The sequence below is a fragment of the Nuphar pumila genome, chromosome 5, assembly GCF_984573655.1.
Source record: "Nuphar pumila chromosome 5, dmNupPumi1.hap1.1, whole genome shotgun sequence".
Taxonomy (NCBI): Eukaryota; Viridiplantae; Streptophyta; class Magnoliopsida; order Nymphaeales; family Nymphaeaceae; genus Nuphar; species Nuphar pumila.
The window spans coordinates 135,921,020-135,993,108 of NC_143253.1; the positions used below are offsets into that span (position 1 = coordinate 135,921,020).

The following is a 72,089-nucleotide window of genomic DNA, read 5'->3' on the forward strand; positions in this document are numbered from 1 at the left end:
ATTGTTTTCTTTATTTTTATTGAGTTTTGAATTAAAAACCTTGGACTCTCCCAGCTTGGCCATTAAAAAAAGAAGAATATTTATAACACCATTGTATTTTTTTTCATTCTAATCATCATAGGGCATAGGTGGTAATTAGGGAACAACAGCTATGTATGGAGAAGAGAACGGAGATTCCTTGCATCAATTATATCGAGCTGAGTTGCTTTTATCGGATCGCATAAAAGATGCGCATGGATTCACCCCCTTTTGCTTTATCTGCTTACTGCAGTTGATGCAATAATAGCAGTTCTGTACCATCGGTTTTGCATTGATTTTCTCATGTCCAGCTGATGCAACAATAGTGTGTGTCATAAAGGCTAAGAAAGTACTGTACATGTGATAATTCATTCCTTTGTTGTTACATCACCTAAACATAATCATTTGAGCATTACATCACTTGTACCCTCGTACCCTCTGGTTAAATCACTACGTTTGATGATCACCACCACCAATAGTTCAGACACCACAAGCACAAGAATCTCTCTCTCTCTCTCTCTCTCTCTCTCTCTCTCTATATATATATATATATATATATATATATATATATATATATATATATATATATATATATATTAAGGGTTGCTTGCAGGAACAAGATTGTAGATCACAATCACCATGCATGATTTCTCTCATTCATTTGAGTAAGAGAGGCGTGTAGGACAGTGACAAAGGACAAAAGAGAAGACATGTGAAAGGGGGGGCGGGGGGGTGCATCGTGAACATGAGAAAGGAATAATAAACAGGGGCTCACTACCCTTAGAAACGACAAAGCTAAGCATTGATTTTTACAAGAACATGAAGTTTCACACAGAGAAGAGAAAAGTACACTTCTTACTGCTTCCACGTTTGGGATGTCAATGGATCAACCCCACCAACAAAAAACTTATCCAGAACCGTACGATCTGGCAGATTTCTATCCGACTGATAGATATCTTGCACTCAGACCCCTGCCCTGATCATCTGGATCTCAGTGCAAGTCTACAATTAGTACTTGGTTGGATATGGATTGCAGTTGATCCAAATCATTGATGATGATGATGACCCACTTTTGGATCCAACTTATTGACAGCTGTTGGATTTCTGAGATGGGAGGGTCCAGATCTCAGGCATACCAACGCCACACGTGATCACCAAATTTTCATTTGAGAAATGGTAAGGTGAACGAGTGTAACTTGATGCACAATCAAATCAAGGCATCTAATACCGTTTTGCAACTTGAGAAATTGATAAAAAAAATGCTTCACACCCAACCTCAGCTGATAGGTTTATTGGATCCCCTAGGATGGTTGGATCAGCTTTCATTGGGCCCAACCGAGGTTAGGGTTTCACCAATTGGACTAGACTGATCCACGTGGCCTTCAGTGGGCTGGTCAGCTTGGTTAAAAATAGACAGTATTTGGCTGACGCGTGTCTTTCTTTTTTTAAAAGGTATACAAAACGGGCTTCATATTGGAGTTTCAACCTGGGTCTGAACCAAATCTGACCCACAATGTTAGATCCTAATGACATATACCCTAATCTGGGTGGATCTAGAACAAATATACTCGGATTGAATTTAGAATTCGACAAGAATAAAGTCACATCAGCGTCATAATCAGGATTAGCCCAAACCTATTATATTTATCAATGGATTTTACCTGTTGTCACCGGATCCAGTACCATAGTGTCCCACTTCTTTACTGGATCTGAAATTCTCATGTGAGATTTTGCTGGATCCAGTATCTGACCCAAAATCTGACCTATTTAATTTTGTCCCTGCCATAGTTCCTAAATGAGCCAGACTATCAGGTCAGATGAGGTGATATGTCAAAACATAAATTTTTTTGTGTTCTGAAGTCGACACAGTCCATAACCTTCATATCGACCATTCATGGTGCCGACGGTGGGGCCCACTAAAATGTGTTGATGCCATCATCACATAAAGACAGAAGCTATGGATGGTAGTGATTTTAAAATACAAAAATTTGTGTTCTGACCTCCTTCCTCTCTTGGCTGACTTATAGACCTTTGACCAGATGCACAGAATGTGCTGTCAAGCATATGCTCATGTATTTTCTCTTAAAAAGGTACCATTGAGGAAAATGAGTGGCCTACATCTTTGTATAAAGTATTCAGGGTTTAATTTTCAATTATTTTCATATGAGTTTGGATTCATGGTCTTCAACTGATGAATTGACACAAAGAGCTTTTTGAAATAGTCTTCAAAAAGAACCATAAAATTCTGCTTGTACCTTTTATTTTCCTTGCAATGTTTTCTTGTAATTTATTTTAACCCCTCCTTTAACAGATATCATTAATGATTTATTGGAGAGTCATTTATGGTTGGTTATATAGTTGATCATGTATAACATCAAAAACTCATTTTGCTAGCACTGCATGTGATTTTATAGGTTTTGACCGAAAAGTAATTGGTAACATTCACCCCCATTGGGTCTTCCATGGATAGTTTAATTCTTATACACATACGATCAAAACTCTATTATTGCAACTCAATTTAAATTTGATATTGTAATTTTGTTGTATGACATATTTTTTCAGTCAAACTCTTGACAACTCTTTATCTCATCAAATTACACATTAACATGTGTACTGATTGTTGACAACCTAATTAGAAATAGAAAAACACATGCTTCCTCACATTCATTCATTTTCTTGATCAACTCACATACTTGTAATTTAAATGCTATATAATTCGCTTTATTGCGAATTTCACATACCATATTCCAACAAAACATTAACCATATTATCAATGAGGCTATGCTTGTCTGGTAGGAGCATTTAGTGCATGTCACCTTGTGCGGGGATGTTGCAGGTTTAAAACCCAATGGTATAGTGCTAACTGGTGGGTCTGCCTAACCCCAATTTGCCTTAAAAAAACATTAACTATATTGAGAATTTTCATGATGTTGTGTTACACTACAAGATGTTCATACATATCATACATTCATACTACGTGCTTTGAGCTCACTCATTTGCATTTTGCACATTTATATCATTTTCGTCACCATGAACTTCTTCTTCATCATCTTTTGCATATCATCATGTAGCACATCATCAAAACTGTGAAAGAATGAATCTCTTGTGCATGTAAATGAGAATTTAATATGCATACTCTTTATGAATGACGTTGAATGTTCAATCAAATTATATAAGGCATACTTTAAACTTGTCAAGCTATCAACATCACTCGTTAGATGACTTGCATCGTCCTCATTTGTTTTATCTACCACATTAGTCATGTGCACATTTGTTTCATTTGCAACATTATCCATGCTCTCAACATCATCAAGTGCTACATTTAAAATATGTGACTTGTTATGTAGTTGTATTTGACATATAATGTCCTCCACAATTAAGCTCTACATATCATGCATCTCTTGGGGATGTGCCGCTACATGCAATTGCATACTCTTCACTTGTGCACTATTCACCAATTGTGCATTATTCTCCATATGTGCATGAATTTTTGCATACAATAGATCTTCATCATCAAAACCACCGTCACTTGAATAAAGCTTATGTACTTTGTTACGCTCTTATGCATAACTTCTTGCAACAGGCTTTCTCTCAAACAATGAGTCTTTATAGCAATATCAACTCTTAATTCAAATCTAATGCATTTTGATGATACCTTATTGAGCTCTCCTATCCTTGAAATGTGCAAGATCACTAGGTCAGCAGCTTTGCGCTTTCTTAACCTGTCGTTCCTATCACGTGAAATTACATATAAACATATGTACCACTCAACATTAATGCCACATCATCGTCATCACCATCTTCAATGCATGCCAACCTTATATTATCATTAAAATCCTGACTTCAAAAGCTAAAGTGAAACCTCAACTCGCCCTCAATCGACCCAATTTTTTGTCTATCCTCATCATCAACATAGTGATGGTAAACCGTTACATTTTATAGATCCATTATAATTTAACCTAATAGCTCAAACTATTTATTATAGAGTCATTGACATTATAATCTTAAGCAATGAGTATGTTTATAATACAAAACATATTATGATGCTATGTTAATTGACATAACACAACAAAAATAATATATAATATTAAATAAAAAAATACACAATGGCATGACCATCAAATATAAAACAATACAGATGAAAACATCACAATGGTTGTCAATCTTTTACATGATTGCATTGAACAATCTACATACATCCAAACATGTTATTGCACATCTATATTAGAGATATATGACAATGTGATTATACATGTACATTACATTCATGCGGTTTAAATTTTCAACTTCATGGTTTTCAAAACATCAACAACAATAAGAATAACTTACATGTATAAAATAAGGTTGACAACAAAAATCATATCCTACCAGAAATGATACAACAAAGAATGGCACATTAAAATCTCATAAGGAGGATGACAATGATCCAATGAAATAGTGCATAATAACTTTAAAAGGAATATCAAAATCCATCATAAGTGCAAATGAAGACCAACCATAGGAGAACAATGGCCGGATAAACCCGCCAAAACAGTTGATAGCAATGTCGCCAGAGAAACCCATCAAAATAAAATCACATATGGACACAAAACTGACAAAGCACTTTTCCACGAGAACTAGTGTGTAGCTGATCAAAAAGCAACTTTTCAAATTTAGCTTTTATACAAAAAAGAGTTTCACCAAAAATATAGTTTCACAAAAAATGAGTTACACTTAAAAGAAAAATAAATTTTACTTTGGGACACGACTTTTGCTCAAAATGACTTACTCAAAAAATTAAACATTGAGCATTCTGCTAATTGGTGGCCAAAGAAAAAGAGATTCACTATTTTCCCTTTTAGGCGAAACTCATATCCCCATAAAAGTAGAGTTTTGGTGGTTTGTTATAGAAAAAGTTGATGTTATATTTTCAAAAGAAGGGTGTTATCTTCATTATCCAGAGTTTAACTTTATGGTTTCTAAATCAAATATCAGTTACGGTATGTACTTTTGATAGAAAGGTTTAGAGGTGAAAGTTGATTTTTTAGTTTTTAGCAGAAGGATAAAATCATAAAAAATACCCTCATATTCAGCGAAAATAGAATGGGTGGATATTCGAGGAACATTGTGATATCTTGCCGTTATCCTGTGTAATAGCATTATTTTGATGAGTAGTAATGTCACATATATATATATATATATATATATATATATATATATATATATATATATATAGAGAGAGAGAGAGAGAGAGAGAGAGAGAGAGAGAGAGATGACCTATACAATCATGATGGTGTTATGTCCTTCAACTTCAATACCTTAACGCTGACCCACCAAGCCAAGTGTGCAAAACTCTTGTTAGGGGAGGCTTTCAAGAAGGAGGATCTGGTGCAATGTGATTGCACACTTTTTAGTGTGCAATAACATTGCACCTGATCTTTTGTTAAATCAAGGGGATCTTATTCAAAAATTGAGACCAGAGCAATCAAATGCCCCTAACAATGCCTTGAAAGCAGAAATGGACAAAGTTTGGTGTGCTAAGACTTTCTGCATGGATCTGCATCCATGCTTTAAATTTAGATCTGACACTACAACAAAGCAGTAGATTAGCGACGACCACATTCCGTCGCTAATCCGTCGCTAACATGGTTAGCGACGGATTAGCGACAACGAGGCGACATTATGCTTACGTCACGAATATTTCGACGCTAACTGGCGACGGAATTATTCCGTCGCCAGGTCCGTCGCTAATTGCGACGGAATAACGAGCGCTATATTCCGTCGCCAATCCGCCGGTACTAAACGGCGACCACGGCTTGGCGACGAATTTAATTCCGTCGCTAAGCCGTCGCTAGATTAATATGTATAGCGACGGAATCATCCATCGCTAATCCGTCGCAAACACGAAAAAAAATAAAAAAAAATTATTTAAAAATTTATATTTCCTGTACAATTTCTATTTCCTGTACAATTTATATTTCCTGTAAATAAAAAACAAACCACACAAAAAAATTCATATAACAAGTATCTACAATAATTAATCATTCCACCTTAAAATTAAGAAGTTTAATTATTTACAATTCAACAATTACATTTAGGAAAAATAAAAAAATAGAACTTCTTCAACACAGTCCTCTAATCATCGCCAAGATTTTGTGCGTCTTCTTGTTCATTGTCTTTATCTGTCCCTTCAGCTCCACTATCCTGATTATCGCTAGCAGCATACACAAGAAAAGAACAGTCAGTATTGATAAACAAAATATAATGAAATAAATTACACACTATATGTGATTCTATCATGTGCTCATGTGTGATCTAAGGCAATAAAAAAACTCTATATATGATTCTATCATGCTCATATGTGTGCTAAGGCAGTCAAAAAATTGAATATGTGATTATAGCATGTTCATATGTGTTCTAAGGCATCTAAAAAAACTCTATATGTGATTCTACCATGCTCAGATGTGCTTTAAGGCAGGCAAAAAACTATATATGTGATTCGATCATGCTCGTATGTGTGCTAAGGCAGTAAAAAAATTGAATATGTGAATATAGCATGCTCATATGTGCTCTAAGGCAGGCAAAGCCAAAAAATTTATATGTGATTCTATCATAAATGATATATAACATGTTCATATGTGTTCTAAGGCAGTTAAAAAACTCTATATGTTATTATAGCATGCTCATATGTGTGCTAAGGCAGTCAAAAAACAGAATATGTGATTATAATATACTCATATGTGTTCTTAGGCAGTCAAAAAACTGAATATGTGATTATAGCATGCTCATATGTGTTCTAATGCAGTCAAAAAAACTTTATATGTGATTCTATCATGCTCATATGTGCTCTAAGGCAGACAAAAAGTTAAATATATATATATATATATATATATATATATATATATATATATATATATATATATATATATATGTGATTCTATCATGCTCATATGTGTGCTAAGGCAGTCAAAAAATTGAATACGTGATTATAGCATGTTCATATGTGTTCTAAGGCATATAAAAAAACTCTATATGTGATTCTACCATGCTCAGATGTGCTTTAAGGCAGGCAAAAAACTATATATGTGATTCGATCATGCTCGTATGTGTGCTAAGGCAGTAAAAAAATTGAATATGTGAATATAGCATGCTCATATGTGCTCTAAGGCAGGCAAAGCAACTTTATATGTGATTCTATCATGCTCATATGTGTGCTAAGGCAGTAAAAAAATTGAATATGTGATTATAGCATGTTCATATGTGTTCTAAGGCATCTAGAAAAACTCTATATGTGATTCTACCATGCTCAGATGTGCTTTAAGACAGTCAAAAACTATATATGTGATTATACCTGAGAGGGATCTGGAATCGAAGATCCCCTATCCTGAACAACGGCCTTGATCTCATTTCGGAGAAAGGGGGCGACGGTGTATTGGAAGTAGTTATTCAGTGATTCATTAATGATCTCGCGTACATCATCACCGGAAAGAATAGTCGGCTGCTTGGAGCTTATGTCGGCGCAAGAAGTCGGTGAGCCGTAACTGGAAGAACCAATAACTGGTGAAGTGTTCATATTACTCCCAAACCCGAACACGCAACCTTTTTTGGGTTCACCTGCTGCAGTCACCCATGCTGTAGGATCAAATGATGGATGCTGAGTAGCGTCTTCGCCATATCGCTCTACCATCTGTTGCTCATATGCCTCCTACAAAATAATGTTTAAAGTATTCATTAATAATTAATGATAACATTATGATAACTTGCATATATATTGCAATGATTATTAATAGAATTAATACATACCGTTGTCGTTCTCGCCTTCTCTGATACGAAGACTCCCGTGGTCTTCCGTTTATGTGTTTCTACAAACACATCCTTATATGGTACACTGCCTCCTTTTTCTGCTTCCTGCGAAGTTAAATGACAAAAGATTTAGTACACAAGTTTGCAACAATACTTATAAAATTAATATTATATATTGATGAGTTACCATTTTCTTTAGGTGGCTCCCAAATGTCTTAGATCCACCTGTGTGTAGATGGGCTTCGGGCATCTTCGATCGATTTTGTGAAGCCTTCGCAGAGCGATTTTTAAATGCATCTCCCGCCCACTTATCACACATTTCATCCCAGTAATCTCTCTTGATAGTAATAGGACCATGGCCCTTCCACAGTAATGGATCATCTACTACGCCAGATGCTTTTTTTGCTGCAGTCTTCATAGTGTGCAGCATGTCTGCAAATCGATTGGCAGCCACCTTCTGCCACACCTTCCTTGCATCATTTTCTTCCACCGTAGTTGCAAAGCGATTCGAAGCCTACAAATATTTTCAGAAAGTTAGTAGACATTGCTTAAATAAATTAAATATGAAACACATTAACTATGAGGAACAACTGTATACCATGAATGAGGACCACAATCTGTCTAGCACCTCCTTTGGGTACTCTTTCTATTAAGCAACTGGTCTTGGTAGATGTTGAAGAAGTGAATTCCTAATCTCCCGTACTATTTCTTGTGGCTCAAACCTCGTGTTGCACATGAATTGTTACACAGTAAATATCAATATAAAATATTTAAAAGATATGCAATAATTGAAAACAAAATACTTACGGTCGATTATCGATATACACTATTCGAATGAGTCTTCTTGTGCCTGCCTGAGAAGACCCTGTTTCCTGTGTTGGCTGTTGACTTGTGCGATCAACTGGTGTAGGTGGGTCGTGTACAGGCGCAACATCATCTGTAAAAAAATACATTAGAAATTCTCAGAATGTGCATTTGAACTAATCAAGCATCTAATTAGTTATATGATATACCTATCACAGGAGCCCGTGAAGATGAAGGTTGAGCCTGGCTACTACTGGATGAGCGACCACTATAACCTCCACGAACCATATTCTAACAAATAACATATGTCATACAATACATTCAAATAATTCACATCAAGTATTACAATGCATTCAAGTCATTCACATCAAGCATTGCAATGCATTCAAATAATTCAAATCATTGACATCAAGTATTGCACTAATTCAAATCATTCGTTAATTGCATAAATTATAATACATTCAGATAATTGAAATCATTCACATCAAGTATTACAATGCATTCGAATCATTCGTATCAAGTATTACAATACATTCAAATAAAATTTTTAATCATTCACACCAAGTATTGCAATACAACTCACATCAAGTATTACAATGCATTTAAATAGAGGTTTGTAGTATAAGATTTTGCTCACTAGCTTGAGAATTCTTCCTCGTCACTAGTTTGACTTTCTTCTTCTTCTTCTTCTTCTTCTTCTTCTTCTTCTTCTTCATTGTTTGCCCATCCACTTGGTACATCATTTGGATCACATTCCTCTATGAATGTTTCATCAGCCAATGGAGATATGACATGCATATCATGCGCAACATCGTGACTATAAGCGAAGTCACAGACATCATCTGATTGATAGTAATCACTGTCTTCAGCTAACTCATCTTCCTGTAACTGATCATACTCGGGGTATAGTTTGGATTTCACCTTGCAAATTGCCCACCATTCATTTCTATCTGACTTTTTTATACTCGGATATGAAGTATAATAAACTTGTTGAGCTTGCGAGGCTAATATGAATGGTTCATATGTTCCAAACCTGGATTTATGATTCACCTCCACAATGCCTGAAGCTTTGTCGAGTCTTGTTGCAGTTGGATCAAACCAATGACACTTGAATACCGTAACCCTGTTATTCATGCCTAAGTAAGTCAACTCCATTATTTCCTCTATAACACCGTAGTAATCATGTTCATTTTCACCGTAGCTGCTACCCTTGACACACACGCCACTATTTATCGTTGATTTGTTTATACCGTAGTCTTTTGTATGGAATCGATAACCATTTACGATATACCCGTTGTAGCATTGCACAACTTTGGTCGGACCATTTTCTAAATCACATATTCCTTGATCTTTAACATCACCATTGCGAACCTACGCACAAACATAAACAATGATTGTGATCACGATCAATTAAGTAACTTAGTGTTGTTTATAAGTACAAAATTTATGTTAGCTTCTTTACCAACTGTTTCAACCACTCCACAAACTTAGTTTCACGTTCTTTTTGTACTTCTGCATCAGTGAGATGTGAAACTTCATTTCGCAACTCCAGATCAAATCATCTGCAAACCACAAATACTTATATTACCGAGTCATGTATCCACATATATAACATAAAAGGATTTATAATTGAGTTGCATATACATATACTTACTCGATGTATGGGTCGATCACTGAGCAATTAAAAAGAATATAGATGTGTGTTGCATCTTGCTCTCGATCTGTCAATAGCCTTGATCGGCAACTACCAAATGCATGCCCAAGTGGTTGAAATATCGACAGCTTGTCAGCTACAGTTACTTGTTCTCCATCATCGTTACGGGGCGGGCATGTGTAACGTGTTGGAATATGAGGTTCGAAGTACATAGATGAGAAATTTGAAATCTCTTCTAAAGTGTACGCCTCACAAATAGAGCCTTCTACTCTTGCTTTATTACGAACCTTTTTTTTTAGGTCGAACATGCATCTGACAAGAATATACATTTCAAATTTTAAATATCTGTCATTAAAGAGACAAATATAAAAAAACATATACCTTTCAAATGGGTACATCCATCGATATTGCACAGGGCCACCAACCCTTAGTTCATATGGCAGATGTATGATCAAATGTTCCATAACATCGAAAAATGCTGGCGAAAATATCTTTTCTAACAGACAAACAGTGGTGATGACAGAGTCCTCGAGATTCTTTACATCTGATACAATGACCTCCGATGCGCACAATGTTCTGAAAAATCCGCTCAACTCAGACAATACCCCCCATATAGGTTTGTCTAACATATCATGGAATGCTAGGGGTATCAATCGTTGCATAAAGATATGACAATCATGGCTCTTCAACCCATATAACTGTCCATCGTCAATCTTCACAGCCCGAGCAATGTTAGAGACATATCCATCTGGAAATCTCAGTTGTCTCAACCATTGACATACATGTTTTATTTGATCAGGTCCGAGCACGTACTTCGCCTTTGGTTTCAGTACTTTGCCATTATACTCTTTGAGTTCCAATTCTGGTCTTTTACATATTAATTTTAAATCCATACGGGCCTTCGGATTATCCTTCGTTTTTCCTTTAATATTCATTACTGTATTGAACACATTATCAAACACATTTTTCTCTACATGCATCACATCCAAATTATGTCGTATCAATAGGGTCGGCCAATACGGTAGTTCCCAAAAAATAGATTTTTTCGTCCAATTGTGTTCCTTCTCAAATCCACGGAAGGGTGTAGGACTGCGGGCATCTGTTAATACATCTGGAAAGTATCGCAATCTTCTTAAAATCTCTATGCCAGACAATCTTGAGGATGGACCTTCCATTTCAGTTGTGCCTGCTGTAAATGCATTCTTTTGACGTCGGAACGGATGATCGCTGGGTAGAAATCGACGATGGCAATCAAACCAGCAAGGCTTCCTTCCATGCCTCAATCTAAAAGCTTTGGAATCCTCCATGCAGTACGGACAAGCCAACCTCCCATGTGTGCTCCAACCAGATAACATACCATATGCAGGGAAGTCACTGATTGTCCATAGAACAACGGCCTTCATGTTGAAATTTTGTTTTTTGTGGGCATCATACGTGGTAACACCGTCATCCCACAATACTTTTAATTCATCAATCAATGGCCTTAGATATACATCAAGATTTTGGCCAGGTGAGGTCGGACCAGGGATCAACAGAGACAAGAAAAGATTTGGACGTTTCATACACAAGCTTGGTGGAATGTTGTATGGAGTTACAAATACTGGCCAACATGAGTATGGAGTTGATCTACCCCCAAATGGATTAAATTCATCTGTACATAGACCGAGTCTAACATTTCGCACTTCCATTGCGAAGTTCTGATAAGTACGATCAAAGTGCTTCCAAGCTTCAGCGTCAACAGGATGCGTGATCTTGTTTTCATCGTGTCGAACTTTATTTGCATGCCATCTCATGTGTTTAGCTGTCTTTGAAGACATATACAATCACTGCAATCTAGGAGTGATAGGAAAGTAGCGGAGTGACTTGTATGAAACTTCCTTTGATCTCGTGCTACCATTGCCTCTTGTCTTTGGCTTGAACCGAGGATGCCCACATGACGGGCATGATATGTCGTTTTCTTGCTCCTTGAAATACAACATGTAGTGATTTGGACAAGCATCAATCTTCTTGTAACCCATACCTAGAGCGTTGACCATAACTTTCGCACGATAGAAATTTTGTGGCAATTTCTCATCTTTAGGCAACATACTCTTCACAATCATGCACAAACGGTCAAAACATGATTGACTCAAATTATACTCGGGCTTCAAATTCATTAGTTGAAGAACTGCAGACAAGATAGTGTGACTCTCACAACCGTTCCAAAGTGGCTCATCAGCATCTTTAAGTAAATCATACAATCTACTAGCTGCATCGTTTGGTGATTCTTCATCTACGGCAGTTCTTACATCACTAGAACTCATAGCAGAACCCAGTTCTGTTCCTGCAGCATTAAATATCAAATTCGTATATGGATTATCGTGCACCACATTCACCCGTGCATCAAAATCGTTTCTAAATTCTTCTCCATGAAACGTCCAGTTCTGATAATCACTCACAAAACCCTTCCTGTATAGGTGATGTCTAACGCCATGAGGTTCTACAAATCGATTATTCTTACAAATCTTGCAGGGACACCTAATCTGACCTATGGGATCTACCGTACTGACACTCGCCGTTGCAAATTCAATAAAACTATCGACACCATCCATATATTCATGCGATAACTCATTGTCCACTATCCTACGGTACATCCATTCACGGTTTGCAGTCATTCTGTCGTATGATGTTACGAATAGTATCCTAACGAATTAAGAAAAAAACAATCAGAATGCTACGATGAAGAAAATATCAAATTTATCATGCAATATACTATGTCAAACAATAACAAGAATTTTGATGCATGCATTGATAACTTAATATTTTCATGTGCAAACTATTAATGACACGATACAATCATTTGAAGCATGCTTTTATTATAAAATTTCACATGAAAGTTAAAATCAAATTGAAAGTAACTACATGCAAGCATGGATACAATTACATCAAACATTGCAATACATCATAATCATTCATATCAAATAAATGGCAAACATGTACCTGCAGCAAACACACTTCAATATCTCACTAACTACTACCATGCTTAGCATGGACTCCGTACTCCAAAAATAAGAACACTTCCATATTTCTATCTTAAAATCATGCTCAGCATGATCTCCGAACTCCAACAAAGCAGTCCTAGATATCAACAACTAAGTGAGTGTGTGAACAATAAAGTGCTGCATTCAATAAATTAAATAACATGTGATATGTTTGCATCACTTACTCACCACGGGTATTTACCCGATTTGCATTGTTTTTGTCATTTACTTACCACAGGTGGCCGAGCACGAGTTGGTTCCGTTGAAAAATCTGCACAAAAACAAAACAAATTAAGTAACAAACTAACTAATCATGAAACAAGATGAAACACTAACTAAAAAAATTAAAACAAATTAAAACAACTCTAACTAATTGAAAGAAGAGAAAAGAAAAATAGTATATATGTTAAGCCAAATCTAACTAGAAGATGCTAATGTTTCAAATAGTCTATTATATTTTAGCAGTGTGGTTCTTCATAACTACAGTGTGGTTCTTCATGTAACATAATTTTGCAGGCAACAGGACTTAATGCAAATGAAGAGATCAATGGAATTAGTCATTTAAGCAGTTACATAACTTACATTCTTTTTTCCCATAAATAGAAGTTAAAAACCAACTGGGCCGTTGTAGCTGAACAGAAAGCACTTCTAAATATATGCCCAATCTGTGGAGTTGATTTTTTGGTAATAGAAGAAAAAAAAGACTTCCTTACATCAAAAAAGAAGAACACCAATTAGCGAAAGAGAAAACCAATAGAGCTCGGTGAGCCCAGGTGAACCTTCATGTTCCTAAATGCAACTGCTTATTTGTTACACATCGGTTTCTCCTCATCTGGACAATGTGCTGAAGTGTGATACAATTTACACTTCCAGCATAAACTAAAGAGCAGGCCTCTAAGAAACACAATGGATCATCAAGTTGCTTGGCATACTAGATACTCCATTTATTGAAGAAAGAGGCCAAATACAAGGTGAGAGAAGCTCAACAAACGCTAGGAGTTAGTCAAATTATATGTGCAAAATCTTGTCAACTTTTGTGACTCCGGATGAGTCAAGGAGTCTGATATGGGAAGTAACATAATTCAAGGACAAATTACTCTAAGAGCATTCTGCTAGATCAAGCGAAAAAACCTCACAATTTCAAAACCAAAGGGAAATTTGTGTCTATGTTCAATGGATCGCACCTGTCAAGACAAAATGTTTTGAACAACAAAGACGCAATTTAAAATCTCACTGCAAATCTAATGTACAACTTTTCCAAGCTAACTAAGATTATCGATTGAAATTAAGTAAAGCATGAACTGTGTTAGAATTCAGAAACCCGCTGACTCTTTACAATGGCTACCATGGGATCAGATTAAGCAATTACTATGCCACAACGTCCTCATTAATAAATAATAAGAAGAAGATACGACCAAAAGATGTTAAATTTTAAGTATTGAAAAAAAAAACTTTTGAATAAAAAGACAATGGGCAACAGAAAAAAAAAACACATTTTCAACCATCTACGTGAATTTCAATACTAACGAATGACGCTTTTGATGTTAAATTTCAACAAAAAAATGAAGGAAAATAAAATGGGAAAACATTGATCCAGAGTATTCTATAGATGAATAAGATACAAAAGAGAACAAAATCCAAATTTGAAAATCAAATCAGTCCCGAAATCGTACGCAAAAAACGATCATCGGTAAAGCGCTAACAAAAGAGCGCCTAGAGCACGAATCGTAGAATTATACACAACAATGAGCGAGAAAAATCAGGAATCTGAGCTCGAAACACAAATCTCATGGACAAGTGAAAACGAAAACAGAGTCCTGAACACGCATCGCCGAATTATACACGATAACGATCTACAACAAGCATAAATCCGAGCACTAAACGCAGATTCCACCAAATCTTCCATAAAAAGCCTGAAATCTAAGCCGAAACCACGAGATCTGAGCAATCTAGATAAAAAAACATGGGAAAGCCCCGACAGCAGAGAGGGGGAGACCTGGAGCGAAGCTCGGGGGCCACTAGGTCGCCGGAACTCAGAGCGGAGGCGAAGAGGTGGCTGCAGGGAGGATCGTCGGTCGTCGGCGGTTGAGGACGCCGGTTGCGAGTCGCCGGCGAAGGGGAGACAACACCTCCCGGCAGCAGCCACAGGGAGGAACAGCAGGGAGGAGGAAGAGGTCGGCGGCGGGTCGCCGGTGCTCGGGGTCCCTGGCGCAGCCGCTAGCCAAGCAGGGAGGTCGGCAGTGAGGATCGTCGGCGAGGCGGCGGTGGCCGGACGGTGGCGAGAGCCGACGGGCGGCGGGAGGGAGAGGGCGGCGGGAGGGAGCAATACAGCGAAACAGGAAAAAGAGAAAGAGGGATGGGATTAGGGATTTACGCGACATTTAGCGACGGCTTAGCGACGGAAAAATTCCGTCGCTAAGCCGTCGCTAAATCAAAATACCAAAATACAAAAAACGCGACGAAATATATTTTGTCGCTACGCCGTCGCTAATTAGCGACGGATTAGCGACGACAGAGTTCCCTCTCTAAATCCATCGCTAAAATGGTGTTCTTGTAATAAAAAGTAACGACAAACAATTTAGTCGCTAAGTAGCGACAGATTAGCGATAAAATTTGTTTCCTCGCTAATCCGTCGCAAATTAGCGACATATTCTATCTCTAGCTAATCTGTCGCTAATTAGCGACGGATTTTTTCCATCGCTAATTAACAATTTTCTTGTAGTGTGATAGTGGGTTTGTACACAAATAGAATATAAAATTTTTTGTGCCAGAAAGAGATCTCCAGTGATAAACCTCCAGAATAGCACCAAATCCATGTAACATTCAATTATGTGGCCTGTACCCTGGTAGCAGGCATCAGCCTAACCTTGCCAAAGGAAAAAAAGTACAAAAAATGTTATTGCTGCCCTGAACTTATCATGTGATGCGTGTTAGGTCATGGAAGTCGAAGTTCAACACATGAAATCCAAAAATATTGACTTCGGAATTATATGAAATGCCGAATCTCTATTCCAAAGAAGACAAGGGCATTAGCTAAGGATGCCTATTCCTTTCTTTTGTGGAAAGTATAAGCCAAACGGGTCTTTAGTGGCAGCCAAAAATGCCACTAGAAACCTCAAGAATCGCCACATGACGTCAATTGGAAATTCGACAATCGCCACTACACTCCATGTTGCTAAGTATAGAGTGGCGAATTTCCTTAGCTGCATGCAGTGGCAAGTATTCTTGTGGCCGAACATGTAGGATTTACAGGCATTTTATTAGTGCCACTAAATCTCTATATATACACTGGCACTTGTGTTTGACATTGATCTTTAGTGGCAATAACAATTGCAACTAGATTACCCATAGAGCAGATCCAGTGTTCGGGGCAGAACAACTTATAAGGTGTTTTGCCCAACCAAGGGGAGCCACGCAGTAGCTGCCCCTCATAAAAAAAAGGGAAACCCCAATGTACTGCCCCCTTACTAAAAAGGGCCAAACACTTGCAGAACCACTCCTCGACTAACCAAAACCATTTACACCACAAGATGTTGCATGACTATTTTTTGCTATTGTGGCATTTGATAAATGTTAATACAAATCGCAACTATTTCTTTTTGTTTCCAAATCTTGTGAACTAATGCAAAGCAATGTAAACAGAAATAATATCAGGTACAGATCATTTGCTTCATTTTTAATCCGATTGGTCAAAATACCTTGGCATTCATTATTGATGTTGGAACTGAAACTTACCTTTTTAATATTTACATGGAGATGTTGGAACTGAAACTTACCTTTCTTTTTAATATTTACATGGAGAAACTGCCCTCAGGATCAGAGACCTATCCACTCTGGCTCTTCCAGCTGTACTTACGTTCACTGTCCTGGCAGCGTAAGCTTCCGAGGGCTTACCCCTTTTCACCAGAGAGTTGCCACGCTTCAACTTGCACAAGGGATGACACTCATGGGATTTGAACCTAGACCACCTGCCCAGCGGTCGTAGGCCCCATCCCACTACGCCAAACCCCTCTGGGGCAACTGAAACTTACCAAAGCATTAAAATCCCTCTTTTAATTTAGGGTTCTCTGTATAATTCATTCACCTATGGATCTCAATATACAGTATATCATTAGAGGACTAGAATTTCTGATTTACTCATATCTGTTATCAAGCATTGATATAAAGAAAGGTCCTCCAAGAAAAGTTCATTTCCATGAGTTATCTTTGATGCGTGTTACTTCACAGATTTTCAGAAAAGACCACTTCCATGACAAATGATCATGTGAAAGTGATGCAATCGTCATGGTCCTTTTGTCAACAAATGCGACATGGACTGTTAGTGACAGTATTATATGGATACATTTGGAAGAACTTTTCACATATTCAACTCACAAAAGATCAACACAGGTTTCTGATTTTGGCTCATGGATCACATTTAAGTTCTTAATTATTCTCTCTCTCAGAGAGAGAGAGAGAGAGCCGAAAGAATATCAACATTAATACTCATGAAGATCAACAAAATGTTGAACCCATGAACCAGACACAGAAGAAACAAAGCTAAAATATAGAAGAAACAAAGCTAAAGAAAAGAAACTACAGACAGCTAGCAACAAAACAACAAAGCCTACTCAACCAGGATCCGCAGGATTAGAAGAAACCACCGCTGAGTGAACGTCGTTCAGATGAGAGGAGAGGTCTCTAAGATGCATACGTAATATTGCATATACATCAACCAGGATTTTATGGACAAGATGATTAAAGATGACCGGAATTTGACGGAAAGTAGCATCATTGCGTGCCATCCAAAAAAACCACCAAGTAGTAAGCAACCATGTCTTCCAGATTAGTCTCCACCGCTTGCATCGTCTAATTTCAATAGGGCCCAGGAGAAGATCAAGCGCAAAAGACTCTTCTTTGACAATTACGTTCGGAGATCTCCACGTCCTATTAAATAGGGCCACAAAGATTGGGCAGGACCAAAATAAATGAAAAGTAGTTTCTTCAGCAGCTTGACACAACACACACCAACTTGGAAACTGAAAGCCCAACTTCTTTAAATAACTGTGAGTCTGAACCCTATCATGCAAAATTAACCAAGCCAAGAACCGAGATCTTGGAGAAGGGCCCTTACCCCATAACGCACGCTCAGGGAACCAATCTGCCCCTTGGGGGAGCAACGATCTATACACTTTGTGGGTGTGGAACGCTCCATTTAGAGTAATCGCCCATTGCAACCACTGATCATAATTTCCAGCATCCCCAGTTTGATCTCTGAAGGACGATAAGGCTCTCAGCCACATGCTTCGCAAGTGCGAGATCGCCAGACCCCGGGTTCCATGGCGAAAAAGAGATAAATCAGGAGCACCATATTTAGCATGGAGCAGGCGAGCACATGGAGAGCCTGGTTGATGAGCCATCCAACATTGCTTGGCTACGAGAGCAATACTCCTCTGTCTTGGAGCAAAAACACCTAAGCCAGTCATACGCCTCGGTAACACCACCGTTCGCCAACCAACCAAATGGCGCTTACTCTTAAGGTGACACCCAGACCAAAGAAAATTCGACATTAAACGACAAATTTGCTTCTCCACGCCCACAGGCATCACGAAAATTGACATGAAGAATTCAGGGATAGAAGAAAGAACATGTCTGATTAAGGTCAGACGGCCAGCAATGGAGAGATAAGAAGCCTGCCACGAAAGAAGCTTGCTTTTCACTTTTTGAATAGTTGGAGCCCAAGCAGCGGAAGAGAGGCGTTTCACTTGTAACGGCAGACCCAAATATGTCATCGGCAACTCAGAGATTGCACAATTAAAAATCTGTTTACCCACTGCAAACATAGGAGACTGAACATTGAACATAGTAAGAGAGCATTTGCTATCATTTAGGGAAAGCCCAGAAAGAGAAAGAAAGAACTGGAGAATAAGCTTGAATCTAAGCATCTGCTGCACGTTTGCTCACCCAAAAATAATCATATCATCAGCATAAATAAGAATATGGTCCGAAAAATCTGGAACATCTAGAGGATCTATCAAGCGTTTCTCCGCAGCACGCTTGAGCAACACCACGAGACCCTCAGCAATGGCATTGAACAACAAAGGCGATAGAGGGCAACCTTGCCTTAAACCACGCCCCAACTTGATCTGGCCACCTCTAGTGTCGTTAATCTTAATCATGGCATGAGCATTAGAGACCAATTCCCTCACCCATCTAGAAAAACGACGACCAATGCCAAAATTGGATAACATTTGAAATAAGAAGGGCCAATGCACAGAATCAAAGGCTTTATGAAAATCCAATTTAAGAGAAAAGTAGGGTTGTCCACTAAGATGTAATGAGTGAATGACTTCAGAGGCCAAGATGAATGAATGGTGAATCCTCTTATTGTGGATAAAGGCGAACTGAGAATTCGAAAAAATTTGGTGAGCCACGACCTTCAACCTATTAGCCAATACCTTAGCAATCATCCGATAAAGGGCACTCATAACAGAAATTGGGCGAAACCTAGAAATATCAGTGGCAGCATCCTCTTTCGGAATTAAAAAAATAATTACCAAGTGGGTTTGAATAGGCAATCTGGAGTTGCGATAGAACTCATCAAACATGTTAATAATATCAGGCTTCACACAAGACCAAAAAATTCTGAAGAAATCCACATGAAACCCATCAGAACCTGGAGCTTTCCACCCCGACAAACCTTTGATGGCCCTAAAAATCTCATCTTCAGAGAACCTCATTTGCATAATTCTGGCTTGATCTTGCCGAATCGAACCGACAGAAACAGGGCCAATGACACCCTTCGTAGTAAGTGAAACAGAATATAAATCTTTAAAATACTGAGTGACAGCTGAAATAACGTGTTGATTAAGGTACGAAACGCCCCCAATGGTGATTGATGGGACGACATTCCTCCTATGACGATGAGAAGCATAAGAGTGAAAAAATTTAGTATTATCGTCTCCGGCCGCAAGCCATTTCACCCTTGCCCGTTGCTTCCATCTAATTTCCTCTTTGACCCTCCAGTTCTTCAAAAGCATTGATAAGTCAGTAGATCTGTCCTGCAAACTCTGCATGTGAGAATCAGATAGAGACTCCGGGGAAGACATAGTTTGATATAATGTTGAAATCTCTTGCTCCCAAGTAGCCATTTGATGAAATTTAGCCACATCTCGATTATGGAGCCAAGCTTTGATATCCTTAGCTAGACGAGACAACTTCTCATGACACCGGATAGCTGCCCACTGCTCATTGGAAGGCTTGTTCCAAGAGTCTGAAATAATAGTGTGAAAGTCTGGCTCTTGGAGCCACCATTGTTCAAACACAAAACTCCTGGCTTGTTTAAAACCATCCCCCAAATAGTGATTAACTGACCATGGTCCGAGATAGAGGGAGCCATCAAGACACACTTGACATCGGGAATGAGATCCAGCAAATTTGGAGTGACAAAAACCCTATCAAGAACTCTGCAGCATGGGCGAATCCGCCTATTCGACCAAGAGTAATGCTCCCCAATAAAAGGAATTGGGTAAAGGTGATGCTGATTAACAAAATCTTGAAAACCTCTCATGGATGGATTGGGAAGAACGAGATTATTAGAATCCTGGATAGACAAAAGGCAATTAAAGTCTCCCATGAGAAAATGATACTCCCCATTTGATATGACGATCCTATTTAGGTCGTTCCATAAAGCAGGCCTCATGACAGCGTGATTCGGGCCATACACAATAGTGACCACAACCCTCCTGCCACTGTCCTGTAAAGTTAGGGCAACAGACAATGAAAACAGACCAATGTCCAGTTGAGACATATTTAAAGATTGCTTCCCCAAAATAAGGATACCACCAGCATGGCTGACCGCAGGCTTAAAAAAGTAGTCAGCACCCCTCCATATACCAGAGGCAACAGAACGAGAAACTTCATCCATCTTAGTTTCACAGATAGCAATCAGGTCAGGCTTCTCCTGTCTAACCCAATTAGCCAAAAACGAACGCTTAGATGGGCAATTCAAGCCCCTGATATTCCAACACAGAGACTTCATGACACACAATCTGGAAAAATCCGGGGAGTGTGTGGCCTCGCCGACCGTCGTGGAGACCTGCCATCGAAAGTCGTAACCTTGAGAGGGTTGCTCCTCTTGCCTCTACTACCACTGCTGACATGCCTGTGTCGAACAACCTCCGTATGCTTAGTAGCCCTCGAAGAACCTGAGGAATCACCCCTTAGACCAGAGCCAACATCAATTGAAGGATCTAAGGAGCCACCTAGGATAGTAGAGACTGCCGAAATGGTAGAAACCATATCGACAGTTATATGAATCAACTGCGGTGAGGAGAGAGAGATATCAAGCATCAGGGCTGCCTCTTCAACCTCAACACCCAAAGGCGACAGAGTGAGGGACTGTCGAGGAACCGGTGGAGCGGAATGGAGAGCCACACACCTCTCAAAACTACACACAGAATCAGTGACGGTAGAGGCAGTAGTGGTGGCCTCATAGACGGCTGGCGATAAAGGAAAAGGAACAGATAGACCAATAATCATGCATCTGTGAGCCTCAGTGGAATGAGCATTAAACGCCATAATGTGAATCGCCATGTAATCAAAACGCCTCAATGGAAAAATAATGAAGGACGATAGCAAAATTGACCTTTTCCCACCTTTTGCATGACTGCCTAACCAAGCTGTCAATCCACCTCGAGAAGGGGCCCTAGTTTTGAAAGGTAGAGAGACACTGACAGAGAAATCGTGGTGGGCATTAGCATGGGAAATACTGATGGACTTATCACCGGTAGGATAATAATCAAAACTAGTTGCAGCAGAAATCATGGGGCGCCCCGGTAGCACGTTCGACGGTCGATTGACAACGTACGCCGGAGGTGATGATATAGCCAGAGCGGTAGGAGGAACTGATTTTCCGGTGAACTGTCTGGGCAGAGCATGTGATAACTAGACCGGGACCCAGATAGTCCCAATCTTGATGGCGCGAAAAGAAATCTTCGGCTCCTGAAAATCTTCAATCTGTACCCATGGCGAAAAAGAAGTACGTCGTGAAGGTCGCTTAGAGCTCTGACAGACAAAGTGACTCCCCAACACAGGAGATTTGTGGGAGTGAAGAGGCTTTTCGGTTGAATGGTTGTGAAGAACACTTATTCGCCTTCGCTTCCAAAAAGGATGACGACGAGCAAGGAAAGATGAACCACACCTATGGCAATCAAAGCGTTTCTGAAAATTTAGAGAAAAACATGAAGTGAACCACCAATCTCCAGGTCTAGCGCGACGCAACTGAGATCTTGTGCGAAGGGCACAAAAGGAGCGTTGCCATGAAGGTTGAACCTGCTGCCAGCCTCGATCAGAGACCCAATGAGGAAGCTCCCGAAAAAAGAACGGCGGGTCAAGTAGCGCCATGACAGAACATGCTTCTAGAGGCTCTCTTCTGACGATACGGATAAATTTTCTGACATCTGAGATATGAACAGAGCCCGCATCCAGGCATGAACCGAAAACATCTGAGAGATTGAAAAATAATCGATGCTTGAGTCTGAACGGTAGGTCAACATCGATACCCCACCGTCGAAGGGCGAATGCTGCACCCCAGTCATTAAGAGCATCTTGAATGATATGTAGGGCCCTCCGATTTGCTCCCAAAGAGCGATCAGAAGCAAGACCCCAAAAAACATGCGACAAGCAACTCATGAGTAAGAAAGAATAGGGGAAGAGCACCTGGCTGCCGGAGGGATGGTCGACGGATGCAGTAGGAGGTCGACCTAATCGACCTATTCAGCAGTCAAAACGCCAAAGAGCTTGATGCCTGAAGGATGGTGGGCGATTGCAGCTGGTGATGGCTCTGATGCAGTGAGGGACGACGCTGTAGAGGTCGGGCGATGGTGGCTCTGATGCGGTGAGGGACAACCCGGCGGTGGTAGGGCGAAGCTGGCATCGGTGTTGCAGCTCAGCAAAATTGGAAGAATACAGAGGCAACTCCCATGGTAATAACAATACTTGATCTCAAACCACAACGCCGATCCCCGGTGGCTGAGTGACGCAAATCATCGGCAAAACCACAACAGCCGTCGGAGGGGAAAGGAGGAAAAGCTGTGCAAGGGCAAGAGAGGGCTGCTACACTGACTCGAATGTCGCCTTCACCGATCACTGGAAAAACCTCAGGTCCACAGCAACAGCGGGAGTAAAAAGGGAGGCAACCAAATATCTATCAGAGCTGTGGAAGAGCGGTAGAAGAAGCGATGCCGCGGCTGAAGGGACAGAAAATCAACCCTAGGGTTCCGCACCTTCACTGGAAACCCCCAATGTCACGCCTGAAATGATCACACGACTGAGGATCTGTGGATGCGCAAGGTTCGGAAGCAACAGCGTCGACCTCACCGGAAACGGCCCCCGGATGTGGATATTCCGGCAAAAACCGGTGTGGTTTTCTCGGATCTCCGATGGATCTCGTGGTGGAGGGAAGGATGAGGAGAAGGGATGGTAGATGAAAGGGGAAGGACGGTAGATGAAAGGGTTGGGTGGTGTTTGGATGAACAGAGCAATGGTAAGAGCAGGCGTAGTTGCAGCAGTGGAAGGGTTGAAGGATCAAGGGATCAGAGTCAGATCGGTGGTGATGGCCCTCCCAGCGTCGCAGTGGCAACGATCTTGTTTGGCTGGCATCGATTTTCACTTGACACAATCGATCCGATGCAACCAGAAGAGGGAAGGATGAGGAGAAGGGACGGTAGATGAAAGGGGAAGGACGGGGGAAGGAAGGACGGTAGATGAAAGGGGAAGGACGAGAGAGAGAGAGAGAGAGAGAGAGACGGCAACCAGAGGTTGCCGCCGACCTCTGATGTGAAGGTGGAGGTCGAAAAGGGGTTCAACAAGAGAGAGAGCATAAGTCAATCCGCACCTCCATCGAACATGCGTGGTGGAAGTTAAAAAAAATATATATGAGAGAGAGAGAGAGAGAGCTACCGTTGTGGTAAGAAGTTCCCTTGTAGAAACTGTAATATTTTTAATTTCTTGATATTTTTTGGCACATCTGACCTTCCAAACATGATTTGTATGTTTGGGTTAGTAGAAATAGGCGCTTTGATCATGTTATTGTAATGTGTGTAAGTTTTGCCACTCTCTTAAAAGCATATTTTTATATGAAGAATATAAGATCCAAAAGTCTTCCTACTATTTTAACCATGCTGAACACATCTATGGAGTTAGATTTGGACAAAACAACCTCTCACTATGAGTTTCAACTAAGAGGTTCCTTACACACGAGGGTACTGAATACTATATATATAGATTGGTGCAGTCTACTGAACTATCTAATAGAAAGTCATGGTTGCAAGCTTTATCCGATCAATTTGACCTCATAGCTATGTTTGACATGGCTCATTCATTAGAGATCAAGTGTTTTCAAGTGAAAAATACGCTTTCCCCAAATGTGAAAATTTGGTGCACTATACATTTTTTTTTGGTTTTTTGAAGCTCCTAAAATTCCTACTTATACTACATAATCAGATGGTCCAGCAGTGGCGGAGCCAGAAGTTTTTCGTTGGGTGGGCAGACTTCGGGTGGTGATGATCGACCTCTATCGGTGGCGCAATGGCTCGAAGCCTCCGTGGTGGTGAAGATCATAGATCTAGATCGAAAGCCTGTTTCGGTAGTTGAGCCACCTCCTTCTCGGTGGTGATCCAGCAGCAAGCCGAAGGTCTTCCAACTGAGGTGCCTCCTCAGCTCCCTCTCGGAGGGGACGGTCCTCGCCACAGCATGAGGCGGTGCAACTCCCTCGACTGGCTCCATCCCATGTCCACCGTCTTTTGTGTCTGGGTTCCATAGGGTACTCTGTATCACAGGGAGGCTTGATCTTCACTCCTGCACCACCCTGCTCTGATCTTCTTCGACAAGCATTCGCAAGGAAAGAATGCAACCACCAAATCGTGCGGAATGAAGAAGAAGACCCGAGTCATATCATATTTCGACTCGGTTTCTAATTCTGGACCGCCCACCCCTGGCTCCGCCACTGTGGTCCAGAACATCTTTTTTGACTAAATAAACCACACAGATCATTGTCCATACTCGATAGGATTTATACACAAAAATATAAAGAAAATGATGAAAGCTGGTGGTGTTTATGAGAGAAGACTCGTGTTTGAATGTCCATACTCGATGGGAATTCCCTGCACTACCTCATGCACCCCTGCGCGCCATATATGTTGATAATGATGTTTTTATGAGTCACTAAATCTACCACTTAACAGAGATTTTCTATAAAAAATGGCGAAAAAATATTATTTTTGAAAATCATTCATATTGTTAAATATAACAATGATTGGATCGATTCTGAAAATCTCTGAACATACTGGTGATTTAAAACAAAAACACCGGTATGCAAACATAACATTAAGTTCAAAACCTTTATATTGTGAAGGCAGCACAGAGAATTGAGATGAGGTGCAATGGGATTGCACACTTTAAGTATGCTGCTGCACTCATCACGCGACATCTGCTGTTGGGGTCCCACAGCTGATAGACTGTAATTCAAAGATGACGGGCACATTGAACAGGATCCTCCCTCTTGAACTGAGGAGCTGCATTAGACACGTGTTGCATTTTGGGGGGGCAAGTACTTGAATAAAGTACTCACCTTACCAATGAATCTGTTCCCAAGAACAAGCAGTCCCAAGTGTACCGTCATCACTTTATCATGGTTCTCACATTTGAGCCGATTTTTCTTTGTTGATGTCCTCAAAGCAATCTAGTGTCTGAATGATGAAACCATGCAAAAATATGGTGTACGCTCACATATTTGGTATTGTGTCCAATAATTGATGACTAGATATGGCCTATCTCTATGTCCTGTTCTTTTGTGCATATTCCCATGATTTTGTGCTATGCTTTCTTCCTTGTCCACACATATATAGCTAGGGGTGCATATGATCTCGGCTCGAGCTTGAACAACACTGTCCTCCAAGCTCGTGCCACCTCTACAAAACTGTACAAAGCCTCACCACTAGAGTACATCCTTTTCAAAGTGACAAAAAGCCATAGCCCTGTTCATTACGGCAAACATTGATTTTAGTATCACATACACAATACCAGACTGAGCCTAACCCAGCTTTTTGAACTGAGTGTCTTGATCAAGCTCTACATTATTTTAAGCCTAGTGAAGTTCTCACGCTCTTAAATGTAGGACTAAAGCTTTTAAGAATTAAAAAAACACACAAACTTAGGTAAATGTATGACAATGAGTAGGCTACTTTAGGTTCTAATTTAATAGTTTTGAGATAAAACTCATGTTGGGATTTTGTTTCTTAAACACATTGGAAGGTTGGAGACTTGACACTCATGGATATGCATTAGTTTTGAATTATTGATAAAGTGTTTGCTGATCAAATTATGAACAAAATAATTTCAACAACTTGGATGAGTTATTGTAATGCTTCAAAATTTTAACAAAAAAATACTTGATTTTTTTTAAAAAAAGTGAATGATGTCATGACTGACCCATGGTCCTACTCCAACCATAATAAGCTTTAGGAGGTTAGCTTGTGCGCAAGCGCTAACATTTAATAACCCACTATAACTCAGTTCACGAAAGTGACACCAAATATAAGATTTTTTTGTCAAAACAAAATACAAAAAATACCACAAAAATCATTTATTTTTGTTTTGGTTAGATTTTTGAGCAGGTTACAAGTATTTAAACATAACATGAGACTTGATCCAATTTTCATTTTAGATTTGAGTTCAGGTTTAACTCATAATTTGGTTCCAATTCAGTGATCTGAATTTGAAACATAAAAGTTACATAATGTTTATAAATCATTTTAAAATTATTCATCAATTTAAATAAATTATTTTTAAGCAATTGTTAAAGCCAATTAACAAGTCTTTTTATTCAACTAATCTTAAATCCAAAATTGTTGGCTATTGGTCACTACTCATCGCATTCCATCATCAATCTAGCTAATTAATTCACTATATGAAAAATTATAATATAAGGGTCAGATTCATCAAGTCTTAGTAGGTACACAATAGCAATACATGTAGATATGAAAGATAAGCATACATGAAACATATATATTTTCAAAACATGTACAATGCCACATAAATAATCATTATGCAATCCAATGAATAATCATATCAATTAAATTCGTGTAGTATAATTCAAAATATGAACATATCCATATTTGAGCATTTGCATTATTAGGGTATGTTTTCAATACAAGTTTAACATAAAATAAATAAGCTAAGTGTAAGTCTTTTGTTCCTCTTTTTACCACACATGCAAACATGCACATGATAAATCATCGCAGCAGAGGAGACCATTTGAGTGTTTATTATGCTATGTATTTTAATTCTTCGAGTGACTTACTGAAGCGGGTTTCACTAAGTGGGGTATAATGATCGAAAGAGAAACCCACAAGTGAGAGCAAACATGATGCATCCTAACAATTCTGCAGAAGACATAAACTTATTACCTAAGACATAATTTGTAAAACCCGCAAATTTTCGATAATTATCAAACTAAATAAAGGATAAAATTCTTTAAAATAAATACGATAAAATGATATAGAGTCGATCCAAATGGATCTTGAATCCAAACTGGATCAAATGGATCCAGTATCTGGGTTCGGGTACGACAAACAGATTCGGATCTTGGACGGATCTGAAACCCAATTAGAATCCAATTGGATTTTTTTTATGGATCCAAATATGGTCGAATTTCGATCAAGAGACAAAAATCTAGTTAGAAGATTCAGAAGATCTAAAATACAATTCGTAATTGAAATTCATCGAAAAATCAATTCGTATATAAAAGAATTAAACCTGGCCAATATTGCAACAAGATTAGAAGCAGTGTTGTGGTGAGGTGTATTGCCTAGTGATGAGGCAACCTGAGTTCAAATCCCATGAACTACACTCACACAGATTTTAGAAAAAAAAGACACGTCTCTTTGTCAAAAATGTTATTTTTGGAATTTCCACCAAAACCTTACTAAAGGTTAAATAAATTAATGTTGCAAGAATATGCAACGAAATTCAAAATAGCACATTGGAGGGGTTGTTACCCCTTACAGAAGAGGTCCCTAGTCCTCTGGTGCGCTAGGGATGTTTTTTTTGAAAAAAAAAAACTACTCTATTATAACCAACGATTTTTTTTGGTAACTCATACTTCAAGTGACTTGAATAGGAAAAAAAAAAAAGAAAAACGTTTTCAAGGTAAGAGAGGTTGGGCGATTTTCCCAAAGGGGAAACCCAACCATTTTCTCTTTATTAAGGCTTCCATTCCCACGAATTTTGAAAGGGGTTTCTATTTAATGAGCCATCTCATAAATGCTAATAGAAGGAACGTTTGGAAAATCCCTTCATGTGGAAGGTGAAGAGGCGGCATCAAGAAGAGGGCCTGCCGTTTTGTGCAGGCTGTAATGAAAACAAAGGGAAAAAAAAACGGAAGTCTTGGGAGCTGGTTTTACAAAGTGAAACCCTTGGAATTCGCCTCTTCACTCTCTCACGCCCACCCTCTCTCAGCCCAGCCGTGAGGCATACATGGTTGCCTCCACCATTATTCCTCTCCTTTCCTCTCTCAACTCTCTCTCTCCAGCCATTCCTCTCCCACGCCTACCCTCTCTATCCCCATTCCAGCCATTTTCGTCCATAGTAGTGTTGGAGCCACCTGATTCCTTGGCTATTTTCGGGAAGAACACGTATAAAGAGGCGTGTGGAGCAAGGGCTATCTCCCTCAGCCGATCTCTTCGGGTGACCTTCAAGATAAGAGGTAAGAGCATTTTCTCTGTTTGTATATGCTCAGCGTCATGAGGTACCAAGCAAATCACGGTTGTCCAAACCATAAGCCTTTTCATGTGATATATGTTAAATCTGTACAAAAAAAAAACTAAAAATAAATTATTGTTTTGGTTTACATCAGTAAGCCTTAGAATGAGCGTTGGGTTTGAAATAGTTAGGCAAGCAATCTATCATAAAATTTTAATTTTTATGCATTATCATCAGTTCTTGATGTCCAACATAATATCAAATTTTATTTGTGTATCCTTGCAATTTTTGACAAGACAAGATTTATTTGTGTATTATCACAAATTTTGTTGGTTGGACTGTTACAAAAAAAAGTATATATATATCTGGTTTATTGTCAGTTGTGATTTCCAGATTGTTACCTAGATTTGATATTAGCGTCTACTTTGGATTCCTAAATTGTCACAAGTTTTAAGTTGGGTATTATTGTTAGTTCAAATTGCTGAAAGGTTATGAAATTTAAGTTACGTGTCATTGCTAGATCAATAGGTAGTTATAGCAAAATCTAAATGGATGTATTATTGTTTAGTCCTTGATCATTATGGTGGTGTGTTAAGAAAAAAAAAATGATGTTAGTTCACTATATAGATGAAACATACTTTTCATGAATCACGATCAACTCCTTAACAAACAAACAAAAAAAAAATGGTTGCTATGAAAGGAGCTGGGTTGTTTTACTTCATAAATCTAAAACGTACTCAAACATGCATTGTTGCGTCTTAATTCTTTTAAGTGAATCCTGTCATAGCATGAGATATACTCTCATCCATTAATGTGTTTTTAGATGCAGATCATAAGGGAATATTATGTGTGTTGTAGTTATGGTTCGGATTGGGTTGACATAAGCGTGATAGTGGTCGAACGACTACCTCATGCGTCACTATGTAGATGCTGTAGATTCAAGTCTATTCGACTCCAATCAGCAAATATTTGGTTCCATCAGTCTCTCCAGACAAGGCGGATCCAATAAGACAATTTGGAGTCTGTTCGACCCTAATTCTTTTACCATCGGGTGACGCCAAGCGTAGTAGGACACCATGCCTTGTTGGGTGTCATTGTGGTATGCTACACACCAAAATGAACATTGCACCCTATTAATGACGTCGTAGTCAGCATGGTCATGCAACGTGCTGGAGTCCGTCAGACTCCAGCTTGCGGCTGCAAACTTTTTTTTCTTGCACCCGTTGTTGATATCATCACAGGTCTGAAATAAATGGTGAATCAGCTAGGGCTGTTTGCGTTCAACCCATCACCTCGGTTCATGTGGCTCAGTACTTGCCAAACACAACCAACTGAGTCCACAACGTGGAGTAGGGTGGCAACCACTGCTGCACCCTGGCAGGCACAACCGGCTGGGATCAAATGATCCCAGCTCCTCACTAGTAGCCAATCAAAAAAAAAATGACGTATATATATATATATATATGATGGGCTGGACATGCTTCCAGTTGTGTATATGAGCACACTGAGCTCGAACATTTCATTGACTGACCTTTCTGTTATAAAAGTAAGCATGCATAATTGCACGGGTATACTTAAGTCATACATGTGTTGTACATATGCATAGGCATAATGAGAAAAACAAATATATGTGCATTTGTTTAATGTAAGTTTGAAACTCATTATGGTACACACACAAATTTTGGCATGTCATTCTATCTATCTACCACCCATTTACATTTGAAATTTCATAAAATGCATTCATAAAGAGCATACTCCCAACATATAACAACTTATGGAGATTATATATCAATCATTGTATTAATAAGTGTTTTACAACGGCAAATGCGAACCTGATATGATGGTAAACATGTCATTACACTTGTGATTTGTACTACACCAGTATATGCACCTTTGCCAAGGTAGTTATGTTTGAAAAATTCAAATTGTGAATACAAATGTATAGCATCATCAATGAACTATAGTACACATATCTCGAATCGATCGAAAACTCACCAATATGGATATATATTGGTTATAGAAATAAAACATTGCATTGCACATAGTCACTACCGTCATAAAATTTGGGAAATGAATGAAATGTCACTGACACAATCATATTGCCTATGGTTTTGTATGTGGTTTGTCAAATAATACATACGCTGGCTATAATTGTTCAATCAACGAGAAACTACAGTGGCATGGTGGTAGGATATTATAATTATACTTACAATACTCTTGTAATGCTCTATGACCAATTATGATATGCATGAATTTCATGATGATCGTGTTTAAATAATTATCTCCATGTTTAGTGTCGGTCGTATGTGATCGTTTTGCAAATGAATAAGATGCTCGTGAGGTATTCAAGGTGCACGTAGTTTTGTATGTGGTTGGAATATGAAGGCTGCGACAAATGTTTCAGTGCATGAACCGCCGATTTGCATATTTTTGTTACGATAGCACAAGTAAGAAACTCTACAAATGACACAATGTTACAAATTGAAAGTGAGCATGTCAAATACTTGTGACGCCATATATATACCTATGATGCTATGAAAATTGCATATAATTGAATCATGATTTCATGTTAGGACATGATTACGTGCTAGCAGATCTATGCATTATGCAAAAGTTTGCATACATGAGGACATTTTTCACGTCATGATCACGTGAAAACTAAAAATCGAGCCTGCCGCTTCGTAGCAAGCTGATAGTGCCATACAAGCTCTTATAAATTGTTAAATTTGGGTTATGCCATGTTGCGGCACAACCAGTGGGGTACGATATGTATACCCTAGCACCAAAAACACAACTAAATTAATACACGATGACATAAAGGAAAATTCTAGACTCTGGGTATACCTGAAAGACGGTATATGTTACTGGTTTCCCGGGATACTGGGTATACCTGACAACGGTATATGTTACTGGTTTCCCAGGGCTCTGGGTACACCTGAAGACGGTGTATGTTACCGGACCCATGGTCTACCTTGGAGAGGGTAGATGGTACAACCTCCGTGGGACATTCTTGTTTTTGTGAGAGCTAGGCATCTCACCGGTCCCCAGTCCACAGAGTTAGGGGGCCAGGACTACCAATGTGTCATAGGTGGTAGATCCAAGTCTTCTGCAGAAGTGCAGGGTGCATCCTAATTCTAGTTCTAGCCACTGGGGAGTACTCTCTCGGTCGTGAACCGTCCCCTTTGGATATCCGTACGGCTAGTCACACGGGTTATAAATTAATAGACCCTCGTGTGGTCTCGGTCCGCTATGATGTTGAATGCCTGTGCGTACCCACAGGATAATTAACAAGATGAAACATAAAGTCAGTGCATTAAGAAAAATCTTCAAGTAATTGCATACTGCTCGATGTTGAAATTGTTGGATTAAGTTGTGACTCCTGCAGGGCATGATTCAAATTGGTTTTCCTTTACATGGAAACTATGATAACTTATGAACAATGTGTTGAATAATGATACTTGTGAATTATGCACACTTTACATGAAATGCTTTAGTTAAGTCAGGTGTACATCCACATTAGTTTTAAAGTTGCTATTACTTATGTGAATATGGTTTATGCATATGATGGATCATGCTTAGATGTGATTGAATATATCATGAAATGCTTGACTTTAGTAACCTGTACATTTATCAATTGTTAAATGATTATTAATTCTATCTAAACATGTTGCACATATACTTGTACACATGACATTGTGCACATTCATATGGATATTATGCTCCTTACTCAGACGTGGTAGTCTGACCCTTTCTGAATTAATGTTTTCAGGAAACTGAATGACGAGCAATTGCGGTCGTCGCTGCGGACAGTGCTATGTGACCATATCTTCTTCGGATGTCCTGAGGATTTCTGACTTGTAATAAATCATCAAGTTGTAAATGATAACTTGTAGTATTTCAATGCAAGAATTTATTTTACTTAAATGCCTTGAGTCTGTGCTGTTACTTGTAACCCGCCCAAATAATTTGAATAAGGATTCAATAAAGTTTTCCGTTGTTAGAAAAAAAAATTTATTCCAAAATTTTCAAGTTAAATATTTGGGGCGTTACATAATTGGTAGTATGACCCCCTAACTCTGAGGACTTGGGGATTTGTGAGATGTTCTTGCTCTCAAAATACAATAATGGTTCAAGAGAGTTTTGTATCACCAACCCTATCCAAGGTTATTGAGTATTCTTATTAAAATATGGTTTATTTTTTTTTTCATCACATGTGCTATTATCATTCAGCACTCTAGGCTTCATAGCCCAAGTACCTTTATAGGCTAACTTTCCACATTGTCTTTCATGACATGAGCATCATACTACCTATTTATAGTAGTTTCACAATTATATTAGCTCATTCATATTAATAACTCATTTAAAATGCTCAGGTGCATTTAAATCAGTCGTGCATATTGCCCATGAAGGCAATAACCAAAATATTATGTGTGCATATATTCTTTATTTTCATAACTTGATGCCTTTATAACACCTTATAAGTTCTTATTAACCCCTTGTTCATTCATGAGCAATCCTGTTGCATGCATGCTTTTCATTTCTTACAACAGATCATCACATATCACCCACACATATTCATGCACTCATGACACCATATTGATTCTTTTGAACCACAAACTCATTTACGAGTATCAATATGTACATGCATGCATTTCATGTCTTATAGCACTGCATAATAACATATAGTATCATGTTGCATACTATAACATCATACTTCATAATATCACACCATATTGTGTATTAACAATTCATTTAAGCCCATTATAGTATTATGACAGAATTTTACAGTATAACATTCACAATAAGTTCACAAGTGATGCATAACCGCATGGCCTCAATAGACCTACACACAATACACCAACAGGTTGTGTACCTCTCTAGTTCACCTCTAGAATCAAGCTATGCTTATCTGGTTCACTTTCAGAACTATGACATGCATTCAAACATAAGTTCTCAATTTAGAACTAGGGGTGGGTATCGGGCTAGCCCGACCTGACCCCGTTTAAAGCTTGACCCCCCAGGCTTTAAGTGCAGCCTGACCCGAAGATGACCCAACCCATCTACTAACAGGCTGGGCTTTAGCCCAGTTTTTAATGGGCTAGAGTTTGAAGAGCAACCCATGACCCGGCCCTTTGGCCCAATGGGCCAATGTGAAGCAGGCCAGGCCAGGCCCATCCCAAACCCAACTAATTAGTACAACTAATTAGGTAAAAAATAAGTAATTAATAAATTCCAATATACCCAACTAATTATCTTTCTAGTTTTCATAAAATTAATGCAACTAATTAGGTAAATAATAATAGTTACCAAGTTACTATATAATTAATTATTTTTAAATTTATATATTATTTAAAATTAATAAATAGCTCAGGCCCGTCGGGCTGGCTGGCAACCCGCATATTGACTTGGACTCGAGCCACATATATAACAGACCGAGTTTAAGCTAGGTAGCTAATGAGTTCAGGCCTAAAACCTTGACCCAAACTCGACCCATGGCAGGCTGGGTCGGCTTGGCCCATTAGGCCGCCCGACCCATTGCCCACCTTTATTTGAAAATGTTTGAACATAATTTCTCAGTCTTTAGAAATTCCACTATAAATCACATAAAATAATTTTGGCTCTAAGATTTTTACTCTAAATTTATACACATGTTAGTTGTCTACAAGAAAAAATTTAGATATAAACTCATTTCAAATCAAAAAATAAAAATTTCAGGAACATCGACTATTTTCTGTTCCAAAATTAGTCATCTTCAGTTCAGTCATTCCAATAAAAAACCAATCAGGCATCACATAAATTGAAATAAAATCTTGAATTTTTACTCTGGGTGGCTTGATAAGTCTAACACAAGTCCCCAAAACCCATATTTAAATTCATTTTTCATAAATAATTAAAAATTCTGTGATACAATCTATTTTTATTATTTAACAGACTTTTTCCAAAAATTATAGGTTCTGGACCAAACTTTTTTTTATTTTTAATTTCCAAACCGTAAAGAATTATCCTACAAGATTTTTATCATGCAATCTTTAATATACATGCTAATATATAAAAATCTCAACCATAAATCCAGAATAATTTAAGAGATATAACTTTTACAAAAATGTGCAACTAACACAGATCATGACAAAAATTATTTATTGACTTGCCGAGGTCATATCTCCAACCCCTAACTCAATTGAGTCCAATTTTTTTTGCTTTTATATGTTTGAAACATTAATTTATTTATTTTTTCAAGAATTATGAGTTTGCCATTTTAGAGAACTTGATTTTTTCTTTACAGCAGGTCGGAATAAATTACCTAAACTACATGCAATTTTTAAAAAATACATCCAGAACTTTATATTTTTCATAAAAAAATATCAAGAATATGCATCCAACAAATTTGGTTCATCACTAACATATCATATACATGCATATACATACCTAAGCATGTTGAAAATATATAGATCTAATTCGTAACATGAATCAAATATAAGATCCAACATTTTTACTTAAAAAAATACATTATTCTCAAAATCGATTTTAAAAAAAGGATTTTGAGTTTATGAAAATCTCGATGATCAACCTCGTATAATTATCTAGGTGGATCTAAGCTGATATGCATGCTAATACACATATGTGAATCATCTCACAACATTTACACACATAAGGCTATGGCATATCTATTTCGAAATAAAAAAATAACCCAAAAAAATTTACAAGTTGGTATTCAACCACATATCCTCTTACCTATATACAATCACACGACTTCAATGGAGCAACCACACCAGAACAACCCTTCTTTTCCAAGGAGGGCGTGTGGGAGGAAGAAGGAAGAGAAAAAGGGAGAGAGGAATAGGAAATAGGAAATAAAGAGAGAAAGGATTTGCTAGGGGCATGTGGGAGGAGAAAGCCTCCTCTGTTATGGTTTCACATGGGGTTTCCTAATCTCATAAATAAACTCTTCTTTAATTCCTATCTAAATTAAATTTAATTATATTTAATGTAATTTTATGGAATCTTAGGCTAATTTGGACTCCTACATTTTATGAAAACTATTGACAAGTTGTCAACTAGGTCTCTTAAAGAATTTTAAAAACTAACTAGTTAGCTTGTTTTTAATTAAAATGGATCTAGTTGGGAAAGTAGAAGGGACCCCGATAGAAGGTGCATCCCACACTATTGGTCTAATCTTTCTCAATTAACTCAAATAAGTTTTAAATCTAAATTAAACTTAAATTCAAATTAGAATTCAAGCCTAAATTGAAATTAAATCTCAAATGAAATTCAACTCAAATTGAAATTAAATCTCAAATAAAATTCAACTCCAAATTGAAATTAAATCTCGAATGAAATTCAACTCAAATTGAAACTAAATCTCAAATGAAATTCAACTCAAATTGAGATTCAAGTTAAATTCTAATTCAAATCAAAATTGAGACATAAAATTTATCTTTATTTGGTTTTTCTCATTTACTAATGCTTATAAAGTGTGATGACTTTAAGAGCCCTTCCTAGGCCTATATATAGGGCCTCATTTTGTAGTGTGAGAATATAAAAATTAAAAAACTAAACTTTTCTCTCTAAAATAGTTCATCTCTCTCTCTCTCTAGCTCATGTCACCTAAGAACACCTCTCTCTCTTCTCTTTAATGAGTCATATCTCCTTGACTCGTTTCTCTCTCTCTCTCTCTCTCTCTCTCTCTCTCTATTACAAGTCTCTACCCCTTGACTCATCTCACTCTCTCTCTAAGGGTTTTATCCCTTCAACATTAGGTGAATTAGATCTTACTTGAGTCTCACTCATCCTAAGGACTAAGTTGGTTGCATCATTACTTGGTTCGTGCGGTCTCGTGTAGCAACTTGGAGGACTCAGCCTTCCTAAGCCTAACAATGGATCCTTGGCCGACCCCAGATGACTAAGCACTGTAGCATACCTGACCATATCCAGACCAACTCTTGTAAGTTGTTTGAACCCTTGCCTTGAGCCAAAACCAAGCCTAGAACCTTCTAAACTAAATTATTTCTAGAACTTGTTTTCTGATGGAGCTTGTTTTTTGTCAGACTTTCCTAGGTTGCCCAGCCCAAACCATGAATATCCTGGGTTTGAAAATTTGACCCAAACCATCCTAAGGTATCTAGTTGAACCCCTTAAAAAATCTTGATTTATTAAGGTCCTTGTGCAAAGATTAATTTTCCAAATCAGGTCAGTTTTGACCAAATTCAATTGAGCCTACAGAAACCCTAACTCGACCTACCAATTGCTCGAGTCAGTTCTCTCAAAATACTAAGCCTCTAACCTTGAAATTTTACTCAAACATACCCCAAGGTGTCTGAAAGCATCCCACAAAATTTGGATTTTCCTCTATCCCATTTGGGCATACTAAATTTTCTATCGAAACCTGTCAGTAAACCAAACCCCTATTTCCCAAATTTGACTTTGGCCAAGCCCTAATCTAATCGATCCCACTTAAACCCTCTAAAACCTAACCATGCATCAATTACCTACTCCAATGATAGCCAGACCTTAGTCAACCTAAGCAGAGGCTGCATGATCGGGTCAGTAGAAATTATTAGAGATTTTGTATCCTAAAGGAGGGGGTCACATTGAAGACAAAAAGTAGTTTATGTTGTGTTCCCCAACTTTCCCTTTTCTTTTCCTCTAAAATTTATTAAGCTCACAAGAGCCTTTGTTCATTTGCTCGATTTGTGAACACGGTCATGTTTGATTTGGTCACGGGTGAGAAAGTAGAAGTTATGCTTGTGAATTACAAGGTCAACCCTATAATCTACTTCCACAAGGTTCAAGATAAAAACAAGCACAATCAGCAATCACAATCATAACTTCTACCTTTTCATGTTCCACTAACCCTGAGAAAGTATAATAGTTGTGATTTACAATCACAGGATCCAAGAATCACAAGGCATTCACAAACATTCCTCCAAAGCATGGCTTCATGCATGATTGCAGTTGGGTGTACTTTCTCATTGGGCAGGGGAGACCTCAAGGGTTTTTACCAACTGGAAGCTTGCCAATGTGGAGGCAATGATTAGGGTTAGTTTTCCCTTAACCTAACCAACCATAAAAAACAAAAAATTCTTTATTAAATTGACCCAACTTTTTGGTTACTTATGGGCATGTTCGACATGTGGTACAAACCTGCGCAAGGACAAAGCGGTCCCCACGAGGGTTGCTGTACCGCATTTGAAACCAGGGAACAAAAGCGGTCTTTGTTCCCCTTGTTGGTTTTTGAGAAGGGCACGTCACATGAATCAAACGCCACACGTTCTGTTTGTCCCATGAATCAAACGTGCACTAAGAGTCCAAGATGTATACGCACTTTGTGTAGAAAGATTTATATGTAATAGACCAAGCATTATCAAGTAGCATCGGCTTAGTCCAGCAGATGATGGGTCATGTCATATTTTATATGATCAATTCATTGGTGATATTCAATCCTCATGACACATCTCACTTGATGGAGATATGTTGTGGGCTCCACTTTTATGGCTCCCAAGTCAGACTCAGTTTTCAAATGAGATGTACAGTGGGGGATTGAATGAAGATGATGATTGGTTATATGCAGTATGACCTGATTTGCCCTCAGTCCAGCCTGATTGGCTTGACAGTCAAAGATTATCCAACCTTTTGTAGGAGGGGATTGAGCCGTAAATATAAACTTACCGGGTAGGTCTGACCTGCATTGCAACAGGGGCAAGTCCTAGCAAATTGCACCCTAGGTTGAACACTAGGCCAGCTGAAAGCTTATCTAAGATTCTGTTTGGGAACTAATGGTTGGGGATTGAGCTTATGCATTTGGTACAAAGTAACCTGGTGGTGACTGTTTGAGAGAATGCTGTTGAAGAGGTAGTTTATTATATATATATATATATATATATATATATATATATATATATATATATATATATACATGGGAAATGAAGTGAGATATCTTCTCTTTGTGTTTGTACTAAACATTGGATTTGGTAACTGCCATCTCTTCCAAATCAAGGAATTGGGTGCTGCTACTTTTCTAAGGTTCAGTTTGAGAGATGGGAATTGAGCCAACTTGATGGAAATGAGTCGGAGAAAAACTGTTAGAAACGGCTTTGGAAAGAGTTGGAGGAATCTATCTTGTTTCTCAGTACCTTTGATTCTTTCAACGAATTAGGATGCTAAATTCTTTTCTATTCTCTCTCATGTTTGGCAGAATCTCTTTGTACATACACAATGAGGAAAAATAGAGATACGTACATATATGGGAAATAAAGCAAATGAGAGTGGGCAAACACCTCATCTTTGTTAAGGAAACCAAAATAGAGAAAAAGGAGAAAATGGTAGACATGGACTGCCTCCCTATTTTCATGAATCTACCAGTTCCACCTTCCCAAACATGGCAGACGGCAGTCCATCATTCATTTCTCTTTGGTAAGTTGGTTACCATATTCCAAACAGTCTCTAAATGTATAGACTCTCTCGGACTGCCAGTTTTCAAATAGAGCCTAAAGGTAAATACATCCTCTTTGTGAAGGAAACCAAAATAGAGAACAAGGACTAAATGGGGAGGTGAACTGCCTCTCTATTTTCACGAATCTGTTAGTTCTAACCTTCCAAACAAGGTAGATGACACTCTACATCAGCCATTTCTCTCTGGTGGGTGTCATTGTCTTTCCAGTGCACTAACTTGGACTACCAGTTCTCAAACAGAGCCTAAAGGCAATTCTTCCAACATTCAGCAATAGAAATGAGACACTTAGCATGTTTCTGTGGTCCTTGCTTTCTTGATGGAATCCCATGCCAAAAGTTTGCGTCCTTTCATTTTTAAGGAATTTTAATCCTCATTTTTGAAGCCTCTTCTGTGTATATGATCATGCTTTCTCCCAAAACTCTTACTAGAAGATCACTATTCTATATGCATGGGACGACTTTGGTTGGAAAAATGTCAAGGTCTCAAAGTTTCTTTATAAAAGAATGGCTGCCAAGTGTATACACTCCTATCCGTTTTTAATAAAGTTAAAAGCTACAAGGTCCCATTTATCTTTAAAAAAGAGGCAGTTTGAGAAGGGAATATTAATCGCCATGTGACGCGTTTGACAAAATGTCAAGGACTCAAAGTTGCTTCTGTTTAAGAGTGCATTTTTTTTTATGCTGGTTGTAGCTACGTGTGTGTTTTTGGGTCCCCACTGAGCCCCGCGTGACGCTCAATAGGGTGTACGGGTTGTACATCCTGCAGGCTGATGTACGGCTCTCCCTTACACCCCACTGAGTGCCACACGGGGATCAGGAACATGCAGTATAGCTACAATGCGTGTTCCGAGGTGCACACACAACACCCTCTCATCCTTTTTCATGAATCATAAAGTAGCAAAGTTTCTGAGGACCCATTTAGCATTTAAAAAAGGAGAGAGAGAGAAGCAAGATGATAAAAGTGGACAAAGTAACCCATACACAATACAATAAAAACACTTAGTTAGGACCTATAACACATGGGCACGTTATTTTTGCGTAGTTCCCTACGGGCCTAAATTAAACTATCCTAAAGTTTAGACCTTTTAGAGGTGCAAAATGTCTCTACATGTGATTGGTCTAACGGAAGATGACAGTATTTTACTTAAAAAAATGATGCTTTTTTTGGAAATGCTGTATAATTTTCAAAATCCCCCTGATGTTCAAATTCACAATTTTTTTATTTTTTGCACAAGCAAATTTTCTTTGGATATGCAAACTTCTTCTCAGGTATCCAAATATGCAAATTTCCTCCCAGTGAATGTCCTCGTATTTGTACCCTTTATACGATTTAATTAAAAGAAAGCTTGCACATTTTGGGGACATTCGCAAGCATGAGTTGTGAATTCATGTCCTAACCTTCACACATGACACATTTACAAACATCCGTTAGACGACTGTCTTCCCTTTGCCATTTTAGTAAAAAAGAGTTTGTATATTTTAAATACCATTACAACTCATAATTGCGAATGTCATACTGTATTTACAAATATCACGACATGTCAAGTAAAAAACCTCATGCCTGATATTTGCAAAAATATTGCTAAAAGTAAAAAAACCTTGGGCCCCACTTCAAAAGTGTAAAGGACCTTCTTAGTTGATAATCCAAATTCGTGGCTACCAACTAAGAAGTTTTGTGGCACTGTTTCTAGAAACACGTCATTTTCTGCATACAATGCTTTCATTTTTTCCGATGGTCTAACGTCTTTATCACAACTACTCTTATTTCAAGCCCAAACAGTGCCACCAAGCTCGTGGTTTGTAGCCGCCCATTAAAGTTTTGCTCTTGTTTTTCCTTTACTTTACTGAGGCCGCATCAACAAGCATTTTCAGTACATGATTATTGAATGCTTTGCTCAAAATGGCGAACAGGGACACGCACGTCAATGACAACTTTCCAAAAACCCTTTAAACAAATGAAAATTGATTACAGAAATTTACTCCAATCATTGAAAACGTTGTGCAACTTTGAATAGCTAGTTTGACATTTTCTTTCATAAACTAGAGCAATCATACCATGAGTAGGGGTGTCAAATGGTAGGGTTTGGTTAGGACCCATGTGGAATCAGACTTTGAACCAGATTTTTGGGTATGGTATCGGGTCCCGACTTGGGTCTAATCAGTTCTACTATAAGAAAAATTATACTCGGACCCACCCCCGATAAGAACTACATGAACCAAACCTGAACCATACTCAATAAAACCATATTTTTATCATTTTTATATTGAAAAATTGTAAGTCTTAATCAGAACTTGAGTCAAGTCCGGGTAAACCAGGCATATTGACACCCCTAACCATGAGGCCCACCTCAAAGGGTGCATTTGTTTCAATGTGAGGGCCGGGAAAACCTTTTGCTGCAACGGGCATGCACTTGGAAAACTCACCACCTGTGCCCTTTCCCCGAGAAAGGTCTTCAAACCCTGCTAACAAAATCACCCGCAAGGGCTCCTCCACTCATCTAGTAGCTAGGGGGGACTTGAGAATGTCACCAGGGACATCATAAGTTCAAAATCCATGGATGTCGAACCTCATTTCTGCAATGTCAAAGCTGGGTGTACTCCCTGGTGAGCGGGGGGGACACCCAAGGGTTTTACCAACTGGAAGCCAGTCAATATGCTGTCTGTGCTGAAGTTTTCCCCTTGGATTATCCTAAAAAGAATATTCAGCCTAAATCAGACATGAAACAGATTCTGACAACATTGATTTGAATTATTCAAATTGAATCAGCCCTTTTACGATTTAATTTGGATCCAATTCAGGCCCCCTACTGAATCGACCGATTTCATGCCTGATTCAGTTGTCAGGCAGAATCGGCCCGATGTGGTCTGAATCACGTCTTATAAATCGGATTCTTTCTCTCTGATATTAATTGAAGACCATTTGTTTGAATACACTGATTCAAAATTATTCGCTTCAATTCGATTCAGACTGATTCAAGTGGTTTTTTTAGAAGATCGATTTAATTCAGAAACTGATTCTGACAACATTGATTAACCCCAAACTTAGGGCACAACTCAACGATGCAGACTTGGTGTAGACTAATATTATTTCCTGATATTTCATAGCTCTAATGTTAGAAAAGTTGAGATAAAACTCATGCATTGTAGACCCGCATACATATCCAACCTGATGAACTTCCAAATCCAGAGCCATGTGCCATCTCTTCAGTTGGGGCTCTCACTTGGAGTATCAGGTTGGACAAGAAGAAAAAGCTGTGTTGTGGTCCACTTTTGATACCTTCACCCACATGGTATCAGTGTCCCCCACAGTGCACATCCCCATACTATTCTGAGGGAGGATCAGGTGAAATGTGATTGCACACTTTTAGTGTGCTGCTGCACCTAATCACCAACCATCTTTGCGATAAAGCTTATCAGCTATGCAACAGCACACCAAAAGTGTGCAATCACATTGCACCTGATCCTCCCCTATTATTCCATGCACAAAATATTCGGTAAACCATCCCAAAGTATTAATCATAACTTTGAATAAACCTACTCCTAGCATTAATGTCAACTTATTTTCTACACCCAACTTTGTTTTATTCCAATTTCTAAATGTGGCTGTCAAAGATTCATCCAGACTGGCATTTGAAGCATTACACTCTCATCCTATATATTTACTTTCATTTAATCTCATATGTATCGTTCCTATTATCATTCACAATGGCTAAGGGTCATCTGCTGCTCTTATCCTTACTGCTAACACTTTGCTTTCCAAGCCCTGGTTCAGCTCAACTGAGGTACAATTACTATGCTTCCACCTGTCCCAACCTCGAGAAAATTGTCCGCAATGCGGTCAGGGTGAAGTTCCAGCAGACGTTTGTCACGGTCCCTGCAACAATCAGGCTCTTCTTTCATGACTGTTTTGTTCAGGTTTCATTTTTCTTTCACGTGATTAAAGCATATCAGTGTGCATAATTTCACTCAAAAAGTGGTGCTTAACCCTATGGTTTTAGGCTTGTGAACTGATTGTGAGGTGTGATTGCAAATGGTGTCATAGGGATGTGATGCATCCATACTGATCGCATCGACTCCGAACAACCAGGCCGAGAAAGATAGCCCTGACAACCTGTCATTGGCCGGCGACGGATTCGATACGGTGATTAAGGCCAAGGCTGCGGTGGACGCGGACCCGAATTGTAGGGACAAGGTCTCTTGTGCTGACATTCTAGCCTTGGCAGCCAGAGATGTCATTGCACTGGTAAGGCAACATGAAAGCTGTGTGTGTGTGTGTACATGCGCACGCTTAACAACTTATAATGTGATCGGTATACGTTGTGAAAATATCTATAAAATGAGAATTTTTGCCTTTCTTCTCAAAAAAACAATTTACAATGTGATTGCCTTTGTAAGGCAAGAATGTGTATGCGTGTAGTGCTAACCGCTAAGGTGCCTGAAAATGCAGGTTGGGGGGCCATCTTATGCAGTGGAATTGGGAAGAAAGGATGGGCTGAGCTCAACCGCTAGAAGCGTTGCCGGAAAGCTTCCTCAACCAAGCTTCAGTTTGGATCAACTCAACTCCATGTTTGCTGCAAACGGTCTTACACAGACAGACATGATTGCCCTCTCAGGTTAGTGAAGAAATTGAGCCATTGAATCTTTTTCAGAGTTTCCTGTTTAGCTCTTTTTGTTCCCAGTCAAGTTCCTATCTCTAGTATGAGATTCAGGATCTAGGATATCATGAATTTTTGGCAGCTAGGCTTGATTGTAAGAAAGAATAAACAATTGCATAGATATTCGGGGTTCCTTGCCTGTTTGGAATATATGAACTAGGATAGGAGTTAATGCATTTGGCAAACAGTTAGTCAAACTACCATCTGGTAGCTGTTTCGAAACTGGTAGCTGGGATGGGAGTTAATGCATTTGGGATGGGAAGTGACATTGTATTTACAATAAAGCATGGAATTGACAGCTACCTCAGGCAGGATTTGGCGGTTGCCACTTCCTGAAATGCCACTTCTCAACCCAGCTACTAGTTTTCAAACAGGTTAGCGGGAACTTGGAAAATTCAACAAAATTCCTGGTTTTCATGGATTAGAAATCATCTTAATATTTGTAGCTAAACTTAAATCACAGTTTTGTGCACAACCAATCGTTCCAAAAACTATCAGCCAAACTTGACTTTCCCACTTGATGTACTACCAAATTAAAGTTTGCACTTCTGCATCGTGTTTAATTGCAAGCATTATCTTGTATGCGAATTCACGTTAAAAAACCTTAAACATCTATTATTGTTTCTTTTTAATTTCTAATACCAATATATATCAAATTTGTACTTGTTCTAATATTCCCATAAATCCGCAAGGGCTTCATGTCGGTGACGCCACCCGGGGTTACCTCACAGAGAGGTAGGCCCATTAACTGACCCGGTTCTTGGCAAGGGTTTATTGTCATTAAAAAAATTATTCTTATAAAATATTGCCATCTTATGAGCTATAGATTTAAGTTGGTTAGCATCCCATGTTTATAGTGTGGATTATACTACATGACAAAGAATGGATCGGTTCCAAGTTTGGCCCATCAAAATGGATCCTTCGACAGCCCCTAACAAATTAGATTGCTTTGAAAGCTTTAGACTAATTTCTTATCCAAAGGCTGATTCAAATTGCTTATAGCTGATCACAATTAATCAATCTCATTACCTAAAATTATCTTAACGTCTTGATCAATTTGTGGCTGCAGGGGCTCATACAGTTGGATTTTCACATTGCAGTCGGTTCTCTAGCCGCATATACAGACCTAACAATGGAGTGAACTCAACAATGAACCGGACCTATGCAGCCGAGCTCTGCGGTATGTGCCCTGTGAATGTGGATCCTAGGATAGCCATCAATATGGACCCAACAACTCCAAAAATATTTGATAATGCCTACTACCAAAACCTACAAAGCGGCATGGGACTCTTCACTTCGGACCAGACCCTCTTTACCAACTGGCGTTCTCGGCCTACCGTCAATGCATATGCCAGAAACAAGGTCGTGTTCGAGCGAGCATTTATCACTGCAATAACCAAACTGGGCCGGGTCGGAGTGAAGACTGGGCAGCAGCAGGGAAACATCCGGCGTGACTGCAGCATGTTCAATTAGGAAAGAGGGCTATGTGGAACATGTCCTATTAGCTAGCAATGCTTATGCTCTTTGGTTCACTTCTTGGTTTGCCTGTATCTTGGTGTCAAGCTCATTTGTTAGGCTTGTGCTCATAAGATAAAGAATTGATCAGTACATTGAAATATAAATAAATAAAGCAACAAAGTCTTTCTTCCTTTTTCTTTTTGCAGGTATAATAAAGTGTATTTGGTGCTTTACAAGATGCTTAGAACCTCATCCTTTTTTCTTTTCGTTTGCAAAAAAAAAAAAAAAGCAGTGGATGAGTTATGAAGTATGAAGGCTACCTTGGTGTAATTTAAAACTTCATTTTATCAGCCTGCCAGAATTAAAATCACTACTAAACCGTCACATTATTACTAGGTAGGGACCAGTAGCGATCTAAAATATCTGTTTCTATCCATTTCACACTGTTTTTAACTCGTTAGAAGGCAAACTATTTTCAGCACCACCAATGTCTTGGCCAAATATAGAATTGAAGGAGGCTTGGAAACAAGATACAAATGCTCAGAGATAGACCACCTACCAAGTTGCTGTTTTAGTAATACGAACAACAAAGATAAAAGATATTTTAAGATCACGGGATCAACCCAAACCCACTCGCCCAACTCTCCATCATGCACTAGCACTCAAGTTTGGTAGGATAGACCAATCATACCTATGTATCACAATCCGAGGATTCAAGAGTCCATGCTTATAAAATCAAGCATATTGAATACATCTGTAAGGTCAGATTTGAGAAAAACATGAATAGAGCCCTTCAGATGCCTAATATGCTGGTGGTAGATAAGAGTGGGCAGCTACCTCTACCCTCTCTCTCTCTCTCTATATATATATATATCTATATATATATATATATATATATAGAGTAACGGGTAAGTACTAAATGCAATATGCTAAATGATACGTGCTAAATGAGTTTTGTCTGCTCTCCCAGTATTTTTTTTTTGCAGTTTCGATCCCATAAATATGTTGCACATGATCGATTTACGAGGAATCAACACCTGGATCATGTATCACTACAACAGAGCAGTAGATTAGCGACGACCACCTTTCGTCGCTAATCCGTCGCTAACCATGTTAGCGACGGATTAGCGACAACGCGGCGACAGTATGCTTACGTCGCGAATATTTCGACGCTAACTGGCGACGGAATTATTCCGTCGCCAAGTCCGTCGCTAATTGCGACGGAATAACGAGCGCTATATTCCGTCGCCAATCCGCCGGTACTAAACGGCGACCACGGCGTGGCGACGGATTTAATTCCGTCGCTAAGCCGTCGCTAGATTAATATGAATAGCGACGGAATCATCCGTCGCAAAAACGAAAAAAAATCAAAAAAAATTTATTTAAAAATTAATTACGGAGAACTGTACAATTTATATTTCCTGTAAATAAAAAACAAACCACACAAAAAAATTCATATAACAAGTATCTATAATAATTAATCGTTCCACCTTAAAACTAAGAAGTTTAATTATTTACAATTCAACAATTACAATTAGGAAAAATAAAAAAAATAGAACTTCTTCAACACAGTCCTCTAATCATCGCCAAGATTTTGTGCGTCTTCTTGTTCATTGTCTTTATCTGTCCCTTCAGCTCCACTACCCTGATTATCGCTAGCAGCCTACACAAGAAAAGAACAGTCAGTATTGATAAACAAAATATAATGAAATAAATTACACACTATATGTGATTCTATCATGTGCTCATGTGTGATCTAAGGCAATAAAAAAACTCTATATGTGATTCTATCATGCTCATATGTGTGCTAAGGCAGTCAAAAAATTGAATATGTGATTATAGCATGTTCATATGTGTTCTAAGGCATATAAAAAAACTCTATATGTGATTCTACCATGCTCAGATGTGCTTTAAGGCAAGCAAAAAACTATATATGTGATTCGATCATGCTCGTATGTGTGCTAAGGCAGTAAAAAAATTGAATATGTGAATATAGCATTCAAATCATTCGTTAATTGCATAAATTATAATACATTCAGATAAATTACAATGCATTCGAATCATTCGTATCAAGTATTACAATACATTGAAATAAAATTTTTAATCATTCACACCAAGTATTGCAATACAACTCACATCAAGTATTACAATGCATTTAAATAGAGGTTTGTAGTATAAGATTTTTTTCACTAGCTTGAGAATTCTTCCTCGTCACTAGTTTGACTTTCTTCTTCTTCTTCTTCTTCTTCTTCTTCTTCTTCTTCTTCTTCTTCTTCTTCTTCTTCTTCTTCTTCTTCTTCATTGTTTGCCCATCCACTTGGTACATCATTTGGATCACATTCCTCTATGAATGTTTCATCAGCCAATGGAGATATGACATGCATATCATGCGCAACATCGTGACCATAAGCGAAGTCACAGACATCATCTGATTGATAGTAATCACTGTCTTCAGCTAACTCATCTTCTTGTAACTGATCATACTCGGGGTATAGTTTGGATTTCACCTTGCAAACTGCCCACCATTCATTTCTATCTGACTTTTTTATACTCGGATATGAAGTATAATAAACTTGTTGAGCTTGCGAGGCTAATATGAATGGTTCATATGTTCCAAACCTGGATTTATGATTCACCTCCACAATGCCTGAAGCTTTGTCGAGTCTTGTTGCAGTTGGATCAAACCAATGACACTTGAATACCGTAACCCTGTTATTCATGCCTAAGTAAGTCAACTCCATTATTTCCTCTATAACACCGTAGTAATCATGTTCATTTTCACCGTAGCTGCTACCCTTGACACACACGCCACTATTTATCGTTGATTTGTTTATACCGTAGTCTTTTGTATGGAATCGATAACCATTTACGATATACCCGTTGTAGCATTGCACAACTTTGGTCAGACCATTTTCTAAATCACATATTCCTTGATCTTTAACATCACCATGGCGAACCTACGCACAGACATAAACAATTATTGTGATCACGATCAATTAAGTAACTTAGTGTTGTTTATAAGTACAAAATTTATGTTAGCTTCTTTACCAACTGTTTCAACCACTCCACAAACTTAGTTTTACGTTCTTTTTGTACTTCTGCATTAGTGAGATGTGAAACTTTGCTTTGCAACTCCAGATCAAATCGTCTGCAAACCACAAATACTTATATTACCGAGCCATGTATCCACATATAGAACATAAAAGGATTTATAATTGAGTTGCATATACATATACTTACTCGATGTATGGGTCGATCGCGTGACTCTCACAACCGTTCCAAAGTGGCTCATCAGCATCTTTAAGTAAATCATAAAATCTACTAGCTGCATCGTTTGGTGATTCTTCATCTACGACAGTTCTTACATCACTAGAACTCATAGCAGAACCCAGTTCTGTTCCTGCAGCATCAAATATCAAATTCGTATATGGATTATCGTGCACCACATTCACCCGTGCATCAAAATCGTTTCTAAATTCTTCTCCATGAAACGCCCAGTTCTGATAATCACTCACAAAACCCTTCCTGTATAGGTGATGTCTAACGCCATGAGGTTCTACAAATCGATTATTCTTACAAATCTTGCAGGGACACCTAATCCGACCTGTGGGATCTACCGTACTGACACTCGCCGTTGCAAATTCAATAAAACTATCGACACCATCCATATATTCATGCGATAACTCATTGTCCACTATCCTACGGTACATCCATTCACGGTTTGCAGTCATTCTGTCGTATGATGTTACGAATAGTATCCTAACGAATTAAGAAAAAAACAATCAGAATGCGACGATGAAGAAAATATCAAATTTATCATGCAATATACTATGTCAAACAATAACAAGAATTTTGATGCATGCATTGATAACTTAATATTTTCATGTGCAAACTATTAATGACATGATACAATCATTTGAAGCATGCTTTTATTATAAAATTTCACATGGAAGTCAAAATCAAATTGAAAGTAACTACATGCAAGCATGGATACAATTACATCAAACATTGCAATACATCATAATCATTCATATCAAATAAATGGCAAACATGTACCTGCAGCAAACACACTTCAATATCTCACTAACTACTACCATGCTTAGCATGGACTCCGTACTCCAAAAATAAGAACACTTCCATATTTCTACATTAAAATCATGCTCAGCATGATCTCCGAACTCCAACAAAGCAGTCCTAGATATCAACAACTAAGTGAGTGTGTGAACAATAAAGTGCTGCATTCAATAAATTAAATAACATGTGATACGTTTGCATCACTTACTCACCACGGGTATTTACCCGATTTGCATTGTTTTTGTCATTTACTTACCACAGGTGGCCGAGCACGAGTTGGTTCCGTTGAAAAATCTGCACAAAAACAAAACAAATTAAGTAACAAACTAACTAATCATGAAACAAGATGAAACACTAACTAAAAAAATCGGGTATTTCTCTCAAGGTACGGGCATTTTCTTATGTGAAACGTTTGAGAAATCGGGTAGAGGTAGGATTTCCATGCATGTTTTGATGGAAATCCATGGCGAATCAGTGGATCTATGAATCCACTATGTTATATTGATATTTTTCCTTGTTTTTCATTTTTTTTTTCAAAAAGAAATCCATGGCACGATCGATGTGGTATGGGTGTTGGCTGACAGACCAGCCGAAGTCAAGCCGTGAACCCTCGTTGTTGGCCCAGCCGAGTGATCGGCTGGGTATGATCCCTTTATTTCAAAAAAAAAAATCTTTTTATTCACGTTGGTGGCTGTTGGCTGGCTGGCAGCCAGCCGAGTAGCACTCGGCTGACTGCCAGCATGCTGGCAGGTGCGCCAGGCTCAGCACCCAGTCGGCTGGGTGCTAGGCGAGCCTATGACAGGGCCATAGCCGGCCCAGCCGACAAAAATTCTTTTCAAAACAGGGAAGGGGGTTAAACCCCCTGCCGGAAAGGCAGTTCCGGCATGGGGGGTTGACCCCCTGCCGTGCCTTTACGGCAGGGGGGTCGACCCCCCATGCGTTTCCGGCAGGGGGTCGACCCCCCATGCGTTTCCGGCAGGGGGTCGACCCCCCTTGCCGGAAACGCAGGGGGTCGACCCCCCATGCGTTTCCGGCAGGGGGTCGACCCCCCTTGCCGGAAACGCAGGGGGTCGACCCCCCCTGCCGGAAAGCACGGCAGGGGGTTAAACCCCCTCCGTTTCCGGCAGGGAAGGGGCGTACCCCCTGCGTTTAGAAGAAGAAGAAGAAGAAGAAGAAGAAGAAGAAGAACCTGCGCTTCGCCGGACGGTGGCGGGAGGTTGACGGGGAGCGGCAGCTGGCGAGCGCCGGCTGGCGAGCGGTGGACGGGGAGCGGCGGCTGGCGAGCGGCGGTGGCCGGACGGTGGCGAGGGCCGACGGGCGGCGGGAGGGTGCAGTACAGCGAAACAGGGAAAAGAGAAAGAGGGATGGGATTAGGGATTTACGCGACATTTAGCGACGGAAAAATTCCGTCGCGAAGCCGTCGCGAAACCCAAATACCAAAAAAGCGACAGAATATATTCTGTCGCTACTCCATCGCTAATTAGCGACGGAGTAGCGACGACAGAGTTCCCTCTCTAAATCCGTCGCTAAAATGGTGTTCTTGTAATCAAAAGTAGCGACAAAAACATGCAGTCGCTAATCCGTCGCTAAGTAGCGACAGATTAGCGATAAAAGTCGTTTCCTCGCTAATCCGTCGCAAATTAGCGACAGATTCTATCTCTAGCTAATCTGTCGCTAAGTAGCGACGGGAAAAATCCGTCGCTAATTTCCGTCGCTAATTAACAATTTTCTTGTAGTGTATTTTCGATGAAAAAAATGACATTTGGAGCTTCAAAAATTTACAAAGATTTTGGTCCGTTGATTTTTTGAACCTTATAAAAACCCACCCATGTGTAGGAATGCTTCAAGAGCTGATCCCTATAAAATCATGTATATAGATTACATCTGTACGGTCAGAATTAAAAAAAAAACTTGAAAAACCCATTTAGCGCATATTTCAGAAGTGCTTATACCCACCTATAAAAAATCATGGGTATATGTTGTATTTTCTCAATCAAACATCATAGATGAATTCAACATAATTTAGGCCTTGTTTGAAAACTAGTAGCTGGGATGAGAGTTAATGCAACTGGCAAGACTTTGGTCAAACTACTTGGTGGTGCAACTGTTAGCTGGGATAGGTTAAGTGAGGTCCTTTCTCTTTTATATTTATACTAAAGAATATAATTGCTGGATACCACCTCCTAAAGGTGGTATATGCCAAATCTAGGATTTGACAGCTGCCACTTTTTCAAATGCATAATTTTCATCCGATTACCAGTTTTGGAACATACCCTTATTTGACACAAATCATGCTTTGGACCATGTTTTTTAGATGTACATATATGACTTTTTAAGTCGTGAAAATTTGAGATATTATGTTTGCCATTGATTTTTTGAAGACTATAAAAAACATTCATGTACATCCAGGGGCGTAGCTAGGATTCATGTGTGTGTGTGTGTTTGGTGGTGGGGGGGGGGGCAAACAGGGGTGTAGCAATTTTTTTTGTGTGTGCGATAGTATGGGGTTCGGGGGCAGCGCCCCCCAAACTTTTTTTTGAGATAAAATAAAAAATGGCTACAATTATTAATAAAAATCTATTTCATATGGACAAATCAAACTATTTGCTGCAGTCAGGGCTGGGCTAGGACTGGACTGGGCTAAAAAAATGGATAAAAATCTATTTCATATGGAATCAGGGCTGGGCTAGGACTGGGCTTTTAAAATAAATAAATAAATTTAACTGTTTCGGGAGGCAGGACTGGGCTACAGCCCAGTCCTAATCCCCCCCCCCCCCCCACAGCTCGGCCTCTGAGCGCACACACACACACACACACACACACACACACACACACACACATATATATATATATATATATATATATATATATATATAGGATGCTCCCAGAGCGCCTACTCCCACTTAATAAAAATTTTGAGCATTTTTTGTTGATCAGATCTTACATATATGATCTACAATTATTATTTAGTGGAAAACAAGTTTTGGATCATGTGATTATAACATGCATGCAGGTTTCTTATGATCTTCAAAAGTCAATGGCTCACAATGTATAAAAATTTCATGACTTAAAAAATCTTATTTTTATGCCAAAAAACATGATCCAAAAGATAATTCCTATCAAATATGTGTCAAGTATATCTATAAGGTTTGATTGAGAAGGTGCAACCTACAACTATGATTTATACTAGGTGGTAGTAGGTGCTCTCCTATCAAATAAACCGTGTTAAGTATATCTATAAGGTTTGATTGAGAATATGCAATCTATGATTTATAGCATATATATATATATATATATATATATATATGAGCACTGAAAATATGTGAATTATGATTTTTATAGATTTTTTTTTCTTTACATCTAAACATAAGGATGTGATCTACATGAATGGTTTTATAAGAACTAGCTTTTACATCTAGCCATATGGAGAGAGAGAGAGAGAGAGTAGCGAGTGTCGCGAATAGTAGATTACTTGATCTTGAAATGTAAGGAACAATGGATGGTCGTCCAACCTTTTTATTTCATGCGTGTTGGATGCCTCTTAAAGATCCGAAAAAGATTAAATGCAAAATCAACGAAGCAATCGTACCAATAGTGCTGCCTTTATTTCAGAGCCCAACAGGATGTTCGTAGGACATATGGATAATAAACCACCCCACCCATCAGAATAAATAAGAGAGAGGATCAGGTCAGAGGCAGCTAACTGTGATCGGCCTCCCAAACACAGTTTTGGGTTTATTTTTTTATTTTTTTTAAGGAAAAATATTCAGAGTATTATTCAGTATAAAAAAAAAGAATACATTAGTAATGACGAGATGTCAATTTTGTAGATGATTCATACATTAATGTCAAAGGTAAAGGCAAACGGTTCAGTTAACTTTGGCCATTTAAAGCGTAACCGATGTTGGAGTTGGCGTAGTGCAGCATTTGCCAAAACCATTGAGGGAAGTTCATGTTCCATGTGATGCCAAACATTTCTTAGCAGCCAAATGAGCCTCCACATTACCAACACAATACATCGCCAAGCAAACTCGATTTTGCCACTCCCATTCTTGATAAAAGGGTCAATCAACACATCCCTTGGTTCACGTACACTTGCCAATAGGCGATGCGGTAAGTGCCACACCACCTTGATAAAATACTCTTTGAACAAAAAAAACAGTCCCAAAACAAGTGAGAGACGTCTTTCTCTTTGTTTTTGCAAAAAATGCATTGACTAGGCAAGGAGAACCACATGTTATGTCCAATACCCACTTAAATCCAAAATCACAGGTTTTTTATGCGAGAGAACTCATGAGCTCACATAAATTTATTTGCGAAATTTTGATGAAACTTAAACTATCAAAATCGCAAATATCATACTCTTTGGGTCAATATTTCGCATAAATATATTTGTGTGAAATTCTAGATATACGCAACTATCCTACTTTTTCATATATACTTCCCAAAGTCACATAAATTTATGTACGTGAATCTCCAGATATCACAAAGATAGTACTTAACTATTTGCAAAATTATGATAAATATCTTATATTTTTTATTTTTTGCAAATTTCTCGAATCATATATAAACCCACTAATTTTGCAAATAGCTTACTTTTCTGCATATATTGCATGCTCTTGCATGAAGTTATTTGTGAATTTTCAGTTATCGCAAATATCATACTTAAATATATGCAAAATTATGATAAATATGCAATATTTTTTTATTTTTTATGAATTTCTTGAATCATCTATAAACCCGTTGTGGTCTCTAACCTGTCTATTTTCACATAATCTAGGGATTTTTTTGGTCTTTCCTTCCCAGCTAGTGGTCTTCAACCTGCTTTTCTTCTGGCAACTAATTTTGGCAATTATTTTCAATTCATTTGGGTATATCATACTTGTTCTCATATATGCTTCAAAATCTCGTGAAGTATACAACAACAACAGCAACAACAGCTATGCCTTCATCCCAAAACAATTGGGGTCGGCGATATGAACCAAAAAAGAAAATCATTCTGAGTATTCCACATGAATTCTTCTCCTCCAATCATTTTTATCCAATGCCATGTCCTCAGTGAGGTTCAAAGCATTCATATCCTTTCCTATCATCTCCATCCAAGTCTTCTTAGGCCTACCCCGACCTCTTTTAACTAGTATATTTTCTCATTTCTCCTTCCTTCTAACTGGAGCATCATTAAGCCTTCGCCGAATATGTCTAAACCACCATAAACGATTCTCTCTCATCTTATTTTCAATGGATGCAACGCCTACCTTCTTACGTATCTCTTCGTTTCGAATCTTATCTTTTATTGTATTTCCACACATCCATCTAAGCAAACGCATCTCAGCTACACTCATTTTTTGAATATGATGTCTCTTGGCAGCCCAACATTCCGTACCATATAGTAAAGCGAGCCTAATTGTTGTCCTATAAAACTTTCTCTTCAACCGCAATGGCATTCTACGATCACACAACACTCTAGTTGCATTTTTCCATTTCATCCACCCAACCTTATCCTATGATTTGCATCTCCATTAATTTCTCCATACTTTTGAATGATAGATCCCAAATATTTGAAACAATCATCCACTGGTATTTCTTGTTCACTAAGCTTCACTACGCTCCCATCACTACTTCATTGCTTACTAAACCGACATTCCATATATTATGTCTTACTCTTACTCAACTTAAAACCTCTTGCTTCCAATGTCTGTCTCTATAATTCTAACTTAGCATTAAACCTAGCTCTAGACTCATCAATCAAAACAATATCATTAGCAAATAACATACACTACGACACATTTTCTTGAATTGATCTCGTAAGCTCATCCATCACTATAGCAAATAGGAAAGGGCTTAATGCAGATCCTTGATATAACCCAACCATTATAAGAAAATTGGTTGTCACCACTCCACAAGTTCAAACATTTGTTATTACTCCTTCGTACATATCTTTAATTATACTAATGTACTTGAGAAAAACACCTTTCTTCATCATTGTCCACTAGAGAACATCCCTAGGTACTCTATCGTATGCCTTCTCCAAATCAATAAAAACCACATGCAAATCTTTGTTCCTCTCTCTATATCTCTCAATAAGTTGTCTAAGAAAATGTATAGCTTCCATAGTTGATCTTCAAAGCATAAAACCAAATTGATTCTCCGATATCATGACAACCTTCCTCAACCTATACTCAATCACCCTCTCCCAAAGTTTCATAGTATGACTCATGAGTTTTATACTACGATAGTTTGTGCAATCTTGTATATCACCCTTATTCTTATATAGAGGCACCAAAGTACTCTTCCTTCACTCATTAGGCATCTTATTTGTCCGCTAAATCTTGTTAAAAAGATTTGTCAACCATTCTAAACCTTTCTCACCCAAGCATTTCCAAGCCTCGATAGGTATACCATCTAGGCCAACTGCCCTTGTTGATTTCATTTTCTTTAAAGCCTCTGCAATTTCTTTCTTTTGAATCTTGCACATGAAGTCACGATTCATCTCATGAAAAGGAATGGAGAAGTCTCCAAGATCCTGAGCATGACTTCCATTAAATAGCTTATCAAAATAATCTTTCCATCTCTCCTTAATCTCCTCATCTTTGACTAAAACCCTTTGCATTTCATCTTTGATACATCTAACCATACCCAAATCCCTCAATTTCTTATCTCTCATCTTTGCAAGCCCATAAATATCCTTCTTGCCCTCTTTGGTATCCAACTTGTCATAAACTTCCTTATATACCTTATCCCTCGTGTTTTGAACTACTTTTTTAGCTTCCTTCTTTGCTATCATATACTTCTCCAAATTTTCATTATCACGACTCTTACTTAGATTTCTATAACACTCTCTTTTAACCTTAATAGCTAAATTGACATCCTCGTTCCACAATGATGTATCCTTACCTAGTGGTGCACCGCCTTTATACTCACTCAATACCTCCTTAGCCACCTTTCTCATGCCACCCGCTATCTTATTCCACATTGATTCTGAATCCTCCTCGAGACACCAATCAACTTCCTTAACTACCTGCTCTACAAACATTCCTTGTTTAGCTCCTTTCAGTGTCCATCACTTAATTCTATGATTTATCCTATGTCTATCCCTTTTGCGACATTTTCTAATTCTAAGATCTAAAATTAAGACTCTATGTTGTGTAACTACACTTTCTCTCAGTATAACCTTACAATCGATGCAACAACCCCTATCTCTCTTTCTAAGTAGGAAAAAAATCTATCTGACTCGTATTAACCCCACTTTTAAATGTTACTAGGCGAGACTCCCTCTTCCTAAACCAAGTGTTTGCTAAGACCATATCATAGGACAAACCAAAATCTAAAATCCTTTCTCCACTTTCGTTTCTTTCTCCTATACCATAGCCTCCATGGATACTCTCAAACCATCCCTACTAATGCCTACATGTTCATTAAGGTCGCCGCCGATGAAAAGCTTTTCTCCATAAGATATCCCTTGTACTACTTCATCTAAATCTTCTCAAAATTGACGCTTAATGGAATCATCTAAACCTACTTGAGATGCATAAACACTAATAATATTAATAATATCCGTACCTAATACTAATTTAATAAGTAAAATCCTGTCACCCTTCCTACGGACCTCAACTACATTATCTATAAACTCATGACTAATAACAATCCCTACTCCATTCCTATTCCTATTTATTCCTGTATACCAAATCTTATATCCTCAAGGTTCTATCACTTTTGCTTTCTCACCTACCCATTTGGTCTCTTGTAGACATAAAATATCCATCTTTCTCCTACACATAACATCTACTAGCTCTACCAACTTACCAGTTAAAGACCCTATGTTCCAAGTGGCTAACCTAATTTTATGGTCTTGAACTATCTTATTTACCCCCACCCGTCCAACAAAGTGAGGAAACCCTTGCTTATTTGACACCACACTTGGGCGCCGGTGTGACGCGTCGCTTATGGGCGACGACCTAGCAACCCTTGCCCATTTATCACTGCCTCCGGGCTTATAGAGTACAACGTGTTGCTCAGTAGGGAACGCCCCAACAAAATTCTCATATTGGTTCATATTCATAGGGTGTGACTAAGTTTTTATGTTGGTTGTCACTGGCCTACCGCAATCCTCCTCCTTTATCCGGGCTTGGGACCGACAGTGTATAACAAAATAGTTATAACTAAAATCTCGTGAAGTATATTAGCAAAAATCTTACTGATCGGCAAAAATCGGACAGTGTTGCCAAACTGTTTTTCCATGTATAGACAAGTCAATATAATTAACATAGAACTAAATACAGTTGGTTTGCATAAAGTAAACTAACTTGAAGTTTAACAATTACAAAGATGCATTCAATACATGGGCTTCATTACAATGTTACAGACAAATTTTAACTTAATCCATTCAATTACAAAGTTTAACTTGATCCATCCACGTACAAATATAAGTTTAATTTAATCTATTACAAAGGTGCATAATTGTCTATAACTTAGCTAGTTGTACATACTCTTCCAACACCTCTCTAACCGATGTCTCCACCTTTTCATTATTTTTTGCATTCTTGAAAGCTATTTCCTTCATATGCTTGTAAAACTTAACCATACAATTTCTTAAATTTGTGACATCTTATTGAAAACAACTCTTTATTAGCAAACAACTAACTACAACGAACATCTCAAACTAGTGAACAATTGATGTTGCCCCACGGCGACAGTCGCCAACGATCGGCAACTGCAGTATGTTGTTGCTACCTGCATTCAGTAGCACCGACGAAATCGTCGACGACCACTAGCTTCCATATGCCATCCGGGAGACAAACAATCGACATAATTTTTTTGTTGTTGTCAGGAAAAATAGCAGGCGCCACCTACCGGTGACTGTTTGTCGAATATCGACGAGCCACATTGCCCCACAGTGACGGGCTGTAGGAAAACACTGTTTTCCCATGGCGATAGTCTCAATCTTTAGCAGTCGCCTCACGATGACTGTCGACGTCAACCTGCAACTTATGTCGCCCCACGATGACAGTCCCAGTGAATGCCAGAAGGCCCTACTCGCACCCACGCGTAGTGGAATGCGTGAGCCGTGGGCCCATAACCCATGTTAGCATTTTCTGTATAAACAAACACAAAAGCGTACCTAAAGATGTCATGTCGTGTGAGTGCGGGTGTTCGGCATTCTCCTCAGCTGGTCAATGCCCACGATGAGCCTAGGCCTAAGGTCGACTGTGAGCAGGACCCTATACCACGTAAACCTTATGTGGTATTTGGGGTAGGCTAATTACTATGAATCTCTCATCATTTTCATGATAGCCTACCCCCTTATATAAAGGGGGGAAAAAGCAGTTATGTGAATGTAGTCTCTTCACATTTACGTAACTCCCACCCTCATTATATGGCCCACTAATGGTGTCAAACTGGGTCACCTAATGGGTTGAACCCATATCTGTTATGTCTAAAGTGGAACAATAAGGGTTCAACTATACTTGCCTCAGAAAATGTGAATAATAAGGGGTCTCATATTTACTTTTTCAATATAACTCTCGTATAGAGCAATTTATCTTTCACTCATATTGTCTATGAGAAGTGAGAGTGCTTAGAATGATGTTCATGAGAAGTGGGAGTGTTCAAATATCTTAGCTTGTTTCTTTTACAATCGCGAGAGACTAAGAATAATTGAGGTGTCATCTCTCACTGCAGAACAGTGAAGAAATTTTTGAAATCTATTTTGACAAAAATTATTGATTTTATACAAGATTTTATCTCAGGCCATTTAGATAAAAAACTTCATTATGAGTCTTGGTATCGTAGACTCTATTGAGAAACCACTAAAGATCTTTTGTGATAATGAAGTAGTCATGTTCTTTTCAAATAACAACAAGAGTTCAACCTCGTGTCGACACATGGAGTTAAAATACTTTGTTGTTAAAGAAATGATTGAGAATCATCTGATATGTATTGATATAATTGGGATGAAGAAAATGACTGTGGATCTCTCTATTAAAGGGCTATCACCGAAATTGTACTTTCAACATATAAAGGAGATGTGTCTTTTTTATTTCTTCTAATGTATGACAATACATTATGTGATCACATTTGTGTATATGGATTTGATTATCTATGCCTTTGTATATTATTGATTTTGCATATAATATCTCTCATGTGGGTTAGAAAGAATAACAGAATAACATTATTTAAAGGACCAACAAAATAGGTAATAGATCAACCTATTCATAAAGGTAATTTCAACATGTTAAAATACTGAAGGTGAATTATAGTGTAGTACATAAAAATATGATAGTTTACAAAGGAGTGTTCATCTTCATAACTCATATAATTCATTCTTATGATAAAGGATAGCACACGAACTCACATAAAGAATTAAATCAAAATAATGATACAAACCTCAATTTAATGCACTTTTGGTGTCAATGAGTCAAGTAAAAGAATATTGGACATAACGAATTTGGGTTCAACCCAGTAGGTGACCCGATTTGACACTATTAGTGGGCCTCACTCTGGGTCACATAATGGGGGTTAGTGGATAACTGCTTCTTTCGTTAATTATATAATGGGTAGGCTGCCATGAAAATCATGAGAGATTCATAACAATTAGCCTGCTCCAAATGCCACTTAATGTCTAATTGGTACAGGGTCTTGCTCACCATCGACCTGGGCTCACCATGGGCGTTGACCGGCTTTGGAGAACGCCGAACACCCGCACTCGCATTGCGTCTTCAGGTAGGCTTCTGTGTTTGTTTATGCAGAAAACGCAAAACAGGGAAGTCCTGGGGAACTTCCATCCGGATGCCAGCAAACTGGTGCCTTTCTTTCGTCTTCGTGTAAGAGTCGGTGCCGATAAACTCTCCTCCAAGCGTTATCGCAATCCCTTCAAAGGTATCCTCTGTCCAGAGCCCCAGCAAAAGCTCGGGAAGTTGAAACCACAACAGAACCTTTGAGGACACCTCGAGTCATGTCAGCTTCCCCTCTCCGAGACCACCTGGAAATCTGGTGATTGCTGTCCATCTAAGGGCATCCAGCATTTGGGCATATCAAGTTGCAGGAATCCTGATCCTCGGCATTTCTTCAGCAGATTGGGTTTGGAAGCCTATTACCGGAGACGTGTGGGCTTCCTTCCTGCCCTCAACCACCTTAACCCAATAGGGGGTTCCAAGAAAACCGTTTGGTGTAGATCCACCACTTCTAGCGGTCACAGCAGGGCTGGTAGGACCAGGCGGCGCCACATTGCGGGTCGTGGCTGTCTCTAATGGGGGCCACCCCCCGGGTCAAGGGTGGAACTTCCATCGCCTTCGTTGTCACCTTCCTCCGTCGACTTTCCACTGCACTTCCCGAATAATTGTCGATTGGGCCGTTTCACGCTGGGATCCAGGTGGGTCAGGTTGGCAGATTTTAAACCCCATTAATAGACAAACCGAGCTCCATTAATATGTTTGCACTGCTCCACCCGGACCCAGCTCGTTTGTTAATCCAACTGTGTCGGGCACCACATTAAGCTTTTGATTGCACAAGGACCATGAGGTCCTGGTGGGATGAAGCAATGGATGGTGAAGATCTGCTCTAGATTTAGTGTTACCAAGTCCAGATTGACGAAGATCTGAAACCATTATCCTAATATCTAGGCCAGATCCATATTCTAATCCACAGGTAATGCGATGCAAATCCAGCTTCAAAAGGTGGACATAATTGCTCAACTTGGTACAATTGTTCTACCTAGCATGGTAAAAGCATTTATGGTTAAATCCAAGTCCAACGTGTGTGTGATGATTTGCTTGGTGTAATAGCACAGGCCCTATTTAGCAGAACAACCCAACTTGGAAAGAGAACAGGTAAATGCTTTAATCAGCCAAGCGTGCTTAATTGCATAATTAAGCAAATAACTTTGAACTAAATTCTCTCTAGCTTAATTGTCCAAACTAAAGCGTAACTCTGGGTTTCGGCCCAATAGTTTTAGTGAAATTCTTGACTTGGTAAAAAAAATTATGTTATTCTAGTCAATGGGTTAGTTAAGAATTGGTGTCCACAAACATCATTCAGATTGTGAAACTTTTTGTAAGATTTCCATAGGCCGTGACAGGTGAAAATCTTAAAAATTATCATATATATATAATATTCGAGTAGGTGGTAGCTGTGCAATCATAAGAAGCGCAACAAAAAGCGGGACGAGTCCATCTCCTTCAGCACTCAGCATCGTTTTGCTGTAGTTGCGCACTTAAGGGTTGCGCAACTACCACTTTTTCACACACACACACACATATATATATATATAATGTGTGGCTGGCCCCTTCAATACAAATTTTCTGGTTCCGCCCCCTTACTGAAAAGATAAAGAATGCCACATGAACTTTGAATAAAGTAACGCAAGTACACTAGTTAAAAAAAGAGGTACAATTAGGGGTGGCAATCGGGTCAGGTTGGCGGGTCAGCATACCTCAACACGAACCCGACCCGTTTATTAAACGGGACCCGACCCATTTATTAAATGGTTAACCCGACACGACACGGTTAACCCGTTTAATAAACGAGTCGGGTCGGGTAAATGGGTTGGCGGGTTAGGTCGGGTTCAGGTAAATGGGTAAACGTGTCGACGAGCCACTACCAGGCAGTGCTCCAGTCCCTACCGTCCATCTTCGTCGGGAAAAGCCTACCGGCTCCACCAGATCGTCACCATCATCTCTGAGACCGCGAAGCAATCGCTGAAGAGGAAGGGGCTCCACTTCCCACCCTGGCGGAAGCCCGAGTACATGCACACCAAATGGCTCTCCCCCTACGAGCGGATGAAGCTGAGCCAGGGCGAAGAGGAGATGAAGGTCGCCACCACCATCGCCGTGAAACCCTCCGACCTCTCTACCACCAGATTTTTCGACGAGTTCGAGTTGCGCTTTAGCGACAATCTCGGCCAAAAAAAAGACGCCACTGGTGGTGGTGGTCAGATGAGGGTGGTGGTGACGGAGTGGATGTCGCTGGCGATCAAGCCGAAGAGTGCCCACAAGGAAGGCAAGATTGTTGCCGAATTAGCCTTCGTTCTCCGAGAGAAACCCTAAATCCCTAATCAAGTATTCAAAAGAAAAAAGGACCCAAAGGTAAATGGGTAAAAGGGTTGGCAGGCGGGTTGGCGGGTCGGGTTCAGGTAAACGGGTTGACCTGCTCGCCTAACCCGTTTATTAAACGGGTCAGACGAGTTGGCATACCCCTAACACGAACTCGATCCGTTTAATAAACGGGTTAGGCGGGTCGACCCGTTTATGACACAAACCCGTTTAAGCCGAACCCGAACCCGAACCCACCTAAGAAGCAGGTTGGCGGGTCGGGTTGGCGGGTTGTGTCAGAAATTGCCACCCCTAGGTACAATAATATCAAGTTTAATGGTATGTGATTTAATGATTTTGTCCATAGGGTGATTTAATTATTATAAATGGTATTTACAATAGCTTCATCAAGACCCATTAATTGCATCTGTCACTGGCAAAAAAATTTTTGTGAGTTTGTGCGGTGTGATACTGCTCGGTTTGGTCAGCCTAATGGCTAAAGGCCTCGTACAAACTCTTTGATGTGTATCGAATTGATCATTGGCACTACACATCACTATGTACACAACCACCTAAGCAGAAATTTGGCCTCACATCTCTTCATGCGTAACTACTTGACTCAAGCCATTAGCTCCATATATCTTCCTTAAACGCATTCCTATCGTGCTTCAATGAATGTACAAAAGGGACATTATTCAAGTTCTAAGAAGGGGGTGATGCTCATGCTACTTTGGACCTCAACCTTAATCCAAAAACTTCGCACCTCTAAGGCTGCGACGCGACCTCCTGAAAGTGTCACTCAGGAAGGCGTTGTAGATATCTCAATGGATGGGATAAGGTTATTCCCATGACTGTCAGTCTTGCGACCAATTGATAATTGTATGTCTTAGTAAGCAACGCTATCCAAATAACTCATCAATGCTTAGGCATTTACTCACCTAGCCCTGCATCACCATATGCGATTGAAAGCACCTAATGTGATTCCTATGAGAATTAGCCCTAACCCACACATACCCCTGTACGAACCAAATACTACATGTGGGACCTCTGATCCAAGTAGATAGATACTTAACCAAATCTCTAAAGGCAGCGTCTTCTAATTTGTTGACTTACTGTTTAACCAAACAATGTTTTACATCTGTGTCGTCACATACTATCACATCAACGATGATACTATTGTCCATCACATGTCATACTACCACTATACACCACCGATTAGCCCAACACATACCGGTCATTCTTACACTCAATGCATTTTTCACTCAATGGAGTTCAACATCACACTTGCCACATTCCAACAAGCTTGGCCCGAAACATTTTCCTCCACCCAACCCATTGTCATCCTCGACAATGTTGGTGCAGGTAAGAACAATCTTCAATTCTAATTGTCAATTTCCCTTCACATTTTATCTTTGGTTTTTCTTTTCCTTCATCCTTCCAAACTCGTATCTCACTCCAAAAAATCCAGTTTATGTTGAAGCATTCTTTATCGTGAGCAACAACCAAGCTTCACCTTGTGCTGCCTTCAACTCAACGAGTGACAGTTGAGCTTCACTTCACACTGTCCTCATCACTTCAATCACCCTGAACCTTAGGTGTGCCTCGTGCCCCCACAAAGATTTGTCCAATGTCACTACTAGTCACCTAGACTTTCAACTCATGGCACATTCTTCCTTGGTCTCTACCCACAATCACCACAACTTTCGACATGTTAAGTCACATACTCCGACACACTTCAAGTCATTTTGACAATGATCCTTCTCTTTCTTAATCAACTGAGCATTCTTCGCTCATAGAACCCCAGTGTAGTCCCAAATTCAAGCAAGTCATCTTCACTTGCACAACACATTCACCGTCTTCATGCTTATCATGAGAACTTATAGCCCAACCAAAGGTACTCACCATCTATCAAAGGGGCACTTGCAACCCCGGGGCACCTTTTGGCCCCAACCATGGGCACTTTTAAGCCCTTCGTGGTCCTCTCTTTCAACATATAAGAGGCCACCATTATGTGCTACAAAGAGGTCAGATCTTCCAAAGGCACTAAACTTGCAGTTTTCCTAGTCCATGATACAAACTGATCATCATATGGCAGCTATCAATACGCATACCACCCCATTGTGGTCCTTTTTAGTGGTCTTTTAGTGACTCATCCAAAGGGAGAACTTTCAGCACAACAAAGGTAACCTACGGCCTCAACGTTGTAACTCTCTCCTGGAGCTAGCATGCTGCAACTCACTTCTGAAGCCTGCAAAATTAGAGAGGATTGCTGACAACAACATATCAACATCAACAAGCATTTTGCTTAAGGTGGGCACTCCGCAAACGCAACTTTTTTATCCTATTCGTAGGCATTTCTGCTTCACACATCTATCATCCCACTTGAACATTCAGAAGAGAACATACAAGTCTGATTGAGTCTCTTTTACTCAAATGTATAAATTCATCTAGCCAAATAACCAAAGGTGCACTCTTTGTATTGTGCACAAAGAAATGTCAGCTCCACCTGTGAGCTGACGCAAAAACTGATAAAATTCAACCACATATTCTTACCCTTGTTTCTTAACCAACTGAGCCACAACTTTGCGCTTCTTCTAACCATCGATAAGATGTCTCATAACATTCTGCCAACAACTTACTTCTATGCTCGGTTCACCATGCTTCAGCAACATACATATGCATACATGGGATAAACCAACTTCTTGAAACTCATCCAATGAACGTTGCCCTCTTTCAATGTCGCACTGACTTATTCGCATGGTCATCATGCATCTTTTTGCTATGATACCATTTGTCACAGGCATAAATTTTCTACTAGCCAGTGCAGCGCAAGACTGTTCAGTCTGACCAGCCTAACAACCAAAGGACTTAGACAAACTCTTTCACATGTGCCGAATTGATCAATGGCACTATGCACCACCCCGTGCACAACTGTCTAAGTGGAAGTTTAACCTTACACATTTCTCCATGTGTAACTACCTGACCTAAGCCATTGGCTTCGTGCATCTTCCTTAAGTGCATTGCCACCGTGCTTCAATGAATATACAAAAAGGTCATCGTCTAAGTTTTAAGGAAGGGCGATGCTCATGCTCCTCTAGACCCTAACCTTAATCCAACAACTTCACAAATCTATGGTTGCGACACGACCTCTTGAAAGCGTCACTCAAAAAGGCCTTGTAGATATCTTAATGGATGAGAGAAGATTATTCCTATAACACCCCAATTTTTGAAACCAGAAATTTTAGAGATTTTTTTTTAAATATCTTTACACGATTTTTAAGAACACAACAAAAACTCTTTTTAAATTCAGTTCAAACCTTGGGTGGGTTACAGTTACCAACACACACTCGAAAAACTAAAATGATTAAACAAAATCATTAATTAAATTGCAATAATTAAATACGAGTCTTTCAAACATCAGAGTTTATAGGACTAAAGAAACATAATAAAGTAAATAAATTCATTTAGTCCCCCCAACAAGACTAAAGGAATGTGAGTCGCTTGACACTACTCCGAGCCTCCTATCATCGCCCTCTAGCTTATTAGTTACTTGAAATATTAAAATATAGGGGCATTAGCCATAGCCCCAGTAGGAAAACACCCCATACATAGGTATGGAAAGAATACAAGTTCATAAAACATAATGATTCCCAATACACTTAATCATAGCATGTCATATTATATAAACCCAGTATAATTAATGATTACAACACTAATAATTTAATTATGCAATATTTCATAATAATTCAATCTTACCATAAAGTGATGTACCTACATAATCATTAGTCAATAAATAATAATCAAAGGATTCATGTATGCCAACATATGCAGAAACTAGAAATTTCATAAGACATGCATAAGAATTTATGCCAATATTCAATGAACCATTTAATCACTAGGGAACCTGATCTAATGCATTGTTATTATTTTCTTTCCTGAAGAGTACACACTTAGGACCTAATCCTAACTCATCAATCAGATGTGGGTTTATTATGCTATGTATTTTAATTAACTCATCGATTCAAATAGTCAGGCCAAACACTCACTGAAGCGATGTTTAACTGAAAGAGAAACTTACAGTAGTCTAGGGAATCAATTCCTACTCTACAAAGCATGACTATCTATATAAGAAGAATTGACAGCCCCAGCCCCCTATACCGACGACTGGAGGCCCAAGAGGTGTCAATGCCCTCAAAATATGTCATTCGGTGAGTGTACCTCCTACCCTCTCTGATACAGAGCATCCTGATAATTCGCGCATTGAAGACAAGTTGAATACAAATCTAACTCATCTGATTCGATTCAGAATGCGAGCTGTGGCAGATCCAATCATGCAAGACTATTTGGGTCTAATTAGATCTTCCCGAACCCAAATCTATTTTGCATATCTTATTGTAATTTCTAAGATATTTTGTATCTTTCTCATAGATTGTATTTTTATGTTTTGATTCCATTTTATCATGTTAAGGAATCACATTAAATATGTTTTTTTATTTTTTATTTTTTTTAGGTACCGAATTCTATGGATCCAGATAGTTCTAGTACTCTATAGGATTATTTTAATGGTACTAGAGGGTGTATGGGGATCCAGGGTGGTTTTTATTTTTCATTTGCATGCAATTTTGTGCAGGGTTCATATTTCAGCATTGTTTGGAGCTGGGCCAAGATCCAAACCCAAAGAGGACTTCTAGTTGGTGCTACCCAGATGTGGACAAAAATGAGTCTTGTTTGAAATTATCTTTTGACTCTGAAGTTAAAAGAGTTGTTGAAAGGCTATTAAAAGCTAAGTGCAAAAATAGTAAAAATTAAAAAAATTGCTTTGAAAAGAGGCTGCCTTGGAATGACTCTCTCTTTATGATGCTCCTTTTTTGGAGCTTAAGAGCCCAAGGGGGGGGGGGGGGTGAGTTTGAGGAGGTTGAGTTAATAAAAATTTTATGAGAAAAAAATCAAGTTTTTGTGGAGGGTTCCCTTTGGAAGACTGTGATCATTCTAGTAGTTGGTGATGCATCTGAGGAAGCTTGTGACTTTTGGCTGTGTTGAGAATCTGTGGTGGTGGTTGTTGTTTGTCAGTTGCACCTCTTGCTTTTGGCTGCAAACAGATAAACTTGTTCCAAACCTGAGTTCATCGTTATTGCTTATCTTCATCGTTACTTCTGATTATCCTGCATGCAAGAATTTGTTTACTGTTCATGAATGAAATTTTTTATGCTTTTATGTTAATGGTTCATCTCCATCTTGTTTTAAATTCCTGCAAGTCGTGGTTTGTTCAGACTCGGTTTCTGTTGAGAAACATGCTGCCCCGCACTCAGGTTGTCTGTCACAACCCCAGTAATTCGACTGTATCGACCTGGATACTGGTTCGATTCAGGAGTTCTTTAGCTTTTTTGTCAAGCTAAGACTTAGTCTGTCATTATTGATGTTTAAGCTTTTGCATGAATCATCCTTATTTATCCTCAAAAATTTTTGTTAAGTCTCAGACGGATAGAACCCATCTGAGTCTTGTTCTGTACAGAACACTTCCTGATAGTGTTCTATATTTCTTGAATATTTATCCGCTTGTTGTATGAAAATTCAAGCGGTTTGGTTTATTATAAAGTTAAGACGTAGATCTACAACTTTCATGTTCATGATTTTTATTGAATCGATGACAAAGTTGGCCTAATTTACCTGCTATTCTTGGTCGATAAGAAATCATATTTTCAAGTCCTGTTATTTTCTTTTCCTGAATAGTTCTTAGTCTTTGTTGGTTATCCTGATAAGTTGTGCTTTGTTCATGAAACTAAAATCAGTTCTGATTAGCTGATATCCTGATAAATTTTATTCAAGTTTTGAGTGTTGCATGATTCAGTGTTTTGAATGTTCGAAATTCATCGTTGGTCTGCCGCATGATTCAAACCTTGTTCCTCATTTCGCATCAGTTAGAACATAGAACATATAAGTTTCAAAAATACATAGAGACCAATAGAGTAATCCAAAAAAATTGATCTTTAGCATTCTGAAAAGATCTCAATTTTATCTTTGAATCATCTGTTTAGAGTTTTCTGAAACTCTTCCGCCAGAGGGCCCAAAATCTCTCTCGAACTGACTGTCAGCCTTGGCCCGTCAGTCTGACAACGTCTAGTCTTTCATCTGTGGTTCAGATATCCCAGATTCATTTCCAGTGAATTTAGATCTGTTAGAAAGATGTGTGCATCACACAACTTTTTCGTGTTGGCTACTTCTGCCGAAATAGAGTGTTCAAACCCTGAAAATCCGTTTTAAATTTTACAGTTATTCTTGCAATTTTCTTCACAACTTGATTCTTAATTTCATAATAATTCAAAATCAAGAAAATTAAAAAAATTAAGAAAAACAAGAAATCCAAGAAATTGCATTTTCTTGAAATATCTAAGATCATCTAATCAAATCTCTTATGAGATCTACAACTCAAAACAGTTTTAACTAGAGTCCTAATTCAACCTAAACTCTTGAATTTCACTTAAATTTAATCTTATTTTAGATTGAATTTAAAAGTTAAATAAAAACAAAATCATTGATGTTACAATTCTCATGATCGCCGAGCTTGCAGCCAGTTGATAATTATATATCTTAGTGAGCAATACTATCCAAATGACTCATCGATGCCTAGGCATTCACCCACACATATTAATGTGATCCCTAAAAAAATTAGCCCTAACCCACATATATTCATTTGCGAACCAAATGCTGCGTGTGGGACATCTCATTCGAGTAGAGATATCTTTAACCACATCTTTAAATACAACATCATCCAATTCACCGACTTACTACTGTCTAATCTATCAATGCCCCATGTCTATGATATCATACACCATGCATCATGGATGATACTGTTGTCCATCGCATGCCATACTACCACCACAGGCTACAGATTAGGCCAACATATACATATATCTTTTGTTTTTATACTTGATGTATTTTTAACTCAATAACAGTGCATAGGTGATGAAAAATATACTATAAAGGCAACTGACCAACAAGGAAAAAAGGTTCCTCCTAAAGCTGCCATATTTGTAGTTCATACGTTTTTATTTATTGGCCAGAACACATGAAGCACCGGTGCTGGGAATGCGAGGACAGAGGGAGCCCCAAAAAAACAAAGAAGGCGAACATGACATATGACACAAAAATTGTTGTTTGGCAGTGGTAGCCGTGTCATTGAAAAACTTCCACACAATTTAAAATTCTGTCATCAACAGTTACGTTTGCATTGATTCACAAAAGGCGTAAATCCCACCATTTGGATGGATGATTTGTGATGCATGCTGCTGACAGCACAATTCGAGCAGTCAACCTTCCAAATCAAAACCAAGCTGTATTATACTGTTAAAAGCTCTGCCACCATCATTCCCTAACTCCCTATTTTAATCCAGATATTTCTATAAATAAAAAAATTGAATCCCACAGTGCATCACTTATCTATTTGCTTCCTATATTTCAAACTGAAATAAATGGTGAATCCTGCATGTACTATTTGTTTTGTTCTGTTGCACCTTGACATTTTTTTTTTGTTCCTGATAACCGAACAAAACCAACTTGGTGTAAAAAACTCAGGTATCTTTGCTCAGCAGAAAGTATACTCAGTTTGGACTTCACAACAAGTGACACGTACCCGTAAGTTTTGAACTGGTGACACCCCTTCTAACTTGGTGGCGGTTGGAAGCTACCCCAACCAAATGAGCCGAGCCCTTGTGGGTTAATGGGCCACCAACTTATACTGTAACTGAGATAAATATGTTAAGGACCATCCATCTTTGAGATAGACGCTCCAGCACCCTGCTCTTTTCTTGGACCCGTCACGTACCATTGACCGAGGCTTTTTCAGTTTGACTCTCTAGAGAGAGAGAGTAGTTTCTTCTCTGTTTCCTTTGTGCGCCTGATTAAAGAAGATGACTAAGTCTCGCTTCGGTTGTTAAGCCAACCTCCCAAGAGCGAAGAATCAAATAAAAAAAGGACAAGAGAGAAAAAAACGTGGGTGATCAAAGGGAGGCAGCAAAAGGGGGGCTGCTGTAGAGAGAGAAAGAGAGGAAGACGGCGAGCTCACCAAAGTCTTCATGGTACACATTTTTCTCCTGTTTCGATTTCGTTTTTTACTTTTTCCTGATAGATTTCTGCTTCAGTTTCCGTTTGCGATCGTACCCACATGAGCTTTTTCTCTTTCCTTTTTTATTTATTTCTTGTTTTGACTCATATTGTCGGGATGAGTTAGATTTCCGATCTTTCTCACACTAGCGGAAACGGGAAACCCCAATTGGGGTTTTCTTCTTTTCTATTTTTCTTTTCACCTTATTCTAGTTTTTTTGTGGTTTGGTTCTATCCGAAGCTAAAAACCTAGTTGTTTTTAGCTATACCAATGAACAGTTTCATTAGCTTTGGTGCTTAATTGTGATGTAATTTGAAATAGAACGGAACACCAACTTCGAATTTGAGGTTAATAATCGCAAGGAATTAGTTGATTTTCTATGGCACGATGAAATTCGATAAAACCCTAGTTTTCTCTTTTCTGAGTTCTGTGTTTCTGAGTGGTTTTGTTTTTTCGGTTATTCTGGAAGTGCCGAATGCCGCCATCACGGAAACTCTCACGGGTGGACATCATTGAGCTTAAAGCTCAGCTTGTTGACAAAATCGGCCGGAAGAGGTCGAGCAAGTACTTTCATCATCTTAGTGGATTGCTCAGCTTGCGTTTGAGCAAGAAGGAATTCGACAGGCTCTGCGTCGGAGTGATCGGAAGGGAGAACATTGCATTGCACAATCGGTTGATCACATCGATATTTAAGAATGCTGCTGTTGGTGATCAGCCACCTCCGATCTCCAAGGAAGCCACTAGCGAAGGATCACAGAGTTTTGGAGCTGGAACGCCATGTCAGAGGAGCCATTCGTTTCATGATCCAGGTCTGCCATGGTGCTCCCACAAAATCTGGTCCAAGAGTGCGCGTGATTGCAAGGTTAGAGATCGGCCAAGCCCGCTTGGTCTCAATGGTAAAACCGATCACTTTGTCAACCAGCAAAGCAACTCGTATGATGAGCCGACTGTCCGGGCACCTGAAAGCGGGCTAACTACCGCTGCAATCAATTCTTGTGACTTACATAGACCAGTGGAACAAAACTTGGCTGAGATGGTTTCTGTCGATAGTAGGACTTTGTTTGAAGTTGTGGCGGTAGAAGATGGGGAAGAAGTTGAGCAACAAGAAAGTGTTGTCAGTAGAAGCCCTCTTAGAGCTCCATTGGGTATCCCATATTGTCCAATGAGCATTGGTGGTGCAAGAATCAATCTAGCTAGTGACGTAAGTGGGAGCTACAGAGAAATGACAGAGCTACCTGATACAGAATCCTTGAGGAAGAGAATGGAATCTACAACTAAATTTCATGGCCTTGGAGTTTCAGTGGACAG

General features: G+C 38.9%; 3 protein-coding genes across 5 annotated transcripts in view; 2 read left to right on the plus strand and 1 right to left on the minus strand.

Moving 5' to 3' along the window:
- Nucleotides 1–6,038: 6,038 nt before the first annotated feature.
- LOC149838918 (uncharacterized) lies at nucleotides 6,039–24,077 on the minus strand. 3 transcript variants are annotated; one of them, XM_090006879.1, is made up of 6 exons: nucleotides 8,814–8,877; nucleotides 8,399–8,737; nucleotides 7,988–8,314; nucleotides 7,801–7,905; nucleotides 7,349–7,702; nucleotides 6,039–6,201 (listed from the first exon to the last, which is right to left on the minus strand). In XM_090006879.1, exons 2-6 carry the CDS (start codon nucleotides 8,399–8,401, stop codon nucleotides 6,133–6,135), a joined length of 858 nt encoding a protein of 285 aa, XP_089863005.1. In that variant the 5' UTR covers nucleotides 8,402–8,737; nucleotides 8,814–8,877; the 3' UTR covers nucleotides 6,039–6,132. The 3 variants fall into 3 exon arrangements, with proteins under 3 accessions (XP_089863005.1, XP_089863006.1, XP_089863007.1); XM_090006880.1 differs by having other exon boundaries at nucleotides 6,039–6,211; XM_090006881.1 differs by lacking the exons at nucleotides 8,399–8,737; nucleotides 8,814–8,877 and adding an exon at nucleotides 22,978–24,077.
- Nucleotides 24,078–43,173: 19,096 nt separating this feature from the next.
- LOC149838919 (peroxidase 51-like) lies at nucleotides 43,174–45,814 on the plus strand. The gene is made up of 4 exons (XM_090007846.1): nucleotides 43,174–43,383; nucleotides 43,511–43,711; nucleotides 43,916–44,081; nucleotides 45,193–45,814. The coding sequence occupies exons 1-4, from the start codon at nucleotides 43,174–43,176 to the stop codon at nucleotides 45,594–45,596; spliced, it is 981 nt and encodes a 326-aa protein (XP_089863972.1). The 3' UTR covers nucleotides 45,597–45,814.
- A 24,849-nt stretch (nucleotides 45,815–70,663) lies between these two features.
- The window catches only part of LOC149838920 (uncharacterized), a 2,278-nt gene continuing 852 nt past the window's right edge, over nucleotides 70,664–72,089 (plus strand). Inside the window, exons 1-2 of the mRNA XM_090007847.1 lie at nucleotides 70,664–70,755; nucleotides 71,251–72,089. The exon at nucleotides 71,251–72,089 is cut by the window's right edge and continues 852 nt beyond it. Of these exons, the coding sequence (XP_089863973.1) occupies nucleotides 70,753–70,755; nucleotides 71,251–72,089 (842 nt within the window). The 5' untranslated portion in view covers nucleotides 70,664–70,752. The remainder of the gene's footprint in view (nucleotides 70,756–71,250) is intronic.

Bases quoted from the DNA above. Each gene is read 5' to 3' on its own strand.
- LOC149838918 (XM_090006879.1), bottom strand. The intron at 7,906-7,987 runs GTAACTCATCAA...TTAACTTCGCAG, and splicing joins GGAGCCACCTAAAGAAAATG to GAAGCAGAAAAAGGAGGCAG. The intron at 6,202-7,348 runs GTATAATCACAT...AGCGATAATCAG, and splicing joins CGATTCCAGATCCCTCTCAG to GATAGTGGAGCTGAAGGGAC.
- LOC149838919 (XM_090007846.1), top strand. From the start codon at position 43,174: ATGGCTAAGGGTCATCTGCTGCTCTTATCCTTACTGCTAACACTTTGC. The intron at 43,384-43,510 runs GTTTCATTTTTC...ATGGTGTCATAG, and splicing joins TTCATGACTGTTTTGTTCAG to GGATGTGATGCATCCATACT. The intron at 44,082-45,192 runs GTTAGTGAAGAA...TTGTGGCTGCAG, and splicing joins AGACATGATTGCCCTCTCAG to GGGCTCATACAGTTGGATTT.